This window comes from Bidens hawaiensis, unplaced genomic scaffold (assembly GCF_021521415.1).
Source record: "Bidens hawaiensis isolate Kalapana, Puna unplaced genomic scaffold, B.hawaiensis_p1.1 tig00011081_1, whole genome shotgun sequence".
Classification (NCBI taxonomy): Eukaryota; Viridiplantae; Streptophyta; class Magnoliopsida; order Asterales; family Asteraceae; genus Bidens; species Bidens hawaiensis.
This window is the reverse complement of record NW_027491856.1, coordinates 270,756-342,366: the sequence shown is the minus strand read 5'-3', so window position 1 is coordinate 342,366 and position 71,611 is coordinate 270,756. Positions and strand designations below refer to the sequence as shown.

At 34.9% G+C, this 71,611-nt stretch overlaps 5 protein-coding genes, 1 non-coding gene and 4 pseudogenes across 7 annotated transcripts; 4 read left to right on the top strand and 6 right to left on the bottom strand.

The window, feature by feature from the left end:
* The first annotated feature begins 4,016 nt into the window (after positions 1 to 4,016).
* Positions 4,017 to 6,536, top strand: LOC143537125 (histone deacetylase HDT1-like). The gene is made up of 7 exons (XM_077030958.1): positions 4,017 to 4,098; positions 4,193 to 4,263; positions 5,213 to 5,436; positions 5,616 to 5,686; positions 5,899 to 6,053; positions 6,188 to 6,302; positions 6,384 to 6,536. The coding sequence occupies exons 1-7, from the start codon at positions 4,086 to 4,088 to the stop codon at positions 6,470 to 6,472; spliced, it is 738 nt and encodes a 245-aa protein (XP_076887073.1). The 5' UTR covers positions 4,017 to 4,085; the 3' UTR covers positions 6,473 to 6,536.
* A 5,876-nt stretch (positions 6,537 to 12,412) lies between these two features.
* LOC143537123 (histone deacetylase HDT2-like) lies at positions 12,413 to 14,278 on the top strand (annotated as a pseudogene).
* A 1,981-nt stretch (positions 14,279 to 16,259) lies between these two features.
* LOC143537122 (splicing factor U2af small subunit B-like) lies at positions 16,260 to 18,596 on the bottom strand. The gene is made up of 5 exons (XM_077030957.1): positions 18,306 to 18,596; positions 18,139 to 18,225; positions 17,511 to 17,592; positions 17,303 to 17,429; positions 16,260 to 17,198 (listed from the first exon to the last, which is right to left on the bottom strand). Exons 1-5 carry the CDS (start codon positions 18,540 to 18,542, stop codon positions 16,820 to 16,822), a joined length of 912 nt encoding a protein of 303 aa, XP_076887072.1. The 5' UTR covers positions 18,543 to 18,596; the 3' UTR covers positions 16,260 to 16,819.
* Positions 18,597 to 18,739: 143 nt separating this feature from the next.
* On the top strand, positions 18,740 to 18,822 carry TRNAL-UAA (transfer RNA leucine (anticodon UAA)). Its single transcript has one exon. It is a non-coding gene; the product is annotated as a tRNA-Leu (tRNA).
* Positions 18,823 to 19,172: 350 nt separating this feature from the next.
* On the bottom strand, positions 19,173 to 19,544 carry LOC143537096 (uncharacterized; annotated as a pseudogene).
* A 2,179-nt stretch (positions 19,545 to 21,723) lies between these two features.
* On the bottom strand, positions 21,724 to 32,248 carry LOC143537128 (DNA repair protein RAD5A-like). The gene is made up of 20 exons (XM_077030962.1): positions 31,739 to 32,248; positions 31,495 to 31,628; positions 31,276 to 31,411; positions 30,593 to 30,646; positions 30,355 to 30,501; positions 30,098 to 30,249; positions 29,102 to 29,186; positions 28,696 to 28,926; positions 27,734 to 27,880; positions 26,891 to 27,046; positions 26,138 to 26,205; positions 25,777 to 25,899; positions 25,582 to 25,681; positions 25,376 to 25,488; positions 24,137 to 24,412; positions 23,087 to 23,287; positions 22,890 to 22,983; positions 22,732 to 22,803; positions 22,532 to 22,630; positions 21,724 to 21,850 (listed from the first exon to the last, which is right to left on the bottom strand). The coding sequence occupies exons 1-20, from the start codon at positions 32,246 to 32,248 to the stop codon at positions 21,728 to 21,730; spliced, it is 3,021 nt and encodes a 1,006-aa protein (XP_076887077.1). The 3' UTR covers positions 21,724 to 21,727.
* Positions 32,249 to 36,696: 4,448 nt separating this feature from the next.
* Positions 36,697 to 40,083, bottom strand: LOC143537095 (4-hydroxyphenylpyruvate dioxygenase pseudogene; annotated as a pseudogene).
* Positions 40,084 to 41,474: 1,391 nt separating this feature from the next.
* Positions 41,475 to 45,186, bottom strand: LOC143537121 (UDP-D-apiose/UDP-D-xylose synthase 2-like). Its single transcript, XM_077030956.1, has 9 exons — positions 44,888 to 45,186; positions 44,564 to 44,656; positions 44,343 to 44,450; positions 43,258 to 43,372; positions 43,035 to 43,168; positions 42,840 to 42,941; positions 42,652 to 42,744; positions 41,687 to 41,822; positions 41,475 to 41,613 (listed from the first exon to the last, which is right to left on the bottom strand). Exons 1-9 carry the CDS (start codon positions 45,149 to 45,151, stop codon positions 41,501 to 41,503), a joined length of 1,158 nt encoding a protein of 385 aa, XP_076887071.1. The 5' UTR covers positions 45,152 to 45,186; the 3' UTR covers positions 41,475 to 41,500.
* An 11,432-nt stretch (positions 45,187 to 56,618) lies between these two features.
* LOC143537120 (magnesium transporter MRS2-11, chloroplastic-like) lies at positions 56,619 to 60,162 on the top strand (annotated as a pseudogene). The gene is made up of 13 exons (XR_013135990.1): positions 56,619 to 56,978; positions 57,257 to 57,329; positions 57,524 to 57,594; positions 57,705 to 57,790; positions 57,882 to 57,975; positions 58,127 to 58,195; positions 58,670 to 58,750; positions 58,827 to 58,989; positions 59,062 to 59,107; positions 59,211 to 59,291; positions 59,433 to 59,515; positions 59,721 to 59,785; positions 59,909 to 60,162. The product of XR_013135990.1 is annotated as a magnesium transporter MRS2-11, chloroplastic-like (transcript).
* Positions 60,163 to 68,265: 8,103 nt separating this feature from the next.
* On the bottom strand, positions 68,266 to 71,140 carry LOC143537119 (uncharacterized). Its single transcript, XM_077030955.1, has 4 exons — positions 70,928 to 71,140; positions 69,290 to 70,177; positions 69,161 to 69,208; positions 68,266 to 68,729 (listed from the first exon to the last, which is right to left on the bottom strand). The coding sequence occupies exons 1-4, from the start codon at positions 71,138 to 71,140 to the stop codon at positions 68,268 to 68,270; spliced, it is 1,611 nt and encodes a 536-aa protein (XP_076887070.1). The 3' UTR covers positions 68,266 to 68,267.
* Positions 71,141 to 71,611: the final 471 nt, after the last annotated feature.

Below are 71,611 nucleotides of genomic sequence, written 5' to 3'. Positions count from 1 at the left end.
TCATTCCTAACGGGTCATTAAGCATCTCAATTTGGTATATTCCTGGTTACCAGAAACAGATTCGGTTTCTCGGTTTTCAGATTAGTAACCAATAGGGTAGTTTAGGTAGTTTAAAAATGGGTCTGCTACGAATTTGATATCAGGTCTGATTTTATACGAACGGTATTTTAGCGTTTCTGCAGTATTTGGTCTGAAACAATTAAGGATCATGGGTGTATCACAGGTTTGTTTTCATAACCGGCTGTTTGATTTGTGTAGAAGTTGAAGAAGCCAGGTTAAAGCCACTCTTTGGAAGCTTCTCAAAAGATAAGAGAATGACATGATTCATGTGTTTGACTTCATTCAGATTTTGGAATGCATTTGACGTGTAATGAAACCTATGTGAACTTTTAATATATGTTTTCCTCACGGCAAACTTAGCGAACTTTCAAATGGCAATCAAACTGCGTTTCCGCCGCAACACGCGGAGGTAAAATGGCCCGTGTTCATCGACCGAATAAACTATGTCTTAAAACATTATATATTTTTGCACATAAGCTATACGAGTGCTAATATTCTGTGCGTTTACTAATTTATTTTTTGGATTTAGTGTTAGTACCGGTACAAACTTAACTGATACCAATCGAATTCGTGTAGCTTTGATCGTAAGTTGTATGTGTAACGATATTCTTTTGGTTGTTTACAAAATTATTTTTGATAACTGATTCGTACTGAATTCATGTCTCAAATTCAAACACATGAGTTTGTTTTGCCATGTCTAAGTTACATATAATAAGTAAGTAACCTTGTTTGTTACTTTAGGGGGTGTTTGGTAGAGGAAATTGAGGGGTGAGAAATGGAATTGGAAAGAATTCTCTTGTTTGTTTATGAAAGAAAGAGGTGAGAAATGGAAATAAACCATTTCCATTTCTCTGATTTTGTTTCTCTAAAAAAAGCGGAGAATTGATTTCCTCCTTTTCATTTCTCCCATTTTCCTCCTTTTCATTTCTCCCATTTTCCTTGCACCGCAACCCAATTGCCTCCTGTTAATCGTTATCTCGACAGTCACTCACCAATCGGTTGCAACATTCACCTATTCCTTCAATAACCTTTTCGCTAAATCAATCAGATAAAACAACGGCCGACTATAACCTTTCTTCGATCTACGGTACATGTCGAAATCATGGCGGAAGTAATGTCAATGGAAGCTATAAGAGCTGAAGCTGCTCGTTTGAACATCGATTTATCTGCAGTCGATTGGAACTTCATCCGCCTCCCGCCCGGTGAAGACTGCGGCATCATTAGGTAGTTATAAATTAACCAACCGTTGATACATACAATGATTTATGTACGTATTGTGTTGAAATTGTAATAATTGATGATGACGGTCGTTAAAACCCTAATAGTTTGCCGCTAATTGATTTGTTGGTGTTTTTAAAGGTTATTAGCTGCAAATCCTAATTTAAGTGGTTACATGTATGCATATGGAGTATTTAATTGCTTAATGATGATTTATTTTGTGTGTTTTTGTTTTGAATTTGAGTATTCGTTGTAAGCATGTTTGATGCTTGTGTACACAAGTGATTATTAGTATGATGAGTTTTGAATATCAGTGTTTTGTTTTGGTTATTAATTTGTATCTTTATTGTGTGTTTGAATATTTTAGTGATGATGAGGATCTAAATGAGGGGGATCAATTGGAGTTTGATGCTGGATTTGGGAGTATTATTGTTGTGGATAATTTGCCAGTTTGCCTAGAGAAAAGTATGATAAGCTTGAAGGTGTGGTTCGTAAAATCTACAGCCAAATTGGAGTTATTAAGGAAAATGGGCTTTGGATGCCTGTTGATGAAGACACCGGTAAAACCCTAGGTTATTGCTTCATTGAGTACAATACTCCACAGGTATTGACAATAAAAAATCTAGTTATATTTTTATCAAGTTTTAAATAAATCTCTTTCATTGCTTTGTGGCTGTATCTTCTTGTAGGAAGCTGAACTTGCTAAGGAAAAGACGAATGGATACAGACTAGACAGAGCATATATTTTTGCTGTCAACATGATTGATGAAATCGACAAATTTATGAATGTCCCATACGAGTGGGCTCCTCCGGAGATTAAGCCTTATACACCAGGGGTTGGTTTTTGGGTGAAGCGTGAAACTTGATTTTTGTTTATGGCCTTTTTTGGCTATTATAAAATATTAGTAAGATAGCTTGCAACTTAATAATGATGATAATGTCGTTGTGTATTAATGCAGGAGAATCTGCAACGCTGGCTTACTGATGAAAAAGGTAGAGATCAGTTTGTTATCCGTGCTGGATCAGATACGGAGGTTCTGTGGAATGATGCAAGACAAGTGAAGGCTGATCCTGTTTACAAACGCCCGGTAAATAAAAATACTTTGTCTTGGTATCTTAATTAACTTATTTTACTCTGTGAAAGGATTCTGATTATGTTGAATTGTATTCGTCTGCAGTTCTGGACTGAAAGTTTTGTGCAGTGGTCTCCGTTAGGGACCTCCTTAGCCACGGTTCACCGCCAAGGTGCTGCTGTTTGGGGCGGTGCTACTACATTTAACCGTCTGATGCGATATGCTCATCCGCAGGTTAAACTCATTGATTTCTCTCCTGGTGAGAAATATCTGGTTACATATAGCAGCCATGAACCAAGCAACCCTCGCGATACTCATGTAAGAAAGTTTTCTGCTTTATATAGTTTTGTATGATTTTATATTTGGTGGAAGTTTCAACCAGTTTATTTGTAAATGGGTTGTATATGTAAGGCTATATATCATAGTTATCAAATGTACAATGCGCAAAAAAAGCGAGGGTCTAAGGAAAAAAAACGCACTTAAATAAAAAATTAAAAATATATTATATAGATGAAAAATAATATTATTCTTCAAATAAAGTATACAAAAACTATTATATAACATTTAAAATTTTAGTCTAATTTATTTGTAATTGTCTTGTAGTCTCACAAAGGTGCTGTGAATTTTCGTGACAAGTCATTTCCTTTCTATGACAAATTGTGTACCATATTCGGTAAGGATAGAGCTACTGGTAGTAAAGCAGTTGACCTTGGAGAAGAAGATGTTGTTCAAGAGACGCAAAAAAGCTCACCTGTTGATATTGAAGACTTTGATTTTGTTGATGAAGCCGTTCCACATGTTGATAGATCTGAAGGACAACAGGAAGTGTAACAAGCAAGCGCAAAAGAGGTAGAAGCACGGATGCAGATGAGATATATCGAGAGTCTTGCAAAGATATCAAGGAAGTTTTGCTTCGATTTGGGGAGATGGTGGGTGAACAACTTAGCAAAGAAGGTATGGTGGCTCGTGAAATCTATGAAAAGGTTAGTGATGAGTTGAAAGCTTTACCAGGTATCACTACGAAAAAACGGTTCAAAGCAGCTCATTTGATTGGTAAAGATGTGGATCTAGGACGTTCTTTTCTTGCGTTGACAATAGAAGAGAAAATTGAGATGGTCGAGTTGTATACCGATGGTTCAATGGGATAGTTGTGTATGGTTGAAGTATGTTTTGTATGTGAATTGGTTTTAACTATGGTTGATGTTTTTTGCTTAAAAACTATGTTTTGTATGTGAATTGGTTTGATCAATGCATATTTTGGTTGGAATTTATGCATCTTTTTATATGTTTTTTATTTTTTAATAAATATTTGTTATGAAAAAAATACTTGTGCTAATGATAAAGTTGATATAATTCTCTGTTTATTTTCTATGTACCAAACAAGAGAAATGATTCTCAGCTATATTTCTCTACTGAAATCTCTGTACTACCAAACAGAACAGTCAATTCTCATTCTCCAGACCAATTCCCTTTCTCTGTAATTCCATTTCTCTACAATTTCATTCTCTGTACCAAACACCCCCTTACAGTTTTGAAACCCGGAGAAAGCCCAACATTACCGGCCCAAACCCAATTAAAAAACTATCAGGACCCCAACAAAACCCTATGATAAACCCTAAAGTCTAAGCGGCAACTTATATAACCCCTCTTTCAAACCACTTGTTCCTCACTCCGCCTTCAACTCCATCAAATCAAACACACACACATCTCTTCCTTCAATCTCTCTTACTTGCAATGGAATTCTGGGGTAAGCTTCATCTTCTTATATATATCTATTTCACCTCTTTCTGTTATTATTCTGATCATTTAATCGTTTCATTTGAATTTTGTTGGTGTTTCAGGTGTTGAGGTTAAGCCTAATGAAATCCTTAAGGTTACCGTTGAAGACTTTAAGCTGCTTCACATCTCCCAGGTATTAATCCTCTTCTGATTCAACTTTTGCTAACTCGATGAAACTGAAACCTATTTCTTTTATATAAATATGAACGGGTATGAATTTGTAGCTACAAAATTAAAATCTATTTTGTGTATATGGATATGAGCAGTTTGAAGTAATGCTATTGAAAGTTGAAACTAAAACCTAACTATTTAGGTTTCACTTTCGATAGCATTGGTTTCAGCTGGCCATATTTATATGCAATGTTTAGGTTTCAGTTTTTATGTTATTATTTTATACATGCTCATATTTATATTAAAATTTCAGGTTTTAGTTTCATTGCAACTACTTGTTTTAAGTGTTCATATTTATATAAAGTATTGATTTTTTATTTTTACCACTTCATGCTTAATATTTATATAAATTATTATTGTTTTAAAACTTTTTTATATAAATTTGAACGGGTATGAATTTGTTGCTATGAAATTGAAACCTATTTTGTTTATATAAATATGGGCAGTTTGAAGTATTGCTATTGAAATTAAAACATAAAGTATATAGGTTCTGCTTTCGATGGCATTGCTTTTTGCTGTCCATATTTTTATGAAAAGTATAGATTTCAGTTTTATTGTTATCATTTTATACATGTTTATATTTATATATTAAAATTTCAGGTTTAAGTTTCATTGCTACCACTTGTCATAAGTTTTCATATTTATATAAAGTATTGATTTTTTTAATTTCACTTATTTATATGAGTTATTAATCTTTTTTTTTTAACTTTTAAAATTTCAATACTATTCATTTGATTTTTGCTAGTGTTCTTAGTTTATGTTCTATGTAGTTTGCATTGGGCTCATCGTATTTGAGCACAATGAATACTTTAATTTGATTTTAACCTAGTTAATGAATTAGGTTTCAGTGTCATAGTTGTTACTTCATATTCAGATGACTTTTGTAATAATTATGGGACTATTTTATGAAGGTTGCATTAGGAGAGGTGAAGAATGGGAAGAAAGTGGAGAATGTCCCTGTGAGAGTTAACATCAATGACAAAAAGTTTGTCGTTGGCACACTTTCATCGGAGCGTGTACCTCAAATCATATTCGATTTGGTATTCGAGCAAGATTTAGAGCTCTCTCATGGCTGGAAAGATGGAAGTGTCTACTTTTGTGGATACATTGCAGATAATCCAGTTGAATATCCTTTGTTACTTGCTTGTTTTGCATTATGTGTTTTTATTACCAATTGTTTATTGATTATTTTGCTTCCTTAACCATATTGTTTTTCTTTGATTTACTATGGGTGGTGATTCTTATTTTGGTAAGTCTTGTTTTAAAGAAAATATGTTCTGTTTTTTACTTATTTGCTTGTTCATGTTACTAAAGTTGTATAATCACTTGTGGTTTTGCAGGTTCATCTGATGAAGAAGAAGAAGCAATGAACTTTAATGCTAATGGTATAACTTTTGTTACAATTTGCTTGTTCATGTTACTAAAGTTGTATAATCACTTGTGGTTTTGCAGGTTCATCTGATGAAGAAGAAGAAGCAATGAACTTTAATGCTAATGGTATAACTTTTGTTACAATTTGTAGATCTTGTTTCATTTTGTAACAGTGGTTTATTGCTGGAATGGTGTTATGTTTCTTATTGTTATTGATTATGTTTAGGTGATCGTCAAGAAAAGCCAAAAGCAGCAGTGAAGAAAGCAATTGCAAAAGCAGAAGAGGACTCAGAAGATGACTCTGATGATTCCGAGGATGACTCAGAAGGTGATGATGATTCTGATGACTCCATGGAAGAAGATGAATCTGAAGAAGAAAAGGTATTAACTTTTTTATTGTTTTGAGTGTTGCTGACTATCTTTATTGGTTAATTTGCTATAATATGTTCTTAATGTGACTTTATTTAGTTTCTTTTCTTAGTTTTTGAAACTTATTTGATTTAATGTCTTGACAGGTTGTGAAGCCTGTGAAAAGACCTGCCGAGGCTTCACCGAAGTTGGTGGTTCCTGCTAAGAAAGGAAAACCAAACACTCCCCAAAATGGAAAATCTAACACCCCACAAAAATCAGGTTAAAATCTTTTAATTTGGTTTTGACTGCTTAAATGACTTATGTTGACTTTGAGGAAATCTAACATATGTTATTAACCAGGTGGAAAGAAAGGTGGACAAGCAGCAACACCGCAAGCTAATTCGAAGCCTAACTTTAAAAAGGGCAAGAAAGGTGGCAACCGATCGTAGATTTGAGGCGTGCTAGTGTTGGTGATTGGGTATACTAAGTCTGGTTTTGGCCAATTTTGATTTTAATTTATTTAAAATGTATTGTGTTTCTTGGTTTGACAATCTAAATGGATGTTTTGGGTGTTGGAAATGGTTTAAGTTATGTTTTATTTCACTGTTTTCGTCTCTTTGTTAATTTTTAAGACGGCTTATCAAACCATTATCTTTGTTTGAATCCTTTCTTAACACCAAAGAAACCTTGGTTTAATCATTCTGAACATGCAAAAGTGTTTGTAAATTGCTTTGATAAATTATAACATGCTTTTCAACAAGGTTTGATGATCCTAGCAAGATTAGTATCAAGAACATGGAATTTCATACCTCGAAGACGCTAACATTGAATGATTATGAAAGGAAGCATTCCGGGAACATGAATAAGAGTATTCAAACACGCTGGAACACAAGAACACTTATTTTTCACTCTAGGACCGTCACAAATCATTAGACAGCCCGATATTTTCAGTTTTGAACATTGTCTTTGACTTTGTCGGATTTACCATTTGGTCCTTCAACTTACAAAGTTGATATTTTTTGGCACGAAACTTTTCAAGATGCTATATTAAGTGTAGATGGTTGCCAACAGCGTTGTCTTAATCCGTTTTGTCAAACAATCAATTTCTACCGCAGTGAATTTAACGCTCTTTGAGCCTAAGTGCAAAGGACACACTATGTCGATGGGCCATTTTCAGACTAGTATGGCTATTGTGATAGGGAACATCTCATCTTTTGGGTGAAAGGACCAACTATGTCGCACATATGGATTTTGTCAACAACATTATTGTGCCTTTCGGGTCACTAATATCGACGTTGATGAACTTAACCACGTCCATCCTAAGGTATGCATGGGTCCAACAAATCCCATATATATCTACACCTTTGTATCATTTAAGAGGAGAAAACGAAGCATTAAGTGGAACGTAGATGCCCTGAGTTAATGTCGGGACACATTACACATCCCTTGTTTCAAAAGTATACTGCCCAGCCTCTATAATGAATAATATATATTATGTGGGGGTCGTGACTACATTCTTATAGGCTTATAGCAAATGTTATGAGCATAAGGGGATTCGAACAACCGACCGAGGCATGCAATTTTTTGGGGCCAAATTATATATATATATTTTTAAAGTTTTTTCTTTTAAATAATTGATAAGGATCAATGATTCTCAGCCCCCGATTTGCAGTAACCTTTTTACCTTCTTCCTTCTCCTCAACCTTATTCTACAAACCGTGCGTAGAATACAAAACCTCCTCCTCACTAGATTCTACAAAACCCCGTTGATATGAACGACAACACAATCTGATTGATTTGTGTTAATTCGGTTTAGATCTTTGTTGACGGAATTAGGGCTAATTGGTTACCTAATTTAGGGAAAGAGGGTTTCAACAATACGTGTTACCGCTTTAACAACATCCTTTAAGAACAAATGTACTTAATTTTATCAATTTCGAATTGCGTTTTCTTTATTTTAGTGATTTATCAACTGGGTTTTATTTGTTTTAATCATTTATGAAACTGGGATTATTTTTATTTTTTTCCCGTTTTTAGTTCAAACAATAACTGGGTTTCATCATGATTTGATTCAAATAACTTTCATTGGTTTAATATATTTATTTCCAGTTGGTAATATTTGTGAATATGTCAGTTACGTTAAAGAATGCGGCAATTTCTTCTATTTTGACAATAACTTTTCTCAAAAGTTTGATTCACATGTGTTTGGACCAGCTGAATGAATCACTAGCAAGGGGAATTGGGGCAGCCCTTTGTAAAAGTTTGATTTCAGTTAGGCCAAGTCTTGGTAATTTGTTTTATTATTATTATGCAAGTAAACGAGATGAACAAACACGAATGGAGCATGTTCATGTTTGTTCAACTTTAATAGAACATAGAATATAAACGAATGAGGTTTTTTTGTTCGTGTTTGTTCGTTAACAATATAAGCAAACCGTTTACGAATGAATACAACCGAGCTAACGAAGAGTAAATGTGAACAAAAATGCGTTGGACCTAAAAGGTTATTCAGACTGAATAATTGTAACGTGCCTAACTTATAACTGAATATAATAACTAACGTAAACGAGTGGACTTAAACAAACATAAACCAACTAACATAAATGAATGTAAACGAACGCGCACAAACGAATTTAAATTAGCAAACGTAAACGAACGTTCATGAACATAAATGAACGAACGCGACATGTGTTAATGTTTGTTCGTTTAACTAAATGAACAAAAAGTTTTAATTGCAGTTGGTTCTAAGGTTCTGAGGCCTTCTTCAAACTCTAATAAGTGACTGCAACTAGCAATTGGACCTCAAATTTGGAATAATCTGTTTAAATGATGACAGGTTGGTTATTTTGACCATTTTAACCTTTTCTAGGTGTGACATTAACACATTTCACTAAAAATCAAACCAAAGTTGGATGTTTTTTTTTCCAAGATTAGCCTATTTTTATATATGGGAAACAAAAATTGGGGTATCTAAATATTTGAAATTTGGTTTAGAATATGCTACTTGCCAACATTTTCTAGGTTGTCACCTTAAATTTATAATTCTTTAAATTATATTTTTTGTAAGTGAAGATAAACTACAATGGACAATTAGATGTCCTTGCAAACAGTATTGTTGCACTACATGTTCTCCTACAAATCAGGTAAATTTAAATGCTATATTAAGTAAATTAGATGATTATTTATAAAAAAACAATATTTATATAGACGGTTATACTTTTTGATAGCAGTTAATGTCTATATTGCAGTTCCTATAAAGTTGGGATTTGGTGTTGCAGTTGCTAAACCACTCTATATAATTGTAGTTCCTATATGTAGTTATCAGGTTCATTTTTATTTGTGTTGCTAAGTGATTCCGTCATGGACAAAGAGTTAAATCATCACACATCCTTCTATGATGAGGAGGTACTTTAATTCAGTTTTTTGTTTCTAAGTTTCTTATAATTTATCCTCTAACCATTGATGTTTTCCTACTTGTAGAGCAAAATTATTGAAACAGGAAGTAAGCTTTATGAGGTACATGAGGAGGTAAGCATGTTTGAGTTATTTGAGTTTCTAATGCTTTTTTTTTTCTTTTATGAAAGAACTTTTGGTTTGTTTTTTATGTGTTACAATAACTTCCTAACTGTTTTCATTTGTGTTTTTAGCTTCACAAACCTGAGAAGGGCGTCGGTGAACCCACTTACGATTTTGCAGGGGAGAGGTGGTGCAGAATTGTCCTGGGAACTTCCTGAAGCATTAAGCCAATGTTTCTTGGAGGGTAAAACAGGGGTAGGTATGCAATTTAACAAAGAACATAATCCTTATACAAAATAATCCGACATTTTATTTATTTCTGCAGCATTTGAACCGACATTTTATTTATTTGTGCAGCATTTGAACTGACATTTTATTTATTTCTGCAGCATTTGAACCGACATTTGATTTGGATTTATGTTGGAGTTGAAGAGGCCAGGTGACAACGGTAGCAGGTTAATTTCAGATTTATATGGCCAGGGGAAATTTAGGAATAGCATGTTTTGGGTTAATATTACTTTATATTGTGGTCAGTATTGAGCAACAAGTAAGTTGTTCAGACAACTTTGAATGGCAGTCAACAAGTAGCATATCTTCTCTCTTTTCAAGCAATTGCACATATGCTCGTGTGTTCTTATATACATATGTAATGCGTATGTATATGTACCTGTCTAAGTGAATATTTAAGTATGTGCTTTTATTAAGTGTGCCATATTTATGCATATGGATTTATGTTGGCGATTTAGTAATTTTATGTATCTTTACACACTCAATGTAGATTAGTTGATTATGCAATTGTGCACTCACAGTAGTTTTAAGAGTTTCTTTCAACAAAAGAAAATACAGCCTTAACGTTGATGTTATATTATTTTGACTTTAGAACGTCAACTGTGTGCATATGTTTTGTAAGTTGATCCCTTCATTTGTTAAGGTAAAATATAAACAAAGAAACACACACACACACACACACACAGGAACCTTAACTTTTATCGTAGTAAACTAGTGTTTTACCGGCGCGTTAACAAATTTGGTTGGTTTCCATCATGTTCGTTACGTTACCATAACTAAAACAAAAAAAATAAAAAAAAGGTATACACAACACGCATGACCCACGAAATTGGACTTAGCAAAAAAAAAAAAAAAAAAAAACTATTTAAACAAACAATAACAACCATTTCTCATTGTAAAGATTTGAACTTGGGTAGTAAACCACATTAGACATAAGAACATCTCCACACACCTAACATGATAGAAGTTAAGTTGTTTTCCAAGTGAAAATTATCTATTATATACCAAAACAAAAGTTTATCAAAATAGAAACTTTGTAGCACCAACATTCTCTTTTATAATATTTATATAATTTTTATCATTTACAACTCTAGTTTGTCTATTGTTGTATTACTACTTGTATGGTGTTTTGTGTACATTGGTTGTGTAAACTAGTTATTCTGCTAATATGGTGGTTATTGTTTTGACCTGTTTCAAGTTGACCTTCACCTCATTATCTCATCTGGACATGCCTTCCCCATTCATGTTATAAAAAATAATGTAGTCGTCATATTACCGTGTTGATATTCCCGTCCACCGGACGGGTAAAGCACTAGTTATATATATTATTATATATTAGGCCTAATTTCTTTTTTTATCCATAACCCATTTAAGCTATTGGACCCAATCTAAATTAAAAAAAATAAATAAACAAATACATACGACGCCGAATTGCCGATTGAATTCCATATTTCTAGTCATAATCCTCCTGTGGTGAATGAGATCGACGATCGACCAGAATTCCAGAAGCTATCATTGTTATATAACTTAACTTCGTTTAAAAAAATTATCTTATATATATCTTTACTCATTTGAGCCTATGAGCCTTTTTTATTTTAGCTAGACCAAGGTGTTTAAGTTCCCGGAGATGACCCTCGTGGAGCTACAGAACCTAGGGGTGAGAAGGAAACCGAATTAACAGAATCGAAACCGAATTTAACCGAAAAAACCGAACCGAAGCATTAACCGACGGTTAATTTTTTGTTTTTTTGAAAAACTGAAATTTTGGTTTCGGTTCGGTTTTTCATTTTTAAAAAACCGAACCGAACCGATATGTGTTTTTACTTAAATATTAATATAATTATATGTGTTTTTACTTAAATATTAATACAATTATATGTGTTTTTTTAGATGTTATGACCGGAAACAAAACACCAAAAGGATCTACCATTGATAGTGATGAAGATTATGAAGATGATGAAGATTGGGAGTAAACTTTAAAGATGAATAAGATGAAAAATGAAGATTGAAACTAAACTTTTAGTGTTTTTTGATTAAGAACTTTGTTGAATTTTAAACTCTAGTACTCTTGCAAGTTTGTATTAGTTTAGTTTCATGTAACAAATGCCTATTTTTGTATTTTGAATTAATATGCATTTTCATTATTTTGGATTTTTTTTACAATTTCTATACACGTAAAAAAACCGATTATAACCGAACTGAAACCGAACAACCAAAAACCAAACGGTTTGTATATTCAAAAAACCGACTTTTCGGTTTCGGTTTCACCTAAAAGCCGAACCAAACTGAACCGTACTTAGCCCTAACAGAACCAATATGTGTTAATGCATGTTGGCTCAAGGATCGTTCCTAGGGCTAGAGATGGCTTGGTAATAAATAATATAGGACGGCTTGGATTTTTGACCCATCGGGTCGTATCCATATTTATAACCCGTCGGGCTATAAGGCAAAACCCAATAAAAAAAACACTAAAACCCTATAAACCCTAATTGTTAGGCGGCAACTTCACCTGCCTGCCTATATAAACTCCTTTCAAACGCTTCTTCCTTCATTATTATTATTATTATTATTATTATTATTATTATTCCGCCTCTTCTTCTCAACTCCATCTCTTTCTTATTTAATTAATTAATTGCAATGGAATTCTGGGGTACATAATTTCTCTTCATTCTTTTCTTATAACTTATAATAAAGCTATACGATTTTTATTGTATATTAATCTTTTAATTTAATTATGAATTTGTTTGCATGTGTTTTAGGTGTTGAGGTTAAAGCTAATGAAAGCCTTGAGGTCACCGTTAAACGAGATAAGCTTCTTCATATCTCTCAGGTTCATTCAGATGAATTAATAACAAAATTTTATTTTAACCTATTTAATATTATTGGTTTATACTCATAACTCTTTTTCGGTATCGGGGTATATGTTACAATTTTGGGATTATATTTTTATGAAGGTTGCATTGGGAGAGATGAAGGATGGGAAACGGGTGGAGAATATCCCTGTGAGAGTTAATATGAATGGCCGAAACTGACGCTGTCGTCCGAGCTTGCACCTCAAGTCATCTTTGATTTGGTATTTGAGCAAAATTTGGTGCTTTCTCATGGCTGGAAAGATGGAAGTGTCTATGCTTGTGGATACATAGCAGATGATCCAAATTAATATCCTTTGTTTGTTGATTATTTTGCATTATGTTGTTGTTTGCATTTATCGTAGCGTTCTTGATTGGTTTAGATACTGATTGTTTGTTGATTATGTTGGATCCTTGACCGTATAGTTTGTTTTCTTTCAGTTTACTAGACGTAGTGATGATTTTGGTGAGTCTTGTTTTTATTAGATTATTATTCTGTATCAGTGTCATTTGACTAAAGCTGGATTGTAAATCATGTTGTTTCAGATGAAGATTCATCAGATGAAGAAGAAGAAGAAGAAGAAGAAGAAGAAGAAGCGTTGAACGTTAATGCTAATGGTAAAATATTCTTTACGTATAATTTTTTTTTTTCATATTGAAATTGTTGGATACTGTTAGAATGTTTATATGACCTGCAGTACCCTTTTTTATTTATGTTTAGCTGTTCCTGAACAAAAGCCCTTGAATAAGGTAATTGCAAAGGTAGAATCATCATCGGATGATGATTCACAAAATGCCTCTGACGATGATTCAGATGAACAAAAGCCGTTGAATAAAGTAATTGCAGAGGTAGAATCATCACGGATGATGATTCGCTAGATGACTCCGAAGATGCTTCTGATGATGATTCAGATGAACAAAAGCCGTTGAATAAAGTAATTGCAAAGGTAGAATCATCATCAGATGATGATTCACAAGATGCCTCTGACGATGATTCAGATGAACAAAAGCCGTTGAATAAAGCAATTGCAAAGGTAGAATCATCATCGGCGCTAGATGACTCCGAAGATGCCTCTGACGATGATTCAGATGAACAAAATCCGTTGAATAAAGTAATTGCAAAGGTATCGCTTGATGATTTGCTAGATGGCTCCGCAGATGCCTTTGATGATGATTCAGATGACAACTCAGTGGATGAAGATGAATCTGAAGAGGAAAAGGTTGTTACTTTTATGACCTTTGTGGTCTTCCTTGATGAATACAGTTTTTTAGATATGTTTTTGTGAGGCATATGTTTAATTTCTTAAACCATTATTGTGCAACATCTTGATATATAGGTTGTGAAGCCTGTGAAAAGGCCTGCAGAATCTGCATCGAAGTCTCCGTTTTCTGCCAAGAAAGGAAAACCAAACACCCCTCAAAATGCAAAATCCAACACCCCTAAAAAATCAGGTTAAGCATATTAACTATTTAATTATTGTTAATCTGACGTGTCTTTTTAAAGCCTCTTGATTGACAGAATCTTTATTATTTGCAGGTGGAAAGAAAGGTAGTTCAAAACCCAGCTTCAAAAAGGGCAAGAAAGGTGGCAATCGTTCGTAGATGATGATACATTTGTCATAGTGTGACTAAGCTTATTTTTGGCCAATTTTGATTTTCTATTTTGTCTATTTCTATTTTTAAAATGGTGTTACTGAAATTTTTGGTTTGACAAGATTACCTCTAGACATTGGGAAGTTTGTTGCATTATAAACTGATGTTTTGCGTATTAGAAATGGTTTAATTTAATGTCTTGTGATTGTGACTTTTTGCATTAGTTTTTTTTTTTGGGGTCATTTCCCAGCCCGATTTAATAGCAGATTCGACCTTTGGTTGTGTCCAGGTTCTTGTAGCATGAGACCTGGTTGTTTTGAGGTTTAACTGCAAAATTAAATTACAGAATTTTTAATCTACCACAAATAATAAGCATACATTATAAATGCATATATTCACACAAAAGTTTGTAACATATATTTATTTGCTAACTTTTATGATTCCACCATTTTTCTTGTCTCAGTTTTAGATCAAACATCTCAATTAACATTAAAACCATCTACCAGGGTAAACCAACTTTTATGTAAACATAATTAAGCGAATTAAATCTGCCTTACTTTGATGATTTCCAACATTAATAGCACACTAGTTTCTTAATCATATTAGTGATGGTATCCTTTTGTTATAGCATTGGGGTAACTTTGGAGTGGAAAGTTGAATCAACTTTGTTATGGTATATTTAGGACTGAGTTTTGGAAGCACACTTGAATGATGTTATGATTGTGTATGTCCATGGCTAGGTTAAACAAAAAGTAGTTTGTTCATCTTATTCTAGACTTTACAATCATATTAATAGTCAATAGTGACAAAAATGATGAGGATCATATCACATGTTAGTAAAAAACAACTCATCCATTGTAATAGCATTTTGTAAAGAACGACCTTATAGGCAACATGTGCGTTCCAACTTCAAAAAACGCAATGATAATATTTTGTGAAACAACTTGATAGCTAATATAACACTACAACATATTATCATTAGTTACCCTTAGTATCAACTTGTTGTAGTGTTACATAGCACAAAAATATATACTTTAGTTACCAATCCAAACCATGAACACACCAACACAAAGGCCTTAAATATGCAAGTAAATACCAATTTAAATGCAAAGCCAACATCCAAACCTCTTAAAAAAGTATAAAGAAAATCTAAAAGTCAATATATCACCAACTAGTGTAAAATAAAATCCATTCAATCTAACAATTTCTCAACCCTAATCTCATTACCGTCATACTTCTTTCAAATGCAACACCAAAGCTTGTAAGTCACATCTTCCCCTGCAGATTACTGTCACAAATAATCACCTGTAAAACAATTCACAACAAAAAAAATATAAGGTTATTATTATTCATGGTTAGAAGAAGCAATGCAGAGCACCCTCCACCTGCAAATCTGTAACCTAACTCTGCAAAATCAGTTTCACTAAGCATCAACAAAAACAAATCCACAAATCGTAACAAACTAGAATATGTAAAATTTATATCACCCAGCCTTGATGCATACTTATCAGAGAACCTAACTGCAAAAAACACAACTTTATGCACAAGTGAAGTAGGTATGCATGCTTTTCAAAACCAAAGCTTAAACATGATTAGTGGCAAATTGTAGTGGCCGATAAGGCGAGAACTTTTGTTAGTTGTGAACAAATACCGGTTAACAAACAAGAAAACAAACATCAAACTGAATTTTTGAAAGTGCATTGTATGACACACATCTGATCACACCATGACAGACTGAGCCTGAGTGACTAACTGGGCTGGTCAGGCAGGTTCAGTGGTGGGCCGAAACAGGTTTGGGTCAATACAGGTTTTGGGGAAAACAAGTTAGGGTAAAAACATGTTCGTTTTAGAAACTATCAATTTGGTCCAGATCAAAATAGGTTTGGAACAAAACGGGCCATTTTAAAACATAATTTTGCCTGCGAGGAATGAGTAGGTGGTATAGACAAACAACGGTATGGTGGTACTAACCCACTTGGACCTTTTTAAGTTAAATGAGTTTTGTAATAGTTGTCTGTCTTGACCCGTTAAGCAGTTTTAGTAGACCCAAATTGACCCATTGACTATTTTAAGATGACCCAAATGGAACCATCACCCATTCGTTGAAAAATGGGTCATGTTTGCCACCTATATGACAGACTAATGTATGTAAAATAAGTGAAAAACACAGTAACAAAATAAGTTCTAACAACCCAAATCATGGAACTGTAAACCTGCACACCACCTGCACAGTGGAAATGGCAGTGAGACAAATGATGGTTGTGGTTCAAGACAAAAAACAAGCCTACCTAGAGATGGCAATTTCAAACCATTTACAATAGTAGATGATTATTCAATTTATAAAGCTTGTTTAAACATAATTAACCCACTTGTTATTCATCAAAAAGGTTAAACTTTTGATTAAAAAAAAAGGTGTTTCAGGTCAGCCCAACCCATCCATTTTGCCAACTCTAATTATCAAAACAAAATACCATTTTAATCTCTATCCAGGAATCGAGAATGTTAGTTAGAAAGAGGAGACTAACCAGAAAAACCATACATAAAACCAAACTAATGCTCGTATTGATCCAGCCGCTCATTACGATCATAATCATCACTCCCATTGACCTCTTTGACTTTTTCCTGTTCTCTTTGCTTGTTCCATTGCTCAATTCTGGCACGCCTTTCCTCACTACCTTCCCTAACTGGAGATAGGTGTTTTCTGCCTTCTGAACTCCGGCTACGGTCTCTTCTATGAAGTGGGCTCGTGGTCCTGTGCCTTCTCGATCGGCCCTCATGGTCGCGATCCCTGTCATCATACCTTCGGCTATGACCGCGACTCCCATAGTCCCGTTCTTCATAGCTTCTATGTCTGTATGGACTTCTGCTCCTGCTCCGGCTTCGGCTATGCCTTCTTCTGTACCTACCAAACAGTTGCCGTCTTAATTCCCTGGAAAAACAAAAAGAAAAATCAGAAAAGAATAGTTAAAACCCTAAACATTAAACCCTAAAACGGAAGAGATTATTATATATGAATGGAAATAAGTCAACCACCTGCCAATCTTTTTAAGATGCATGAAGTTGCAATAACCGCCTCGATTGCAGGTGTTTTCCTCAAACTGTCTGCAAGTAGCTTCTCTAAAATCAGTGACTGGTGAGAAGTCAACGATGATTGGTCGACCTGCAGAATGTTTTCATATTAACAGAAGCTGAAAATAACAACAACAACAACAACATATGAAGAGTATGCATGAAACAATACCAGCATAATATCTTCCACTGAGATTCTTCAATGCTTTGGCAGCATACTCTTCCTCCCTAAACTGAACATACACATTCCCCACCTGATAATAATAAAATAAAAACAAAAACAAATACAAATACAAAACAACATATTAAACTCTTATAGCTTATTTTCTGGCTTATAGCTTCTATTTTTTTGGCCTAGCTTTTATTTTTTGGCTTATGCATATATTTCAAAGTAGCTTATAGCTTATTTTCTATTATTTGATAAACTCTTTTTAAGTGTTTGGATTAGCTTATATTCTACAAGTTGATAATAAATTGTTAAATCCACCATTCTTTAATTTGCTATAGTAATAAGTTGCTTCAATAATGATTAATCCACCACCATTTGAGGTCAAATGAGTAACTTACACCCTTACACCAACAAGCTTCTTCAAATAAGCTAAAAAGCCATCTTCAAATAAGCTTCTTCAAATTAGCTTACATAAGCTTATAAGCATAAGCTTAAAAAGCTAAACCAAACACCTAATTAAGCTTATTTTGTAAAAAAAAAAAAGCTAAAAAAGCTATAACCTTTGTTAAAAAAGCTAGGCCAAACACCCCATATAACAATATAAAGCATGGAGAATTAATGAGATAGTTACCATATGGTCAGCAAGATTATCACAAACATTCAAGCTCTCAATCTCCCCATACTTGTTCAGCTCCTCAAACAAATCCTCATAAAAATCCTTTAAAAAAATAATAATAAAAACTTCAAAACGTCATCGTTTCAATACTAACAAATGTCCAAACCCTAGGGTTAGGTTACCTCAAAATGATCTTGGATTTTGCGAGGATCGATGGGGTTTCCTTGAGCGTCAACGCCAGGAGTGATCATATCAGGTCGCTGGTACATGTTGGACAGTAATAGCGTGGGGCTGACGCTAGGTTTAGTGTGGAGTCTAGAACAACGATCGCCGTGTCTGCAAGCTCCGATTTTGAAGTAAAAGGGGCAATTGACCCTGTCTTTCTCCGTACCGAATATGGATGCTAGATGCTCCGCCATTGTGATGAGATCAAGCAATGGATCTTGTTCGTTTGCTATCGATTGATTGATCTGGGTTTTAGATGCTGTACGCAGATGGATGACAAGTTATGTAACACACCCGGAGTTCTTTCTGGATGCTTCTATTTGAAGATATAAATGTCGGTTTTATACATTTATAGATATTTGAATTAGAATAATGACCAAATAAACAAGGAGGTGGTTTGCCCGAGAGGTTAAGGGGGAAGACTTAAGATCTTCTGCACATAAGTGCGCGTGGGTTCGAACCCCACAGCCACCATTTTTTCTTCGTATTTATATGATTTTTGTTATCTTTTTTTTAATATTCTAACAAGCCAACATAGATTATTTTATATGGTTTTTTACTTTTGCATCAAATACTTTCACAATACTTATTCCCGATATCAGTGTTTTACGTCTTAAGTATTAACTTTTAATGTTAATATTATTTTTTAAAGTCTTAATCAATTCTTACTTGCTATGATTGTTTGTGTTTTGCAATTTGCAAAAGGTTAATTTGTTAATGGTAGCAGACTATACTAAATTGTTAGTGTTAAATTGCTATATATATAAATTTTACATGATATTAAAATTACCGTAATCCCACCGATATTTTTCCGCATTAACTGTTTAGACCATAAGTATAAATTGATTGTAGTTTTAAGCTGTGTATTCCGCCCATAGGTGATCTACCGTCTTTCCTAACAAGTCAACGAAGAAACCATCATTATATCCATTTCTCATCTTCTTATTAAGTTCAGCCACAAACCCATCTCTAAGACCATTACAATAGTCAAGGAATCGAGCCGTCACATCATACCCTTGGTCCCATCTGTCTCCTTGCCCCGGCTGAACCCAATGGCTAGGCATGTACCCGGCCTTTAACCTTACATAATCTGCTATTTCTTCAATCAATCCTCCGGGAGCTTGACCAGTACCATTCCATTGCCATACATGAGTCATCTCATGATAAAGTACCCTGAGTGTAATTTGCACTGACATGAATATCGTCGTTTGAGGTATGATTAGAATATGGAGACATGATGCTGTTGATCATAATCTTTAAGTTTAAATTTAGAGTTAATTCATTTATCCTTTTTATTGAGTATATTTTATGTTTATATTTATCTCTTATTAGTTAGCTTTTGAATGTATCGTGTCAAGGTGATGAATAATGATGTTTTGCTTTTCCAAATGATAAGGAAGGTATCACTCCTTGGATACACAATTTTTTCCATCCAGGAAAAAAATGTGAGCCCTTGGATTTAAACTATGAGTATTGGGAATTGAGCCTTTTTGGGTTCATGAATATTTAATTGAATTTCTCAAGTTTCTGTTATCTCTCTATTATCGAGTCTATTGTGAAAAACGACTGACAATATCAACTGGAAGGGCTACAACGGTTAGTGCGAGAAAGTACATGGGCGGTTTGGCAAACTCTAAACGGGTGGTTGGAGAAAGACTAATAAAATCCAAGGCTTAATTTGAATTAGTTGGAGTTTAAGTTGGTTATGATGATCATTCTAATGTTTAGATAATGTTCATTTCTAATATCTAGGCCAAAGTCGCTGCAAAACATCCATCCAACAACCTATTTCAATCGTGTTCATGGACTCACTCATCTTGCCACCTCAACCATTAAGAACTTATAATTTTTTGTTTAGATTTTTCTTGTGTGTGTAGAATCTACATGATGGTCGGTCGACGATAATAAAATCCATTAGGAGAGAGATGTTATTTCAGCAATTGAGTCACAGGTATATGGCATATTTTCCATAAAGTGGTGACGAAACGCATAACTTGCACAAATATTTCCATTTTCCAACTCGATCCAACGTTCGTAGAGCTATTTACTCGATCGCAGACATTTCTGGAACACCTCTAACAGATGGACAAATAGTTGATTTTGAAAGAACTTATTGTCAACTTCTTTCAGATATGAATCTATCGAATTCAGAAGGGAAGCCTTATATCAGTATCTCAATTTCAATTCAAACATGGGTTTGATTCACACTTCATGTTCTGAGAAATCTTTACCATCCAAAAAGAGGAAAATATGGAGTCTTTGTCTAAAGAAATGCATTGAGAAAGGGCAGATGTATAAAACTTTTCAACGAGATAGTGCTTATTCAACTCTCTCAAAATGGAATCTATTCCAAACATATATGTCGTGGTTCCTTACTTCGACAAGGTACATATATCTAAAGTTTTTACTTTTAGATAGTTTTTCAAATCTATTGCCGATTTTTGTATCCATTTTAGCGTCATTGTTTTCGAGTACTACGCGTGTGGTAATGAACTTATGGGCCCCATACAAGAAACTTTTTGAACAATAATGGTAACCCATCATGATTCATTATGATGATCAACACTTCACTATGCTCAAGCTCTCAGTTCTTGCGGTAGGATGTAGGGTTGACAATCTATGACATGACTCATGTTAATTAACATGATATGTCTCGACACTGAGTTAAAGGCGTTAGTGATTGAGGTAAACAAGTCGATAGATTAATGGCACGATTAAATAGACGGGTCAATCCGCTTATCCCATTTACTGCAGTTTGCAACCATAGCACATTTAATGCAATACTTTGAGCATTCGGTTTTTGCATCAATAAGACAAGTCAGTCTAGATGTCAAGACTTGTAGACAATTTGCTTATTGCATGATCTCATCATCGTTATAAAGAGATTGTTTAACTTATGTGTAAATCCTAAGGTGTTTATAATTTTTTTATTCTTTTTATACCGTTAAAAATATAATATATAAAGTATGAGATCACTGAGTGAAGATATGTTGTCTTGGTCCGGCCCCATGTCTTACTTCCAAGTTCTAAACACATTAGGCAAGAATATATAAATAAAGTAATATCTTAGTGTATCACAAAAGCAACTTTCACTTCAAAATTATCAACAATTACATATAGTTTATCAAAACCATGTCGCAAATAGAAATCGGTACAAAAATCACACATAACTAACCTTACAAACTAAAGCTAGATTACAACCGCTCTGTATATCGCTTTACACTTACTAGCCTTGCCCGTCTGCATGTGAACTCAATCAGTGAACCACGCCAGGCTCAACAAAATTTGACCATTGCTCGTATACAAGCCCACAAAGCGCAAAATGATAGGTAAATATGAACTCACATAGGTCACTAGATGCGAACCAGATCAGACCCAATTAAGTAAATAGCATCTTAAGTTCCTCAATACGTGCTGTTCGAACCTCCTGGTCTGTTAAGGCCCCAGAAATCATCCTTTGTTTACGTGCTTGAACCGCTTCCATTCTTTCCTCAACCGTACCCTACATATTAAATCAAGTTTTAAGTACAAGTGAACAAGATCTAATCCTAAACTAAACTTATGATGTAATATTTCGATGTGTGTTTAAATTATAAAACATCAAAATTTAGTTTCATGCCCGTTGCAACAAAGAAGACTAAAAAATGCTACATTAAATAGCCTGTTTACCCCTCTTTTAATCTATTTAGAGATAGGGATGTAAACGAGATGAGCCACTTGATATCAGCTCGCTAAAAGCTGAATCAGGCCGAACTTAAACGAGCTCAAGCCTATAATGAAAAGGACATTTTGTGAAAATTGCCTATTTGCCCCTTTAAGAAACAGAAAAAAAAAAGTATTGTGAAAATTACACATTTTTCCGTTTAGGCGCAAGGGCATACCAGCCATTTTTTTAACAAGTTATCAGTATCTTTTAAACCATTTAGTGAAAAAGCCGTAGCGTGTTACAGCTTTTCAAATAAAGTATTTTTTTTTTGTAATTAGCTTAGTTTAAGAAAACAACCTATAAATTGGTGCATACCTGAAGAACAAAATTACTCTGAATTTTAATAAAAAATAACTACATAATAACATATTATATAAAAATCATAATATAAAAACAACTGACAGCACAGACATGCTATTTCAGGCTTTCACGTATTAAAAAAATGTATATATACGGAAAAAAGAAAAAAAAGTATACCTTCACGATAAAACGTTTGATTGAAACACTTTTCGTTTGTCCAATCCGGTGGATACGCATGACAGCTTGTTCTTCAACAGCAGGATTCCACCAAGGATCCTAAAAAAATAATAAAAAAAACATGACAAATTTCCATCTTTTAATAATGTTGGTACAAGAATAATATGTACTCAACACACGCATAGCAGCATAATGAGTACCATGACAAATGCATTAGATGCTGCAGTAAGGTTGATTCCAACACCTCCGGCTTTCAATGACATTAGCAATACCTACAAACATTAATAATAATGTGATGTTATAGAACTTAGAAAAATTTATATTGAATTAATGTTTTTTATTTGTAATAGAAACACACCATAATGTCATTTTCTTCTGAAAACTGCTTTATGACCTTTTCACGTTGCTGCTGATTTAGAGTCCCATCAAGGCGAAGAAATGAAATGTTATTCCTGAACACGTGTTTTACAAGAATTAGTTAAGATCACAAACTTAATTATGGTAGTTAAATATTAAGAAATACAGTTTACAAAATTTCATAATATTGATGGTTACCTTGAGAGGGGGACCTGTAAAAGGTCTAAAAAGGCGGTCCATTGACTAAACACAATGCTTTTGGACCCGGATGACCGAAGAGTTTCCAAATCACGCAACAATGCGGAAACTTTTGATGATTCCACCCAATTTTTTTCTATATCAACTCTAAACCGCCTGTCGGTTGGTGCTGTAATCAGTTCCTGTTTGCTCACCATCTTTCTGCCAAATGAAAATAATTGTTTTAAAATAAAAGATGAAAACGAAAACAATAAGCCAATTAATAGCATCTGTTTATTTAATAAACTTATCTGATTCACAATTATTACACAGCATTTTATTATTTATTTTATTTTTATTATTCGAGTAAAAATTTATTCTACATCACATAATTCACTTCAATCGCAATGCTGAACATCTACCAATTTTAGGGGTGTGCATGAAACAAAAAAACCATCCAGAACCAAAGAACCGCAAAAACCGAATCAAAATAACTGAATTCAAACAAAAACATTGGTTTTATGTTTTCAAAAACTGAACTTTCAGTTCAGTTTCGGTTTTGCGCGTAGTTAAAACTGAAAAAACGGAACCAAATTTATGGATTTTTATTTTTGAATTACAAGTAATTTACAGGAATTTAATAAAGAGTGCAACACAAATATTTAGCCCAAATGCATAATAATCAATTAATTAATAACTAACAAAAGAAATTTAGGCCCAAATTAATTAATTTGGGACAATTTTTTGGCCCAAAAATTTCACGCCCAGATGACAAAACCTAAAGAACCGAAAGCAAAACCAAAAATATTAATATTGACGATTTTCAAGGTTTTTGGTTTTTTTGACCCCAAAACAACCCAAACCAACCCATGCACACCCCTAACCAATTCTTTTAATATAACAATTCAAGAAGTTGTAGCGTTATGAATAAATAGAGGACTTTTAAACTTTCGATCCGTTTGAATTAGCGGACAGCAAAATTGACCCGTTTGTGATTAAATAAAGTCCAACTTGGAAACAAATTATCACCTCCAAAAAAAGGGGAAAAACAAGCTTTATGTTAAAAGATACCTACAAACAGGACAAAGGCCCGAATTAGAGTTTCTCCAGCTTGATAAAAGACATTCACGACATAAACGATGAGCACACGGTGTCAAAACCGCATCTTCAAAAGCTTCAAGACAAATAGGGCATTCTACCTCTTCTCCCTTTTGTAACTCCTTCACAACTTCCTGTATGTAAGCTTTTGAAGGCATTTCTTTACCTTCTTCCGTGGCTTCTTTACCGCCTTTAAGAAACCGTTTTGCCAATTTACCCAAATCTGAAAACTCCTGAGTATCCCCTCGACTGTCAAAACCAATGTTCATCAGAAATTACAAATTATATAATAACAAAATAATGGCAGTTACTTATAACTGACTGTTTCATTGAGTAGACAAAGAAAATATATACTGCATTGAGATTAGTCACAGTAATAGCATTGTTTTCATATTTGTTTATTTATTGGAACATCCTGTTATAAGTAGTCGTGCTTATTTTTACATATTTTATGTGAAATGAAATAAAGTTAGTTAGACACAACACCCTTCACATGATAAACAAAGAATACACTACGCAACTGAGATGAATCCTGGCAATAATGCTATTTTCCACTTTTCCTATTTGTTTATTCCATGAACTAGAGTGTTATAAGTAACTGGATTTATTTTATTTACTACGAGATGGACAGAATGACAGATATTATAAGGTAATAAGGATATAAGTTAATTACACAAATGGCCCTTGTGGTCTGCCCATGTTGCATGTTTGGTCCCTACCTTTTCAAAATTACAGTGGTAGTCCGTATTGTTCAGAAGCATGTAACACCGATGGTTCTGATCACTAACTTCTGTTAGATTTTCCATTAAGTTTTTGTAAAATGACTAAATTACCCTTTTGTTAGAAAAATAAGATATTAACTATTCTAAACACTAAAAACAACGCAAAAAAAAACCATTCGTAAAGAAGTATGTGTGCATATAGGTACACACTCTTTTTAGAACCAGTTTTATGTTGAGAATTGCAAGAACCGCATAAAGCACTTGTACGTTGTGCATTAAAGACCCAATGAGATAGTGAGTAGGCGATTATGTAACTGTCTTCTTGATAACACTTAAAACAAGAGGTACAAGTACATTATGCGGTAGAAATTAATGGAAAAAAGAGGTACAAGTGCATAAAGCCCTTGTACGTTGTGAACACTCCCGTGTGTGTGTGTGTGTGTGTGTGTGTGAAATTAACTGAAGAAGGTATGTAATGGTTGCTCCGTACCTCATAACAAGAAAAGGGTGATCACAACATTGACGAAGACGCAGGAGCAATTCTAAAATGGATGCATAGTTGTGAAGAACCCGCCCTTGCTCAACAAACTGATCAAATTTCACCTACAAGGTTACATCCAAACAGCTTATGATTTAGGACATGATGCATGATCAATAGTCAAGAAAACAAAGCTTACCAATTAACAAAAAAAATACCTTGGATCTTTTAAAAAGAGCATCGTAAAAATCCTTTTCAGCCTCCGTTTGTTCACAATATATTACCTTCATCTCAGCAGGCGGAAGAACTAATATAGGCCTGACAACAAAATAACACAAAATAATACCACATAAAGAATAAAAATTACAGATTAAAAATGAAAAATAAAAAAAATCATGCTAACAATTCCTAACCTGCCTTCTTTGTCAGTGCTGAACTTAGTTCTTCTCAGCATTATTGGCCTTAAAATGTTTTGGACCAAACTTAAGCCTCTCTCATCACCATCCTCAAAAGGTTTCTGGATTAACTTGTTCCACCTGTTTAAAAACATATATATTTTTTCAAATTTTGTGAAAATATGATTAAAAATTTATACCGTAGCGTTCATAATCCAAACTTTGGAATAAAACGATTTAAAAGGTTTTGTGCATTTAAAATGTAGTTTGGGTGACCATTTGAAGCTAGTAGCATAAAGATATCTGATATATATAAAAATATAATATATATACCGTACAACTAGACGTGTGTTCAGAATGATAGGAAAACAAAACATACCATGACCAGCTTCCCCATGGTTCAATCCTTAAGAACCGAAGAAGACTAAAAAGATCCTCCAACTTATTCTGTAACGAAAAGATAGCATGTCAGAAAATCTTATGAAAATTATCAGTTATAAAATTTACCATGCAAACAGCTATATTGATTATATTTTATCTTTAACACGACAAGGGTCTCGCTGGAAGCAACAACTCTATCCCCATGGATTACGGAATACGGTTGTTATTTTATCTCTAACGGGTCAAATATGTATGCGGACGGCACCAAAATACACATCTGGTTTCATTTATACCAACACCAGTCAAAACATGTCAAATGACAAAAACGCCCTTGAGTTTTTCTTAAAGATAAAAAGCATTGTAGGTCAACCCAACCCGGTTTTAATTGTACTAAAATGATTCGGTTTGATCGGTGATACGTGCCCGGTCATCTATTCCTGCCTAAACCAAATTAATTTAACTTTGTGGGAGGAAACGTAGTGGACACTGGACAGTTTAGCCAGTGACCATTGGTAGCAATAGTATTAGTAATCCCGTTCTTCAATTTTATTGGATTGTCTATCTACGTTATCAGTTTTATTACTGTAAATTGGAAATTTAGTCCACGAGTTGGATTACAATATCAATTCCATTGTTTACTGCTTTTGATTTTCCGGTTTCTATCAACCGGTTACCCAACCAACTCGATCGACCTTTTTTGCCAAATTTAAGCAAAAGTATCGAAAAACTATATTATTAAAATGTTGCATACTTGAATAGGGGTGCCGGTAAGACACCACCGCCGATCAGCAACAAGGGTAGCAGCCGCCAATGAAATCTGGCTTTTAGAAGATTTGATGGTATGTGCCTCATCAAGCACCACCCTAAACCACCGTACAGAATAAAGGCCGCCACGTTCTTCAGCATTCTACAACAAATCAATCAATCAATCATGCCCAGTAAAATCCCACCGACAGCAAAGCTATAAGTAGGGTCTGGGGAGGGTGGGATGTAGGCACACCGTACCTCCATCCAAAGGAATGAAGAGGTGGCTTCCAGAGAGACCCTCGGCTCTAAGTACATGTGTATGAAGCAAAATAAAGGAAATCAAAGTTTAACAGTTATATACAAACTACTACTAATTATAATAATATTAATAATAAGATCACAGTTTAACAGCTATATAAAAGCTAATAATAATTATAATAATAATAATAATATATGTAAGGGAAATACCATTATGGTATGCGACCTAAATAAGTTAAGTCTAAGCCCTAAGGTATTCAATTCTCTCTAAAAATCCTTAACTTTAATTCTACTTCTCCACGAATTCCTATCCTCAACCATGTCCTCGGAGAGGTTTAGGTCTATCAAATCAGTAGTAGTTTAATCAGTAGTTCTACAACAAATATATAATGAAAATATGAAGAAAAAAAACGTACGAAGAAAAATCCTCTAAAAATCCTCTAAATATATAATGAAAATACGAATTCTCTCTAAAAATCCTTAACTTTAATCAGTAGTTCTACAACAAATATATAATGAAAATATGAAGAAAAAAAAAGTAGTTTTACATTTATAAAAGAAAATATATAAAATGAAACAACTAGGTTACCTCAGATGAATATTCTGAAGCCACAACTCCATATGTTGTCAACACAGCATCACATTGAGCTAATATTTTGGCATCTTTTGGACGACTTTGCCCATAGTGAACATAAATAGACAAAGACCCCGGCTCAGCATGGCTTTCAATCTCTGCCTATTAGCAATACAAACAAGAAGCTAAATTTAGATCTTTCTTGATAGAAAAGTTTCTTAATTCATATAAATTTAAATACGGGTGTGCAAGAAACCAAAATAACCAATCCATAACCGAAATAACCCACCTGACCGAACTGAACTAACAAACTCGGCCCAAAACCGATGATTTGGTTATATGTTTTTTGAAGAACCGCATTTCCGATTCGGTTTCGGTTTTGCATGTACTCATCCCCAAAAAATTCTAACCAAACCAGTAAAAACGAATCGACTTATTTAACTAAACCAAACCTGTAAAAAACAATTTTGCATAGAATAAATCGTATTATTTGGATGTTTGCTATTAAATTTATGACTTATAAACTTCATTTTTGAATGTTAACTAACTTATAAAAACTGAATACATGGTGTAGCCTAAAAATTTTAGGCCTCGATGTGTAACAATCAAATAACAAAAATTTTTGGCCCAAATTACATAACCAAAAATTCCCAAACCGAATCCACCATGACCACCAAAGAAACCGAAACGGTTTCAAAAACTTAAAAAATCAACTGTTCGTTATTTGGTTCGGTTTGAGCCCAAAACCAACCCATGCACACCCTTAAACACAGATTTGAGTTGAATTAGGCCCAACACTTTTGTCCACTTTTTTATTTAAAAATAATGTCTTGATCATCATTAGGAACTTTTATTACCAAAAAACAAACAAACTTGGGCCAAATTTAACTTGTTCAAGCCATTTCCTTTTTAAATAGTTTTTTAAGCGAGTCAAAAGTTGACTTGTCAACTTTTAGTGTGAACATACAAGGTTTTACCTTCCATTGGCCTATAAGAGTCATAGGGCATATGATCAAATTCCCTCCACCAATAAGCAACTGGTTTTGCTTTTTAAGCTTATCAAACCCGGAAAATTTAGTTAATTTTTTTGGAGATTGATCTGACACTTCTATATTTTCACTATCTAATGATCCACCTCTTTCGGTATGAGCAAGAAGAAGTGATATTGTCATTATTGTTTTTCCAAGCCCCATTGCATCTGCCAAAATCTTCATATGTATTATGACCACAAATTAGTCCCACACCTCAAAATATAAAAACATAACAAACAAGGGCCAAATGCATGTATGTCCTTATTAAAAGTTCAAACTTTCAAATATGCCCCTCTTTCATTATATGAAAATAAACTTTTCATAAACAATAAAATTAAAGCTAGAAACATACTCCTCCTCTTGCCATTTGAAGGGTGCTAGGAAACTCTACTGTAGCTTCCCCTGAAAATGCATTTACATAAACTATAAACTTCCTCCTGCATAAAGGAACAAAATAAAAAGCAAAATACATAAGTTTAGTTGATGTGACAAATTAACCATCAGCCAGTGCACTTTGGCGTGGAATTAGAGTTAGAAATTTGGACCCGTTATTTATGATTGAGGTTGATTTGGTACTATGTTAAATCTCAAACATGCCAAAGAAAAATAGATTGCTGCAAACAAATAGGGGTGTAAATGTTGCAAGCCGCCAGTGAGCTACTCGAGATATGCTCGCTAAAAACTCGAATTGAGTCGAGCTTAAACGAGGCTTGAGCCTAAAATAAAGTTGTTTAATAAATTAGCCCAAGCCCGAGCTTCATATCAAGCTCAAGCCGAGTTGCAAGCTTAAACGAGCCTGCTATTTATATAACTTTCATTTAATATATTAGAAACATGTTTATATAATAATCACTATTATATACAAATTTTTGTTAAACTAATATATATCATATTATGTATAAAAACTAATATATATATACATGCATACATACATACATACATATATATATATAAAATTATAAATGTACTAAGCCCAAGCCAAGCTTGAGATTGAAAAACTACTCACGAGCCGAGCTCGACCTTTAGATAAAGCTTGAAACAAGCCAAGCTCGAGCCCTCGTAAGTTAAACATGCCAAGCTCAAGCCTAGACAAGCCCGAACTCAGCTCAACTTGTTTACACCCCTCCAAAAGAAAAATAGGTCAAATGGTTCAAAAGGTTTGTAGTCGTACAAAGTGTATTATTCATGTATATAACATCCCACGTCCCTTAATTCAAGATTTAGATTACTAGTGTAATAACATTGTAGCCAGATTTAAGACATTAACTATTTATAATACATCAAAAAAGGTTTCTGCAAGCCAACCCAACCCGTTTGACCTGCCCAATTTGCATGTAAAAAGATATACTTGTCTGCAAGGTGATAAGCATCCCAACATGGATGAAGAGTTGTAGCTGCATCATCAACAGAAGGTCCCTTCTCCAAATTAACCATCCAATGAAGTGCTTGCTTTTGATAGGGGCGAAGATCACACAATAAAGCACTCGGGGATTCCATTTCCTAAAACAAATAATGTATTTATAAACGTTTTCAGATCATATACAATGCATAAAGTCACTATGATAATATGATTATTCATCATACAATAAAGTTAAAAAAAAATACCTCTAACTCGGAGCCACTTGCAACACCAACAATATTGTCAAGATCATTATCTGAGATTATCTCCTCGTTTTCAACTGTACTTCCGTTGGAAGATGAGTCCTTAATTTTGCTAGAATTAATTAATCGAGCAGAAACACCAGAACTGTCCTGTTTATGTAAAACAATAAATAAGCAATATACTGTATCCACAATATCTATATGCCACAAAATAAAAAATAAGTAAAAAAAAAGAGCATACCTTTACATCTAAAGGTCTTTTCTGTGTGTACAAGTCACTAGGCGTAAATTCTGCCTAATTATAAAAAAACGATCAAGAATGAAACTTGTCACTATCCTTGTTAAAAATAAAAGGTGTATTGGTTTTTAATTAATCCCAACTATCATCTTTTGTGTCGTCCCATCTTTTAATATATTTGTTTCCAACGGTCCGCGACTAACAGAATCCTAACGCCGTTACTTGCAAGTCGCCGGATAAACACTTTTGGCCGGAAAAGTCACATTTTTTACCCGAAAACTCAATCTGAACACCACTGTCACCACCAACTGACTCACCACCACTTGAGCACCACCAACCAATTCCGATGATAGTTCTAGGGTTCCGGCGACCTCAATAATGGGGGGGGGGGTATTATAAAAAGGTTCCTAAAGGTCCAATCTAAGGTTAGAAAGATGTTTGCAATGAAAATGTTGAGCTTTCTAGAAAAAATGAGTTTTCTGGCTACCTACAACTAACGGCATTAGATATCTGTAAGTCACGGACCGTTGGAAACAAATATGATAAAAGATGGGATCGTTATCAACCAATTCGTCAGTTGGGACTGGCAACGACCAAAAGATGATAGTTGAGATTGATAAAACCAATACACCAAAATAAAAGGCATAAATGAAATTCTTACTTTTGAGAAATTCTGAAAAGAATACCTTTTTAAATGGAACGAGTCCTAGTAACCGAAACAAAGTTGGAATGGGATGTATGGAGGTTTCATCGTTGGAAGTGTTGGGTACTTTGACAGAGGTTTGAAGACTTTTGTGTAAAATTGAACTATTAATGTACACACTGTTAAACAAACGTAAACAAATTATTAATCTAAATGAGCATATTTAACCTAAATATGCCAATAAAATACAGCATTTGCATACCTAACAGACAAATTAATAGTATCCATAAGTCCCAAATTAGCAGGAGCAGATTTACAAAAACCTTCAATCTGAATCTTCTTCTCTCTCACAAGAGGCAAAAGACATCTCGACCACTCATTTGGGATCCTACCAATCTACACAATATCAGCATCAGCTTCACACTTCAATTAATCAAGAAATTCAGGTTTAAATGTATTATTTAATATTTTAATCTTTAATCAATTGATTATTAATTAACAAATACCTCTCCTGAAGCTAATGTAGAAAACCTAACAATTTCCGAACACGCAGCGGGCTGCCTGCCACGCCCACCGCCACCAAACTTCCCCGGCGCCGGCCCGGTCAAAGCTCTCTCAGGCGGAAACGTGAAATTCACTCCATCACCAGCTTTAATCTTATTATTCCCTTTACATGTAGATAGCCCTGCCACGTCAGCAGAGCCCACAAACCACCACTTACTACTCCCAACGACGTCGTTTCCGGACTTAACTTTAGCCTCCACTGGCCTACTTGTACTCGGTTCTTCATCTACAATACGATTAATGGCAATTGCAGTAGCATTAGGGCTTGAAGCGTTGGAGATTTTGGGGGTTTGGGATCGCTTGAAGGTCGGTGTGTCGAATATGATGTTGATTGCGGCGGTGGCGTCGTTGTTGGCCATGTGAAGAGCTCTGACTACGTCCATGTTGGAGTAATCTGGGCCGACGATGGATTGGACGGTTGTGATGAGTTCATCGGTGATTTTGCTCCCCATTTCCTAAACCCTAGCCCTAATTGAAATAGAGTGGATAAATAGGCGCCAATTGATTATTATGAATTCACGTGATTGTTGTGAGTATTTGATATGGGTTTGCAGGAAGAACAGGGGTTTAGGGTTTGAAAATAAACCCAGGTGGATGGATGGATGGATGGATGGATGGAAAGGGCTCTTTATCTACGGTTCCCGCCATTTATTAATTGTCTTATTTATTTCTTCTGTTTTTTTTTTCTTCGCAAAATATAACTGAATTGGGCCTAATTAACTGTTAACTAAACTTACATTACAACCTAATAATATGTCATGAGAGCAAAATTATGTTACAATGAGTGTTTTTTTTTCTTTTTTTTTTTTAGAAATAGTATGCACATTAACACACCTTCAAGTTGAATTTTCGTTTTTGTAAAAGTGTCAAAATGTTGTTTTGGTTAAGTACTATTTTGCATTTGAAAGCCTAATTCAAAAGTAAAAATTATAATCCATAAATTCAAATTCAGTAACAAAAGTCAGTTTGGTTATAAAGGACAGTTTGATTTAGAGGTGCACAAAAAACCCAAACCCGGAATCGGACCCGAAAAAAAAAATCCGGAACCAGTTTTTTTTAAACCCGGGTTTTTCATACCCGAACCCGACCCTACCCGTAGGGTACCGACAGGGTATGACTTTCAATTCTGAAACCCGTACCCGATAATACCCGAAACCCGGTTCTAGTTATACCCGAAACCCGGTTCTAGTTATACCCGAAACCTGGGTTTTTTGCATACCCGAACCGGGTTTTTTGCATACCCGAACTTGATTTTTTTGCATACCTGATATTAGTGTTTGTGCACATGTGTCTGTGTGGCACTTGGCAATGGTTGTGTGGCTACCCACAGATCTACAGTCGTTCTTCAACGGATCTTTTTAAAGCACATATTTGATATAAATATTTTGTTTAGAGCAACGCCTTTTGATATATCAAACAACAATTTAAAACACATAAAATATATGTTTTTTTATATCATTGTTTAGTTATTTACATATGTTTGAATAAACTTTGAAGTTTGTATGCAAAAAATGGAGTTATAATAAAAAAAACAAGGTACGCCTGTTAACAGAAGAATACTGTAGAAAATTGGTTTCTTTAATACCCAGAAATAGGGTATTCAAATGTCACACCCTCAAAATCCACTAACGGAGTTTTACCATCAGAGGGTGTGAACTGGCAGGATCGGAATCATCAGTTATAATCAAACCATAAAATAAAGTTTCAAAACCATGAAAACGTTTACAAGTAATTAAATGCGGAAGCGTAAAAACCTTTAATCAAAAGTTGCGTCACGCAGGACGACTTAAAACCAAAGATAACCGTTAAAAATAAGTTTGCAGGACAAAAGTGTTTTCATTTAATGCATGCTCCTAAACCGCGCGCCCGCCTCGGCTACCTGAGAATAACATACTAAAAGTGTCAACACAAGGTTGGTGAGTTCACAAGTTATATAAAATAAATCGTTTAGCGTTTGCGTTCGGCGTTTTACGTTAAGTGTTTTGCGTAACCACGTTACGGCGTTTAAGCGTTTTGCGTAACCACGTTACGGCGTTTTGCGTTACCAGATAGTGTTATATCAAATTACATATCGATAGGTAGCTAGTCTATACAACAAGTATTACTAAGTGTTCGACACCGAAGCTGACTCGTTTAGTAAGTGCCTTGTCACCAGGTCCTCCAGACCATGGTACGTGTTAGCCAAAATTACACCCGCTCGACCTCCAGTCGAGTTTAGCGTTGGGTGGGGTTTGTCAAACCCAGTAGTACTACTCAACAGTGACTCGCTATTCTAAATATTAACCGGTTCGATGTGTAGGACTTCAAATGTTTCGTTTGCCACTTAGCCTTTACAAGTGATATATAATTTATAACAAAATCTTAAATGCGTTGTGGAGTATGTTATCTCCCCCAAGTGAAAAACGTTTGAAAACAGTTTAAAGAGGGGAAAGTGAAACTCACTGTTTGCGAAGAATTTCTCAAAATAAATCACCAAGATGCGCGTCACCGAAAAACTCTCTCTAACGTTCTAAAACAACAAAGAGATTTTTCTAAGTGTCGGAATATTATCGAGTCTCTAGACCCGGCACATAATACCTATGCACATAACATGTTTCGTGTTTCGTTTGTGAATCGTGTGTGACTTTCACAAGTGTTTTTGTGACACATCACATAAAGCAATCATATACGTGTCATGTATTCATAACGTACATTACTAGCAATTATTCCCCGTAAGGGCATTTTGGTCAACAAATAACAATTAACTAGCCATTATTCCCCATAAGGGCAATTTGGTCAAATCATGGCAATCAATTAGCAACTATTCCCCGCAAGGGTATTTTGGTCAAAACATAACAATTATATAACAAATATCATATTTCATGCATTTTTACACAACTCAGCAGCGTTTCACCGAGACAGAAATCCTACTAGAAAGATTGTACTATTTCACCGATCATAGCATCTCAATTAATTTACCAAAAATCATCACAGAAGCACATATGTCTTAGGTTTCCAGAACATATTTTATTACATTTTTTATTCCTCATAGTTTTCTCACAATCATCAAATCATTACAGCAAACTCATAACAGTCATATTCATGCACAACAGAATGTTATTTGCAATTCCCGTTAAACGAAAAATCCAATAAATGCAAGACCACTTGGGTTTGGTTCCTAACTCAATGAGTCAACTTCCAGAAGTGGAACCAACCCAATTGGTCTCGTAGTTCATGAGATATAACATTTACAACATAACCTAACAGCAGGTCTAACAGCTCAGCTTTGCACAACGTTTTTGTAAAATCATAAAAGTAAACTTCTACTTGTCCAAAAATTACAAACTTATACTTTATAGAAACTAGACTCAACCTAGTTTACTGCAGTACCCACAATCCCAACCAATTTTCACGTTTACACTTCGTTACAGTCACTTAAACATCGTATACACATTCTGTCCAGAATCTGTTTACATCCAAACTCAACATAATAACAATCTATGAACTATCATGCATCCATATAACCATCTAGACCCATAAACACCATCCATGCACATCAATTTCACATTACATACAAGATTAGGGTTTGTGTTTGAACTCAAATCAAGACACAACAATCACCATACAACAAGATTCAATCTAGTTATCAAATCATCATCCAAATAACAACAATCATGTTAGCTATGTATACACTCAAAATCGGCAGCCTAGGGTTTGTTATTAACCCAACAAACATCAAAATCAATCAACAAGAATGTAAAGGATGATTAATTATACCTTCCTAGCACCTAGTTCTTGGATTAAACGCTTGATTTCTTGATGTATGTTTGTGTGGAAGTGGACGGCAGCAAGGAGCAAAGGGGAGCGGGGGCCAATCGGGTTGGGATTAATAATAATAATAATTTAGGGTTTTATTTTTAAGGTTATATTTATAGACACACAAGTTACACTCTAGTCCCTCTACTTTCAAGTGTTGTTTTTCTAACTTAACTAACTTAGTTCTTGTTTCTTGTTTAGCATTACACACAATATAATCAAGTAACACATATGTTAACACATAATTATCACATAATTATTATGTTGACGTTTTTCGTTTATTCCTCAATCGTTTGCTTCAACTTGCTTGCCTTTCGGTGCAAATCCCGAAAGACTACACATGTAGTAAGTGTTAAGCGTCATTTAAACCCTAGTTTAAATGTAATGAAGTGTGCGTTATAGATTCAATGATCTTAAGTTTGAATTGACGGAGTTGAGTTAACGGAGTTAACCTGAAATTGACGATTGTCACATCAAATACCCGGAAAATGGGTTTTTTCAATACCCGAAAATAGGGTATTCAAATACCCGGGTATTGAAAACCCTGTTAACAGAAGAATACTGCAGAAAATTGGTTTCTTTAATACCCAGAAATAGGGTATTCAAATACCCGGAAAATGGGTTTTTTCAATACCCGAAAATAGGGTATTCAAATACCCGGGTATTGAAAACTCTGTTTAATACCTGACCCGGACCCAGTACATAGGGTATGGTTTTTCATGCCAATAAACGGACTCGAACCCGACCCGGTTATTACTAATACCCGATTTTCCAATACCCGATCATACCCGTACCCGATTCCATACCCGAACCCGGTTTTTTTTAATACCTGATTTGTGCACCTCTAGTTTGATTGTCTTTTTCACTTTTCGGTGCATGCAAAACCAAAATCAGAACGTAAATTCTGCTTTTTAATAAACATAAAGCCAAACAATTAGTGTTTGGCTCAGTTACTTCAATTATATCGATTACATGCCATTAATTTCGGTTTGTGAAGCTAAAGTAAACTATTAAAATCACAATTACTGAATAAAGTTAATACGCGAGAATGGGCAAATCACAAGCATGATAAAGTAATAAAGTCAAAGAAAGTTTTTAAGAGATGCTAATGAGTAACGTGTCTTTCAAATGTGTTTTCATACAACTCCACAGATTTGAAGAGCTCTGCAATGTTTCCTTTACCAAAACCACCACATCCTGGTTTTTGTTGCCCTTTAATGATATCGTGCGCTAACATGCACCCCATCCTCTGAATGATCTCTATAAATATGGTTGGCCTGCTCAAAAACGCATAACACAAAGCAGCCAACATGTCATCATCTTTATGCACTTATATATGTATGTATATATATATATATGCATGTTGTCATCAAAAAGCTTGATGAACCTGCATTCATATGTATCTATTCAAGAGCTGAATTGAAAACACGAATTGTTGGCAAACACCCAAACGATTATTGTATTAAGAAACTCACTCAAAACTTAATCACAATATTGAAAACCCTACACGGTTTATATAGACCAAACCTAGACGCGTTTGAGTCTAATTAGGATTCCTAAACAAGGTAAATTAAATAAAATAAACCTAACAACCTAAACCAACATGTATTAGGAAGTATTAGGATCCATATGTAACTTGTGTCTTGTTCGCCAAGTTACTTACCTTACACTCCAAGGCTTTGATTAGAAATTGCCAACATTCACCCCCCAATTTCAGAATCGTACTTGGTGGGTCCTGATACTTCCTAATACATGTTGGTTTAGGTTGTTAGGTTTATTTTAATTAATTTACCTATTGTTTAGGAATCCTAGTTAGATTCAAACGCGTCTAAGTTTAGTCTATATAAACCGTGTAGGGTTTTCATTATTGTGATTAAGTTTTGAGTGAGTTTCTTAATACAATAATCGTTTGAGTGTTTGCCAACAACAGCTGTATGCAAATATATGTGGATGGATCTAGTATATTAGTATATATATTGGATCTAGTGTGTGTGTGTATAGTGTAAGTACGTGTTTTTAGTTTTGTACGTAACGTTCATTAATCATTATTGTTTTTCGATCAACTCCTTTTGAATGCCAGTTCCCAATATTTGTAACTTAGAAAAAAATTTGTAACACGTAATTGCGTTTGAAAAGCAACGTGAAAAGAAAAGAGACATGAGTTTCGAACTCGAGTAAGCTAAGCTAACACTTCATTTATTTATTATTATTATTTTTTTTTCCAAATGGTTATTTGATGGTGTGTAACTTTTATGTGGTTATGATGATTACCTTAAAACTGCATTGTATCTTTAAGTTTTACCGGTATTATTATTTAACTAACCGACGCAAAGCGAAAATTCAAACGTCGAGTTAAAAGACATCTGAACACCAGCGAAAACCGGCCAACTGAAAAAAAGCAATCCATGCATGCATGCATGAATGATGAATATACCTGCCACCCAAAGGCTTAGTGAAAACTTGGAAGCAAAGTCCCTTCATGATCTCTATCCACCAAAACCCCCAACTCCTCACACGCCTCCATCTGCTCACCACTCAACACATCTCCCACCCTCTTCTTCAAATTCCGATAATACGTCGGTGGTGGCTGCGGCATAAACTCAAACCCCCCACCCCGCCGTTTCATCTCTCGCAAAGTCCAAAATATATCTTCACTCTCCAATGCCAAATGCTGTACCCCAGGCCCTTCATTATAATCCAAAAACGTCTGTATTTGACTCCTCTTCGTCCCGTTGACCGGCTCGTTGACCTCGAATATAACCATCTCGTTATCACAAGCCATGATCACCGAGTTCAGCCCACTGTTGTTGGTTCCGACTTCTTTGGCAGCGAATTGTGCGAGTTCGTGGAATCCGGTGAATGATTTAAGGTAGTTGACTGCGGGAGTGAGTTCTGGGACGTTGAGTGCCACGTGGTCGAGGCGGCGGATGCCTATGTGTTGGTGGTATGAGGAGTTGGTTTGGGTTGGTTGGAATCCGGGTAAAAATGTGGAGGGAGTTGTTACTTGGTGTTTTGTGTAACTGATGTAACGTAGTATGACGTCGTTGTAGAGCTGGATCTCGGCTAGAACGATGGTGGTGTCGGGTGAAGCTACGGTGACCGGAGGTGATGAAGGCTTGGCGCCATGAGAAATGCTCATGGAGTAGGCATTTGCCGCGTCTTCGACCTGGTTAAGTGAAATATTTATTTTAGTCATGCAAAAATAAGTTTTATCTATGTCATTTATCAGGTAATTAGATATCTTTATTAAGAGATCTGATTTTAATTTACTAAGTACACAGAAAAAGTTATTTACTAGAGGTGTAAACGAGTCAAGTGATACGTGAGTCACTCGAGATTGATTTGCTAAAAATTTGAATTGAGTCGGGTTTAAACGAGGTCGAGCCTATTGGTTTGTTTAATAAATTAGCCAGAAGTCAAGCTTCATTATCAAGCTGTGATGATTTGCAAATTAAACAGAGTCTATTATTATATATTTTATTATTTAAGAATTGAGTATATATTTATATATAGTGGAATGTGAATACGAAGTTGTTATACATCCAAGTTGTATGCAAAACTCGTCAAAATTACGTCGTTTAAATAATAATAATTTTTATTAAATAAAGAATTTAAAATATGCATATTGTCCTAAATAGGCATGAAAAACTTTGCTTTTCAAAACATATCAACGAAGAAAATAGGTCAATCCGTTATTCATCATTTGGGCCGACATTGAAACCGTGAAAATTTGGCATGTTTTGAACCTTTTTCCTGACATGTGTCCCAAACATACCACATACTCACATAGGAGCCCAAAGAAAAACGATCGGACTAGGCTAGAGCCAGCTATGCTAGCTTAGGCTAGGATTGAGCCAAGACAGTGATACTTAGGCATCTCTAGAGCCTAAACACACACAACCATATTCAACATAAAAAACGCTATCGGAGCCCTTTCAACCGAAACGTTGATATTTAGCACCTCTAGCCGGAGCCTAAGCAGTATCGGTCCAAATGGTTCCAATGGATTACGTGTCTTAAATCTTAATACATTTTACACCCATGTTATTTTGAATTCTTGTAATGAGTTGAAAGCAAAACATACCTCAATGGCAATTGCACGGACAGCAAGCCCGTGTGAATCGGTGAAGGTGCGACAAGCAGTGTGGGAGAAGGTGGGTATGGAGGCGGATGTAATGGTGGTGGAGTTGGTAGCGGGGTAAGGGGCGGTGAATACAAATAAGAGTTGCCCGGAACCAAGGACGTAAGATGCATGGACTGTATTTCCAGTAGACAAATCTGATTTGGCAATTATAGGCATTCCAAGAGCCCATGAAAATCGATGGGCCGTGTTCGTGGCATCAGAACACCAAAACTCCACGTGGTGGAACCTCTTAACGGTGAACTTGTCAGACATGTGAACCGGCGAGGTGGTGTGTTTTCCGGCAGTTGCATTGCCGTTAACGAGCTCCTGTTCTTTCCCCATGAGCCTAACTGTTGGTCTTTGCGCCATGAGTGGCAACCGAGTATTGTGATCTTATATACTTACATGTTGTATATAGTAAATGTTGACTTATAACTCACCATAACAAATCATTTTATTGGTTGACTTTAAAACAAATGACTTTGATAGTAAGGTTCTTTTTGGTGATTTTTTTCTAATTAATTTACATAAATAATACAGTTATGATGTTGTAAAACAAAAGATAAAGCATGTGTAAGCAAGTAAGTGGTTGGTTATGATTATGCAATCGTATGGAGATCCACATACAACATTAGAATCTTTAATCTTATCTACTATTATGAATGTGCGCCAAAGCGTGGAAGATCCAAGCGGGTGATTTTAATGAGTTATGTTGAAAATTTTGTTTTTTCAATGATTTAAGATACAAATAACAAGCTCTTATTTATTATAGTTTATACGAACTAAAACGTGTTTAAAATTGAGATATGATGAACGGCATATCGATGCTTAAAGTGGTGTTTTGGTTATAAGATATTGTTTTCTTAGCCATAAGAAACAAGTGGGGATCATAGTCACACACACACACTGTCTATGAGCGTTGCTAGTAGTGAAAAACGAAAGTGTTGGGCTCCCTCCAAACAAGGGGTACACCTTTCAGTCGCCAAGAATTACGGATTGACTTTCAAATTCTGACGCCAAGACACCATTTTGAGCAAAGATGCCACCATGCCATGTTCATCAGTTGAGGCGAACAACTGGCTCTTATAATGCCATCTCAAAACATACATGTTACATTCTTGTCTCTCTCTCATAGTTGTCTCAGGTGTGCAAGGAATGTGACAGAGAACCAAATACGTTCTTTCATCTTTGTTAAGGACTTTACAATTTTCATAACTTGTCTAGTTTTAGGTTGATACCCAATATAAGATGAATTACGTATGAGATAGATGAGCATTGTTTAGATGGATGTTAGCGAACCCGCGTTACTCTAAACCAATAGAAACGACCATAAAATTTTCTCACTAGTAAGATAACGATCACTTCTATAACTTCTTTTGAGATGAGACGGTAAATCACCAATAACTCTATAGTTACAATGAATGACTTATAACAGGGTTAGGCTCTCGCTTGACACCGACCATCTTGAGATGTGGATTCAATGGTATATAATGTTAAAAAATATTTTGAAAGTACATATTTAGAATACAGGTTGATACATTCGGGCCAAGAGATACTTAGCCGAACAAGTTCCTCAAATGAATAATAAATAACAGCACAAATAATCTCTGTAAACAAAAAAATACAACACAAAATACTCAGACCTTTGCAGGAAAAGAGCAAAACAGTACAAAGCAGGTTTCCTTAGTCATTACTAGTACAAATTTCTTAGCAACTGTTGACATGAATGTGTATGAAAGAAAGATAATATTCTGTATATATGAACTCAACCAGAAACCTTACTTTTTTAGCTTGTTGATGGTTTTGCAATTGCTTGCTTGATGGCTTCAGCATATGTCCTGTGCTGATATGTAAGCGTGGATTCCAGCAAGTTCCATAGCGACGTCTTAGGATTCCAACCTGACATTTATACAAAAAAATTTGCCCTGTTAGAATGATGTGATCGCGAATAAAGTAGTGAATTTGATTATACCTAATTGTTTGTTTATGATGGTCATGTCTGGAATTCTTTTATCACTGTCATCATAGCCTTCTCCATAAAACTCTTCGGAGCTCACATCAATGGTGGGACTCTCTATTGCCTCTTCTCCACTTACTTTTGAATACACCTGTACAAACCAGCAGGATAAATGTTAATCCATATTTATATTTAACACATGTTTGATTTCATTAACAGTTTTCCAATTTCCAATTCTACCACCTGGCAAAATGGGTTCCAATCAAACTGGATTCGATCAGTTTTAAAAAGTATAAATTTGGTTGAGGTCAATATGGGTGGTGGGTGGTGTTAGACAAGTAAACAAGTTTCAGAATGGTGACCCAAATTGACTCGATGTAAAATTTTTGCAATTATAAGTTGACCCGTTGTATAAATGGGGTGCAAACGAGCTTGGCTCATGAGCTCGGCTCGTTTAAATTAAATACAGCTCAAGTTCGACTTGTTTTGAGCTCTAATTCTAAAGCTCGAGCTTGGCTCATGAGTATTTTTTTCAGGATCGAGCTCGCTTCATTTATTATTTATTAATTATTTTCTATAAATTATGTAATATATATTATCAGTTATTTTTATCATAATTATATATAACACAATTATTAGAGAATATATATTAACCATATTTATTAAAAATTACATAAATAATAGGCTCATTTAGACTCACAAACCAGCCCGAACTCGATAAGTGACGCTCGGGCTCGGGCTCGGGCTCGCTTATTAAACAACCTTATTTTTTGATTCAAGCTTGGACTCATTTAAGCTCGACTCGATTTTAACTTTTAGCAAACCGTCCTCGAGTAGCTCACGAGTGGCTTGGATCATTTACCATCCAATTGACCCGTAAGCAATTTTTTTTACCCAAATCAATCCATTTCTTGAAAAATAGGTCATAACTACCCACGAATAATTATAAAAAGTCAAACTGAAAAATAATTTGAACACACCTGAGTCATCATTTCAGCTAGCTGTCTGACCGTAACTTCATTGTTAGGGTTGCCCACATTGAAGATATGACCGCTAGCTCTCGCCGGATTTTCCTAATAAGCAGATCAGAAAACATGATTACCCAGCTTTTCAAAAATACAAGATTTTCCGTATGACTATATGTTAAAAGAGAAAAGTTGTAACATACAATCATCAGAAGAACAGCTTCAATAGCATCCTTAATGTAAATGAAGGTCCTTTGTGATTCTCCACCATCCACAAGCTTCAAAGGCTCCCTCCTCAAAAGATTCTAAGTACAAAAGAATAAAATAAATCATTGTTGGTATATAATATGATAATGTTCAACGGAATTGGAAGTAAAATTGAAGTGAGTCAAACTAACATTGCTAAAGCAGGCTAAAACTCTTGGAACACCCTCACCGGGACCATCAATTCCAGGGATGAAATCCATCCTAGGCCCGATCCAGTTGAAAGGTCTTACTATGGTGAACTCAAGACCGTTCTCTGCACCCTCGGCTGTTGAGGGAAAAGAAAATAAAGTGAGTGAGCATGCAAGTGTTGGTGTTGTAGATAGAACATAATGTGGCTTAAGTTTGTTTGTTTACCATATATTAGCCTCTCTATCAATTGTTTAGCACATGCGTATGACCATCTTTGCTTCTCAACTGAGCCAAATATGCATGGGGATGTGTCTTCTTTGAGAATGTAGTAAGCAGGATCCTGTAACACATTATCATCCAACAAAATGAGGCGACTAATGCTTTGAAAAAAAATAATGGGAGTGTTCGCAAACGTGACTGAATGTGAATACAAAACCTATGCTACCTAACAGAATACTCTAATTCAACCTTTGGCAAATTAAACATAATGATTAACCTCCATTCAAATCCAATGTCAAGGAAACAAGCACTAATCGTGCTTCGTGATCCAATTAGCATGTTACCAGTTGACATTACATCCGAGTATAATAGATTAGTGATCATGTTTGAAACAAAAGCCAGTATGACCAACTTAAAACAGCTTAAACAATGGCAATTACAGTTTTTCTTATTAGTTCTAAACTTGTCCACCATGTTTTAAATGCACGCATCAGGAACGCATAATGAGCGCATCACATGATGTGATGATGAGATCGCACCGCTACAGTTGATGCATGCATCACATGATGCGCATGTGATGCAGCTGATGCGATGCCTTATGCAGTTAACTAATACTCGAACAAACTAGGCTGTCGATTGCAATGGGTCTGAGTTTTTAAAATCTCCTTAAAACAAATTTGACCTTCGATTGAGCAATGGGTTTGAGTATTTGAACAAATTACACAACTTGATTGAACAAATCTAACCATAGCCGATGAGAATATCTTATATTTTTAGTGGTTGAAACTTAACAAGTTAAAATATTATCAATAAATAGCTTTAAGTATTTTTTTTAATAACGAATGCCTGTCATACATGATCACACGTAGGCTTTTGGGAATTGGGATAAAAAACGCATTTGATCTCCACACACTTTTTTAAAAACCAAGTTACACACTATTGGAAATCGGACTTTAGAAAATGAAGTTGTAAGAGTTTGGTAGAAAATAAGGAAGATGAATAGCTATAACCAACATATATCCCTAACAAAAAAATGTGATTGCACATTTCACTGTATCAAAAGAACAAGCAACAAAAGATCTGAACCTTACCTGTCGTAAGGGACTATCCTTGGGAAGAAAGCTACCGATTGTCTTCCCATATACTTCACAAGTAGAGAAGTGAATGAGCCTCTTATTATTCTCAGAGCAATACTTAACCTACAAATGAAAGTGACAAAATCATCACACAACTTTGCCTCAATAACACAAGAATTGTCATATGACCAAACCGTCAACTCAAATCAACGTAAACAAGATGCAGTACAACATACCACAGGAAGTGCATCAATGAAATTGCTGTAAATCGTGTCAAGAGGACGCGTATTGTAATCCGCTGGAGTACAAATCGCCGCCAAATTTATTGTCTAAACACATACAACAAATCAGCACAAAACAATTAATAATAATAATAATCCTCCAAACCGATCCGCATTCACGGAATCAAGATCAAGCAATAACACTGAAGTCTAATCACGAATACTTAATACACATATAATATACATACATATATAATATATAAACCTAGGTTTTCACTTCCTAACAGACAGTTAAATTAGGGCAAACGAACACGAAGCTTCTAGAAGAGCAACAATTACCAGATCAGAGCACTTAATGAGTCCTTCAAGGCGAGAATCGTTCTTAATATTAAGCCGGTGGAACTGAATGCGTCCGGTCCACGGAAGCGAGTCCGGTTCAAGTAGATGCTTAATCTTATCATTATACACATCAACGGCCAACACCGTGTGCGGCGTCTCGGACATCAACTTCTCGCACAAATGCGAGCCGATAAATCCTCCGGCGCCGATCATGCATATCGTCATCGGCTTAATCGCATTTCCGTCCAGATCTACTCTCGCCATCGCTGTTCAATCTCCGGCGATTGGATTGGATCCGGTGGAAGGTATTTAAAGAGGTTCACAGTTCACTGGGATGATGGATGGATGGATGGATCCACTTGCAATTCAGTGTGTAAAGTGGATGCTTTCGATTCACTGTGGTCACGCGTACGGTTTTTGTGTGGACATGTGATCTGACGGCGTGGAGTGGGCGGGAGAGTGGTGTACGGTGGATGTTAGGGCACTGGATCGCCCAAGCGGGTATTGTCGGTTACTCTGCACTGTTCGTTTTTTGTTTTTTTAACAGCTAATAATATTGTGTGTGTGACAATTAGATTTTGGATGGTGACATGATTAAGTTGTTTATTGTATGCATTTTACATAAGTAAATTGAATTGTTAGTATACGCGTTATTTTTATATTTTATATTATGGGTTGTTTACAATTCTATAAAATTATAAATTTAGTCGTGTTGATCACATTATTGATAACGTACATGCTTAATATAAAATATGACAAACAAAAGAGATGTTTAACAACCTCTACAGTAGTAGTAAGTGCTTAATTATTAAAAGATCTAAATGATTAAGAAACTCTGAACAAGTGTTTAGTTAGTGCTAAGTACGTTGATATAATGGCGGTGGATGACGCGGTGGTGGGTCTAGAAGGAGGTGGCGCGTGAGTGACAGATTGAGGGTTGAACACATGTGAATAGACAACGAGGTAAACTTTTTATTTAACATCATTTTAATGCTTAATGGGTAAGAGGTTTGCTGACCGATTCAGGCGTGTTATTTTTGTGAACCAAACATACTTAATGATGATTAATTCAGAGATAGTCTCTTAGTAGAATCATTAAAAGACTACAAAACAGCTTTCTAACTTCTTTGACTTGAGTTGGGTTATTATTCAATATGATTTTTTTATGCTAAGATGTCTTGTTGTTACTTGCGAATTATGTATGCTCTTAGTATAAAACACGACAATTTTTTTTTTTAATATTTTCATGCATAAAGTATCATAAGGATTGAACCCAAACTGTATTCACTTTTAGAGTTAAGAAAACTGTATCGGTCAGGGAAATACTTCTCACGCCTAAGAGCATCCACAATGTGAGATGGGTGCTGATGTGACGTCCGTGTTTCAATTTGTAGCCAAGGATTTGTGCTCCATAACGTTAGACTCTATCCACCCTTTGTCTAAGGACTTTGCCACCTCGCACGGACATGAGGAAGTGTAGCCCTTTATGGGTGCCCTAAATCACACTAACAATTAAATAAGTTATTATTATTATTAATGCAAATTAGTAAGTGATTAATAGTATGTATCCGAATATAATTTTGCCACTCGATTATACGAAGTAAATTTGAAGAAATAGGTTAACGTGAATTGCAATGCCCAATTATTAAGTGCACATGCTTGCTTTATATATTGGAAAATTATCATATTGTGCTAAAATTAATAGTAAGTAATTACAACTAATTAATATTTAAGCATTACACAGTAGTTATTTTTAGTTTTGTATGGTATTTGTACAATTTCAAACACATAATTACAGTCTTCTATATAAGAGTTCATATTGTACCTGTTCATGTACAGTTGTACACTAAATAAGAACAAGTGTACTGCCTTAATTTAATTATTTAACGATGTACTAATATAACTGTCTTAGTATATATAATCATCAATTAGGAGTTTTTATTTTATTACATAAGAGATCCGTATTAGAGTTAAAAGTTTTTAAAGGAGATCTAGAACGAATAATATATCTACCTATTCTAATAGAGTAAAATAAATGTGGACACTTATCATGTTTTAGTTAATTCTTACAATTTTTTTCCCTCCAAAACTAATATACCCTAATATATGTAACTAGTTTTAGAGCCTGTGTCATACAAGGGATAATTCAAATTATAAAATTATAAGTAAAACAAATAATTACATAGCGTATATGAAAAAAATACACAACATTTATGCTTGTATCTATACAATGTGTACATAAATTATTTTATTTATATCACAAAATGATTTTTTTAAATGAACTAAATAAAAAATACACGTACAAAAACGTACCTGAGAATGCTTATTTCTATTGAAAAATTCATTCTCGGTGTCATATATGTATGAAAGAATTTTGATTATGAACTAATTTCGGAAATAAAACTTCTCATATGATAGTAGTTATAACCATTCAGCCTAAATACAAAATGAGCGTTACCTTTATTGATATATTTATCAATTTACCACCTATCAAAGGAAAGTAGAACATTAAATTGTGACAATGGATGTTCTTCAAGAACTATGTTTTTTTGAGCTACACCATGAAAAATATTTTGATAAGTTTCAGAGGGCTTCTCGACTTTGTCATGATGACAACATAAAAAACATGTTAACCCACTCAATTTTGTAAATATTTTGTTTCATTTGAGCATAGTTTAGCATGTCATGCTTCCCTATACAATGTTCTGATCACCATTGAAAGAAAAATTAATGTTGACATAAATATTTCAAATTTGATAAAAGTTAAGCATTGATAGGCATGGGGGAGACATGTTGAAAGCGTTCGCAGTGTTTTCTTAAAATTTAAGAGCTGAGGGGAAAATAGCCAGTTTGCCAAATCCCGAACCTTTTGATTATTTCAAAAAATGCCCTTAAAAATAAATTTGAAACCTGAATCATGTTTAAAATTTTAACTTTCATACTTTTGACATTTTAAAGTTAACACTTTGAACCCATAACAAATTTGACGATAAATCTATTTTGCATTCTCAAACTTTTAAAAATACTCAAAATTTTCATTTTTGACCCTAACAAATTTTGACCAAAATGTAGTTAACTTGTATCAAACAATCTATTTACCAACTTTTGACCCATGAAATCAAATTTAAGTTCCACAAAAAAACCCGAAACAATTTTCATTTGAGAAACATGATTTGTTGTTGATTTTTGGAATTCACCAAGTATTTTGATTATATAGTAAAATAATATGTTAATAATTATATTTATAAATATATATATATATATTATATAAATATAGTGTAAAAGGAAAGTGAATAATTATTGATTTAATACATATATTATGGTATATTAGTTTTGGAGGGAAAAAATTATGAGAATTAACCAAAACATGACAAGTATCCACATTTATTTTACTTTATTAGAATAGGTAGATAAATCAATAATTATTCACTTTCCTTTTACACTATATTTATATAATATCTATATATTTTTATAAATATAAATATTAACATATTATTTTACTATATATTTCAAAATACTTGATGAATTCAAAAAATCAACAACAAATCATGTTTTTCAAATGAAAATTGTTTCGGGTTTTTTGTGGAACTTAAATTAGATTTTATGGGGAGTGAACTGCCGGTTTTCGTCCTGTGGTTTGTTCAAATATGCGGTTTTAGTCAAATAGTTTCAAATTTGCGATTTTCGTTCATGCGGTTTCATTTCACTTGCAATTAAACCCGAATTACTAATCCCGTTAAATCTGGTCGTTAAACCCATCGACGTGTCCTTCACATGAGGGCAGTTTTGTCCTTTTTTTTTTCCCAAAATACACCCAGCCCCTCACGTGAGGGGGCTTGCAAATTAGGACTGGAGTTTATTTGGGGAGAAAAGTGACATAACTGCCCCTCACGTGAAGGACACGCCGATGGGTTTAACGACCATATTTAACGGGATTAGTGAATTCGGGTTTAATTGCAAATGAAATGAAACCACATGGACGAAAATCGCAAATTTGAAACCATTGGACTAGAACCGCATATTTGGAAAAACCACAGGGACGAAAACCACAGTTTACTCTTTTATGTGTCACACCCCGACCAAAGGCGGCGGAACATGCCGAGGTGTAACGATTGTCCATAAGCACATGACACTAATTAAAGTGACAGTATTTAATAAACTCATTTCATTTCACAACATCGAAAATGTCACATAACAATTATCCATAAAATAACCATAAACAAAATATCACAAAATATGGCAAATTTGATATTGTTCATTTTTACTAATATCCTAAGGTCTTTGATGTCGTTTTCTTCACAATCATAAATCAACCAAGACGCAAACCTGCAACATTTCATAAAATAAAGTTTGTCAACACAAAGGTTGGTGAGCAATTCATAAGTTTAATCATATTAGTATATAATAAAGATAGCCACAAAACTTGCATACGAAACGATAAATAAAAGTGGTAATTTGGATAAATAGATATCGCTAAACACATTAGCGACACCTAGCTATAAGGGGATGCCAAATAGTCTAGGATTTTATAGTTATCGTTAATTGCATTACGTTAACGACACCTTGCTATAAGGGGATGCCAAATAGTCTAGGATTTTATAGTTCCACCAACCAAAAGCGATAAACACGTAGGTATATAAGCATAGAACACCAAATCGAGCAATTATTTAGGTAAAGTATACAACTACGTTTGTGGTTTAAGATTCAAATATAAAGCATTTTGTTGAATATGTATGAAATGTCACCCCCAAAATAAAAGATGGAAAATGGGGTATGAAGTACTCACCTTCAAGTAGTAAACTTGAAAGATGATAATTTGGAGATTTGTCGGAACGACGAGTTTAACGCACAATGCCTAAAAAAGAAAAGAAGTCTTGAATTTAGAAAGGTTGTCTTGAAGGTCTTTAAACAAAATAAATGTTGAGAAATATAAATAATTAAAGTTCAAGGTTTAAAATGTAACTATTTAAGAATTTATAATAATAACCCTTTAAAAATGTAAGTTTGCTCGAAACCGGGTTAAAGTATATAACCTTAATATTTATTCAACCTATGTTAAGTAATAAGGTGGGTAAAATGCAATAATGCAAATCCCTTTGGAATAAAGATACTAAAACGGTTTTTTTTTTATCGAGTGTTCGGGTTGTCGGTTCGGGTCTTGATAATTGGTCAAACCCAAAGTCAACTTTCCAAAATATTGAATGTTATGAGATAACTCAATAAAATTTAATAAGACTTAACCAAGTATGTAGTTCCATTGTTTTAGAACTAACAACGCACGTTAAGCGAGTGTTCGGTTTTGTCGGTCCAAACTTTGTTATGAGATCAAGTTGGATCCAACATTTCCAAGTACTTAAGAAAATATTTAAAAATCAATTTGTAACTATTTTTAAAGAAATATACAAGTCTTGATGGCTAAAAAAAAACACTTGTGTGTCTTAAGCGAGTAAGAATCGGTTTGGTTCGGTTTCCATCTCACAACAAGTTCATAGATGGTTTCCACATGTCCAAACACTAAAGAACTTGTATAATAATGTACAAATAAAAATACTTTAAGTTTTACAACCAAAAGTTAACAATAAAGCCTTTAAACAAAAGTTCGGTTTTCGGTTCGGATCGTGTTTCGGGTTAAGACCGAGGTAAGATTCTACAAACCCATAACCATAGAATTTGTAAAAATGATTTTAGAAACTTAGATCTAACAATAAGTATGTTTAAACAATTATTTAACAAAACTAGTAACAAAGTTCGGTTTACGGTTTAGAGCTATTTACGGTTAAACCGAAGCATAGACTCTTAAAAACCCATAACCATGGAACTTGTAAACATGACCAACAAACTAAAATAAGCAAGATTAATATGTACGAACAAGTTATATAGATGTATATATATCAAGGACACGAAGTCCTCCATGAAGCCTTGCCTTATGAGGTCCGAAACCTCACCGACCGGAATCGGAGAAGTAACTACCAAAGGTAAACAAGGGGTGTATATTATATATATGTTGCACAACCATAAACAAGTATTAATAAGGCTACATAATCTAATTAAGATGAAAGACTAAAAACCTTCAAAACACATAAAAAGATAACATTGAATATTTGATATGTGAGAGAGTTTTTTTTTTTTGAGTTGTAGCAAGGGAAAATGAAGAGGAAATGTGGTGTATATATAGGGTAATGTTGGTGGTCAAATATGGGTGTGAGACACAGGAGTTTTCATGCAAAATTGATCAAGACAAAAACACAAAATAACAAAAAATAAATAAATAAAAATAAAAATAGGATGTTTTCAAGACCCAACAAGTGTGAAACAATATTGTAACATAAATCCATCATTTTGATTATAACATAAGCTTCGGTTTAAAAATCGGGTCGGTTTACATAATAAACAAATACAAAAACGAATACAAACAAGACCCGAAATTGACGAAGTCACATTATGAGTCAAAAGTTAGTAAATAGATTGTTTGTACAAGTTAACTACATTTATGTCAAAATTTGTTATAGGTCAAAAATGAAAATTTTGAGTGCTTTTAAAAGTTTGAGAATGCAAAATAGATTTATCGTCAAATTTGTTATTAGTTCAAAGTGTTGACTTTAAAATGTCAAAAGTATGAAAGTTAAAATTTTAAACATGATTCGGGTTTCAAATTTATTTTTAAATATTTTTTGAAATAATCAAAAGGTTCGGGATTTGACAAATTGACTATTTTTCCCTCAACTATTAAAATTTAAGAAAAGATTGCAAACACTTTCGACATGCCAACCCCATGCCTATCAATGCTTCTAACTTTTATCAAATTTGAAATATTTATGTCAACATTAATTTTTCCTTAAATGGTGATCAGACGTTTTATGGAAAACATATCATGCAAAACTATGCTCAAATGAAACAAAATATTCACAAAATTGAATGAGTTAACATGCTATTTTTTATGTTTTCATTATGACAACCTCTGAAACTTATCAAAATCTTTTTCATGATGTAGCTCAGAAAAACATAGTTCTTGAATAATATCCATTGCTACAATTTAATGTCCTACTTTCCTTTGATGAGTGGTAAATTGATAAATATATCAATAAAGGTAACGACTCTTTTGTATTTAGGTTGATTGGTTAGAACTACTATTGTATGAGAAGTTTTATTTCCGAAATTGGTTCATAATCAAAATTCTTTCAATTATACATATATGACACCGAGAATGAATTTTTCAATAGAAAGAAGTATTCTCGGGTACGTTTTTGCACGGACATGTTTTTATTAAGTTCATTTAAAAAAATCATTTTGTGATATGAATAAAATCAATTTATGTAAACATTATATAGATAATAGCATAGATGTACTATATTTTTTTCATATACGCTATATAATTATTTGTTTTACTTAAAATTTTATAATTTGAATGAGTGTATGACACGGACTCTAAAACTAGTTGCATTATAATTGAAATGAAACTTTGTATTAACAAGTAAATTTCTATAAGCTTGTAGTGATACTTTATATTTTTACACCAGAAAATAAAGCTAGTTATATTTTATTGTAGATAAAACTTTTTGTGTTCTCACTAAAGAAGATACAATGCAATCCAAACAAACGTATCGTTTGGCAACATATAAAGGACAAAGGACAATCACATAAAAGGTTTGACCACGTTAAGATCGTAAGAAACACCCGTGCAAGCACATGAGTATCTACCGACAAAATATGCTACCAAAATAGTATATAACACCATCTTTAAAGAAATGTGGCCTAGAAATGGCAGAATCCTAGAACATGGCCCTAGAAAGGATGGTTAAGGATTGAAGAAATGATTTTCTGTATCACAGTAACGAACATGGATGCTTTTCACAGCCTTCAAAGGTAAACGGAAACAATGTATGTAGTGTCAAAGATACCTTAATTAGTGTCAAGCCATGAGTATTGGATTATAAAAAAATATGATTATTGGATCAAAACTAAAACGCGAGAACAAAAAATATGTTTTTTAGTTAGTGGTATGGTTGGTTCGCTAAATGTCAATTTAGTGGTCGAGCCGATTTGGTTTTTCAGGGAAGAGAACATGCGTAACCGCTATGCAAATGTCGGTTCAGAAAAAAAGCTTAACCGAACAATCAGTTTGTTGTTTGGTTTGATTATTTTGGCTAAGTTATAAAGGTTAATCCAGTTTCTAGTTTACCCATAAGACTGTTCACTATAGCTTTAAAGCTCCTCCACATCATCGCCATGTAGAAAACGGAGGTTCGAAGCCCTTCTTTATAACGCCCCGTTATGGTTTAAAGCCCCTTTGCCCATTATATATATATATATATATATATATATATATATATATATATATATATATATATATGCGCATTATTTTGCCTCGACACTGGTTCCTTTTTCCGTTCTGCCTGTTGTCTTTTCTTTAAGGGGCATATATTTGCAACATGATCTTTAAGATGACACTTAAAGCACGACTTATCTTCCAACGGACCAACTCTGGTTGAGTGACTGACGGATTCTGAGTTAACTTTGTCTAAAATGATGAGGCCGGAATCAAATCAGATAATTTAACATATGGAGTCACAAATGGATTCAAACCTGTTTTTCTTTTTATAAAATCAACATTAGACTTCTTGGATAAGGTTCCTGCTTCTTCATCCATCATATTTCCTCTTACGAACTTACCAGGTGTATATTGAGTCAAAACTAATTTTGATCATGTGGCAAAATGTTTAGGTCAAGTTGGGATGACTTGGTCCGATAAAACCGTGAATGAAACTTGATAAAGTGGTTTCTAAACTTTTAAGTGTGGGTCTCATTAGTTCATACGAACCTAAATTGTGTCGTCTTCGTGAGACCATGTCACACCCTAATCTAGGGCATAGGCGTATGACCACAAGTTGGTACCTATTTTGCAAATATATCAGAGTTTAAGGTTGTAAAGCGGGAGACTTGATTAAATTTTTATTATATTCAGAAGAGGGGAATTAAACACCAGTGGTTGGTAAAAAAGAGTTTGGAATTATAAAACCATAATTTACGCTGTTTTAATATCAAAAACTCCATCTAAGCCATCAGATCGTCTAATGGCTAGAATACCCGTATAACAGTTTATAAATACGTTAGCAACACATGCTTGTGAACACGTTGACACAAAACATTTTGATCCTCACTTATCCCCTCGAGACATCGTAGGCATCGGCCCAACGTGGCTTAGGAAATAATCAAGTACTGAAAGTCTGAATTACCATTATAAACATACAGCTCAACTCGAAACCACTCAGCGAACACCGCATCGTCGAGAACTTAGCAACTACCAATATACACAAGATAATCCCCTCTCGGACATTACTTAGGTCCGGCCCAACGTGGCAGAGGCATTAGCAAGTGTGGTGTGGTGTGCCCACCGTCTAGTCGTCTACCCACATATATAAGGATCCAGACAAACGTATACGATGTCCTAAGGGCCAGCGATTACCTTTGTTTATAAAGTTTTAGGGATACATAATCCCATGTAAACATTTCTAAGACTCGTTTAAAGAGTTATAAAAGTTTGAACATATTCACCTTTGTTCTTGATCAGTGTGTCTCACTGATTTATGCTTTCTTGATATCTCGGACCTATAGTACGAGAATAACATTTTATAAATACTAGATCAGCGATCTAGCTTTAGACATTTATTCTGTTTGCATAACCTTTACCTTGATATTCATTTGTTTATAAAACATAAGGATATTTAGTCCTTTCTTTGTTCATTATTTATATACTACGTTTTTTTTTCTTCATGAAGAAACATATATATCAAGTTTCTTCTTTCATAAGAAACATTTATAAAATCTTTATATAAAACAAATAATGATAATTTATCTATAACATCGTCTTATGAAATCTATATTTCACTTATTATGCGATCAAGGTATGGCTATATTCCCAACTAGGGTCTAAGCCATATATAATAAAATAATTTGACAGAATCCTTACCTTGTACGGCTTGTTTATAAGAAATGCCTAGGCTTGACGCGGGAAAGACTTCTACTTGTCAACGGTTAATCGAGAGAATAAACCGGTAGGGGTTCTATTACTAGCACACACTTCGAGACAACAAACAACCTTGAAACGTCGGGATCGTGGCACATATTTCGAGATTATGTGAGTGATTGGTGTGTGTTGGAGCAATGGGGTTTCACCCCATGGCTGCCTGTTTATAGGCTTGAAATGGGTTCCTTTGTGTAGCGCGGAGGACCACCTTCTTGATCTATCTTCCATCGTTCAAAAATACTAATGCGGCGATGCGAAGTGCAAAGTGCGCCATCAAAGCACCACATTGCGCCCATCGCTCGAGCCCGTGCGCGTAGGGTGCTTCGCACCCTCCGTTAGGACCACTGGGAGTGTTTAGCCACATAACAATATTACTATGAAAACTTTCTTTCTTATAAATAGCTTCCATTTTCTTCCTTCTTCTATGTGGGATGAAGTTTTCTTCTTTATATTCTTAGCATAAGATGTTTTCTTTCTTTATCTTATTTTTCCCAAAACTTGTCTTGAAAACATTTTTTGTCCTTCATCTTTATTAATTTGTCAAATTTGGACCAAAATTTTTAGGATGTTACAGGCCACCCCCCCCCCTTTACCGCCCCTCGGCGGTGTTCCCTTCCAATACCGCCTTAAATTCGCTCCCTTTACCGGCCATAGCGTCAAGCCTAATAGCTACAGAAGAACCCCAACAAACTTAATGTGTCGGTCTAAAATGGGCCGAAGCTTACTCATCCAAATCCATAATGAAGGTATTATCTACGCCAATATTTAAACATGCAAGGCGTACTTAACACTATGGTGCTGTTTGTTTTTTCACAGGTAAAATGTTTGCAGTCTGCGGACCACATCTGTAAGCATCTGTAGAAGAAGAGGTGGGCCAAACCTCTGCAGTCTGCAAGAAAAATACTGTTTTTTAACGTCTGTAGATTACTAAAATAAACTGGATAGTGGTTTACAAACTGTGGTAGTGGGTGGTGGCGGTGGTGGTGGGTGGTGGACATTAGTGATGGTGGACGATGGTGGTAGACGGTGGTGGTGGCGGACGATGGTGGATGGTGGTGGCAAATGGTAGGTGGAGGTGGCAAACAGTGGGTGGTGGTGGTGGACGGTGGCTGCCTGGCTGGGTGGTGGTGGTGGCGAACGGTGGGTGGTGGTGGTGGGCAGTGAGTGTTGGTAGGGTGTGGTGTTTTAACTCTCTGCAGATCTTAGAAGATCTCAGAAGTGGATGAGCCAAATCTGCACCAAGAAGAGCTTGTGCAAACGTTTTTTAATGAAACATTTTCAAAAAAACAAACAATCTGCATATGACAATGTCCGCGCATGGTCTGTGCGACGCAGACAAAAAAGCCCGCAAAAACCTTTTTCAGAATAACAAACAGCAACTATAACTCACCTACTCATGTAGTCATGGTACGCTTGTTAAGTTGTAATATAGTTAAAAAAAATAAACGAATAAATTTTATTAATTTATAATTATTTGAATAATAATAATATTTTATTGTAAGTGACGGAGTAAACTTTTTAAAAAGTTAGCTGCAAGGTCTCACAAGAGCTACGGTGGATAAAATCCACGTGGACACCAGATAACCACCAGAAGCCCCTACTCAACAACCCCAACCACCACTCTTCACAATCACACACATACAAATTCCATAGAATCCGATTCCAACATGATCATCCTCTACTACTAACTCCATTTAACTATCCGAAATGGCGTTAAAAACGGTTACTCCAATTTCTTCTTCTTCCTCACACTTTCCTCATTTATCGGTCGTTCACTCTCCGGCGTACATTCAATTCACTAAATACACACTCATCCGGCCGACAAACCAGACGGTTTCGCTACGTAAGAGCTGCGAGTTTCTGTTTCCGGTTACACTGCAAGTGTTATCGACTGTTAGGTCTAGGCGTTATGCGAAATCAACGGAGAGTACGGACGAAACATCCGATGACGTGGATTCCGGTGACGATTCCGATGAGTTTGAGAAAGCTGTGAGCGGTGGATCGAGGAGGAGCGTTTCGTCATTGTCTGATGCGCTTAACCTTGGCAGCCGTGATCCGGTTTATGAGGTTCGGTAATTTCCGTTAGTATTGTTAGTTTGACTGTTAGTCACAGTTAGCAGTTAATTGTTTGTTAAGTTAGTTAGTTAGTTAGTTAGTCTAATCTATGTATATAAGCTAGGGCTTATAAATAGTTTGAAGTTAGTTATATCGTTCAAGCCTTTTCTCCTGATTATTGTAACACTGAAAGCTTATTAATTCTGAATTCATTTAGATGAGGTATGTTGAAGTGGAAGTAATACGTTTGCCGTAATCTGATTATATATGTGTTGTTGTTTTGCTTGAAGGTTGTTTAAGTAAGCTCAAAAGGAATGGTTTCAACTAGAAAAGTTAACAGACGGCATCTGCTAAAGTCGAGTGGTGAGTATGCAAACAGTATAATCATTTGTTTCTTTGCAGATTGATTTTGCTAATTGTTGAAAATTTGCATGCATTTGCTTGCAGATCTGTTTAGTCTAGCATTTAGTCATGATTAATGAAGTTCTAATATTAGTAAAAACCTTGATACTCTTCACGATTGTTAGATTTGCTTTAATTTAGGGTTTTGATAACAGGTCTTCGTCCTCGTGACATAAGGAGTGTTGATCCTTCGTTATGGTTAACAAACACAATGCCATCTTTGTTGGTATATTTCCCTAGATAATCTACTGTTATGTAGTCATGTGTAAAAGTAAGCACCGTGATTTCTGTTCATTATTAATTGTTAATACACGTGTTTTGTGATTTCTGTCATAGGTTCGTGAAAACGCCATACTATTGAATTTCGGATCCTTGCGAGCAATTGCAATGCAAGAGAGTGTCTTTATATTTAACTACAACCGGTAAGTATTGTTCATATCAAAGGTCAGTAGTGTTTACTCTTAATTTTAGTTAAAATGTTCTTGGGAGAGCTTTTATTGTTGTGTAATGCAGTACAGGAGGAAAAGCTTTTATTGACGATTTATTACCTCGTTTGAATCCTAAAAGTATGATTGGTGGAGCTTTAGTAATGCCATTTGAGCTTGAGGTTGGTTCTATTCTGTTCTATATAAGCTTTTAGGATTACCTATGTAAGTATTAGCCACTTTGCTTGTATTCATCTGTATGTGAACTTGATTCAAGTTTCTAGGGTTTGGATTCACCAATGTTTAAATAGGAACTTTTACTTTGACTTTCAGGTTGTGGAAGCGGCCCTTAATTCTAGAATACAACACTTTGAGCACAGGCTAATGGTATTAGACCCACATGTGAGTATGTAAATACATTGACTACATTTTTAACTTTACTTTTGGTAACATCATATCTTATTGTAACTTTTGAGTATTATACCATCATATATTTGTGAAAATATATCCAACACCGACTATGAAGCCGACTAAGGTATAGACTCGAAGGGTGGTACGGTTTGGTCTCAAGGGGTGGTTTTGGTGGAGATCATAAAAGATATAAAGGTCAAGGGCTGAATTGAAAAATCTGGTTAATTAGATAACTTTCGTTTAAGTTTTGAATTAGTTCAGTTTGTATTTGAGCAGGAGTCGTATGCCTATGTCTTGCTGGGCAAGTTTATTTTTTAGTATAAATAGGGTTTAGTTTCTTTTCATTAGTATTGTAATCTCTTTATTCAATTAATAAAAAGAGTCGAACTAGTCAAGTTCAAAACGTGCGTATCGGTGTGTTCGTGATATCCAGGTTAACAATATTCATATCTTTTGGTAATTCAGGTTCAAGATCTCCTTAAGGTTTTACCAAACCGGTTAACAGCTGGCATATTGGAACAACTTCGTACTTGCAAGCAAACTTTGGTATCATTAATTTCTTAAACTTACATGCCTATTGTGTGAAGTGAAATAAAACAAACCGTTAACTGTTTAATGAAAGGTGGAACTGGGATCCAAAGCAGGGGCGCTCAGACAAATGCTGCTTGATATGTTAGAAGATTCTCAAGAAATACGCCGCCTCTGTATTGTGGGCAGAAACTGCATTTTGAACAGAAATATTGATGTAGAGTGCTCGGTTCCACTAGATAAACAGGTTGCTGAGGGTAAGTCTGTTGCATAATATGGGATATTGTTGTGAAATTGATCTAAGGTTGTTTCATTTTCATCATATGCAGAAGAGGAGGAAGAAATTGAAATGCTGCTTGAAAATTATCTTCATAGGTAGTTAAATACTAAATAGTGTCTGTTACTTTGATCTTTATTGCAATTTGTGTGTGCATGATTATGCTTATTAATCATTGAGTGACCTTTAATGTAATTGCAGATGTGAATCATGTCATAATCAAGCAGGAAGACTTCTTGATTCTGCAAGAGAAATGGAAGACTCAATTGCTGTTAATTTGAGGTTTGCATGTGTGTTTTTATAGAAGTGTTTGATTATTAAGTTTATACTTATAAAACCCTTGACAGCAGGAAAAAAGCAAGTAATCTATGAAGATGGAAATGAGTTAAAATAATATATATTTTTTTCTTTCTTTTGTTTCAGTTCTAGAAGGCTCCAGGTCAGCAGATTTGAATTGCTTCTCCAGGTTGGAACTTTTTGTCTTGCAGTTGGTGCTTTGGTTTCAGGTTATTACTTTTTTTCTTTAATCAAATTAATTGCATCATAATCACAATAGCAAGTGCTCAATCTTACCAGTTAATATATGTTACAAATGTCTACCTTTGGCCATTATCAAATAATGAATTGAAAATTTTGAACTCATGTGATATAGTGATACCAAAATGTGGGAACTTGAATTGAGATAACCGAATCCTATTTCATTTTCTTAAGGCTTGTTTTGTTTGCAGTTATATTTATTTGGCATGAATTTAAGATCCTACCTTGAAGAACATGCGGTAATTTCTTCTTTTTTGCATTTAGTGAAACAATCAACACTTTATAACACTCACTGATATATGATCATCATAGAAGATCCCATCCTTTTGGGTATATAATGATATTCTCTTTATGGCATGCAGTTTGCGTCTTGGCTTACGACAGGAGGAATAATATTTGGTGCTGTGGTGGCATTTTTTCTCACTTACTCGTATCTCAGGGCAAAGAAAATCCTTTAGGCGGCCAATTTATATCATCACCATTATCATCCAGGGGAAACTACATCATTATAATCATAATCATGATAATAATCATAATCATCATCCAATCAATTATCATTTCAGCAAGGTATGTTATATCTTACAAACTAGGGATTAAATCAACACAATTCATCATTGGAGTTATTTGAGTAGTAACTACGTGAGGTAGTAAGAGTATGCATGAATTTAGAATGATAGCAGACTCGGTACAGTGATACTCATTGTATACATGATTCATATAATCATATATCTTTGTTATGTGTACACCACAGCCACAATTGATAAGAGGCAATACAGAGTAAAGATGAAGCATTTAAAGGGAACCTCTTTTGGGATCACATGTTTCTTGGCCCTTTCACCAAGATCAGTTGTCACCTAATCTCTAAGTTGGCCGGTTTGAGTTTTATATGGTTCAGATTTGACCGCTTAGTGACCTGGCTGATGGGTCTAACTCTAAAACCGATGGTTAAATAGAACTGGCCGTTTAACCACTTTTGTATTATTTTATTTTTTTCCCCTTTTTAAAAGATAGTGTGTGTGTGTGTATGTAAGGCCCCGTTTCCGGTAACTCTACTTTGGTATTGGATTTACTCACAGACACAGTTCTAAAATCAGTTTTAATTAAAAACTTTCGCGGAATACTAAAACATCAACCATCAAATTACAAAACAAAATCTTGTCTTAACAAAAGTTGAATTGTTTTAACATAACATCATATTTCATAACATTTCTTTCCCGAGATGTCAGTCTTCCATTCCCTACCATGTGCTATCCTCAAGCCAGCTCCTTTAACCTATTTACCTGCGTGCATACTAAAAGTCAGCTACGCTGAGTGAGTTCTAGTTAAAAGCAGGTAACATACATTACGTTCATATTCTTACACATGTTTATATATATATCCGAAGACACATATTACGTTCGTTCTTACTTTCATACATTCATATCTTTACTTACCTTCATTATTTTTATACATACATAACCGTTCTACGTTTTAAAGCGCCTTTCGCCCTATGGCCTTCGCATATACTATTAGGGTCTGCAACCCTTTACTCTTCGCATATATTATAAGGGTATGCAACCCCGTACTCTTCGCATATATTATTAGGGTATGCAACCCCGTACTTGTAACACCCACAAAGCTTAGGTCCAAATTTGACAAGTTTATAAAGATAAAGGACCAAAAACAATTATGAGAAAGGTAATGGGAAAAAGGTATGATAAAGAAAAGAAAACATATTATGTTAAGGGAATAAGTAAGGAAACTACATCCCACAAGGAATGTGGGAAAGAAATAAAAACACTTTATAAGGAAGGAGTTTTTCATGGTAATGTTCTTATGGGGCTAACCACTCTCACTAGTCCTAGCGGAGGGTGCGAAGCACCCGACGCGCACGGACACGGACTCGGGCGATGGGCGTAATGTGGTGTTTTGATGGCGCACGCTCGCATCGCCGCGAGCCGCATAAGGGCCGCTTTAGTATTTTTGAACTATGGAAGATCGATCAAGAAGTGACAAGATACTAAAGTTCATCGACTAAAAATAAAAATTCTGATTTCCAGACCCATCGCACTATGCGACGGGTATACAGACTAGATCATCGCGCTACGCGATGCAGTTTCCCATGAGTTTAGAAAAAGGGGCGTCGCGCTACGCGATGGTCCAGAAGGAAGGGGGTATCGCGCTACACGATGACCCGGTTAAGTAACCGGATCAACCACGTGGCAACTTCTGGTGGATTGCGACGTCGCGCTACGCGATGGCCAGGGAGAAAACGTTGCCTATAAAAGGGGGCTACGGGTTTGAAGCATTCTCATCCCAAAAACACCTTTCTTTACACACACATAACCTAGGGAGGCGTTCCCGACCATTGTGAGGTTCCGTGGTCCCGATTTCTCGTAAAACGTGCATGAATTGAAGTTCTGACCCTCCGTCGAGTGGTTAAGCGAGTTTGAAACAAGGTTCTGACGGTTTAACTAGAAGTGCTACTTGTACAAGGCTTAGGCAAATCAAAATACCCGCGTAAGGTAGGAATTCTGCTTAAGTTATTATTTTATTATTATTTTATATAGCTCAGACCCTAGTCTAGGGTTTAGTCTATACCTTGATCAAGTAAGTAAGTGAAATATAAGCTTTCATAAGATAAGATTTTGATGAAATGTTGCTCTTTATTTTTATAAAGATATTACTTATGAAAGAAGAACTTGATATATACGTTTCTTCATCATGAAGAAACGTAGCATATAAATGTTTTGTAAAATGAAATGAATATCAAGGTAAAGGTTATGCAAATAGACTTAAGGTCTATAGCTAGATTGTAGATCTAGTTATTTATAGAATGTTATTCTCGTACTATAGGTCCGAGATAAAGATCAGACATCTGCTGGTGAGAAATCTTGAAATCAACAAAAGGTGAATACGTCCAAACCTTTTTATAATGTGAAATGTTTTATGACGTGAATACGTCTATGTACCGTATATTTTGAAAAGATATTTACTTTTTAAAACCTATGGACTGTTATCCATATGTAAAAGAGTTATGGAAATATTTTGCATGAGGGTTGGTTCAAATCCTCTAAAACGTTTTGATACAAGGTAGTACTAAACACTCAGGCTAAAATACACATGTGTCTGGATCCTTACATATATGTACTGTAGTGGGCACACTACGGGCATACTAACCATGAGGCAAGTGACTGTCTCTAGGGTGAGTGAAGTCCGATTATGTGGTTTGTGCGTATGTTTAGTTCCGATGAGATGGGATTGAGACCCACTGAGTCGTTGAACACTATTGGTGTTGTGTCATTACGAATTGTGAAAATGTTTTATTGAGTCAGCGTATTCACCAGCATATAGCTGACGTATTTTCAAACTGTTTTCAGGTAATCAGGAGTAAGGAATAGTGATGAACATGCCAGTGGAGATAGAAGATCATTAGGCATAGTATACAGCTGATGGCTCAGCTAATTTTGTAATGAAGCATATATATTAAACTTGTTTTTAAACAAGTAATTTTGTAAAACATACAAGGGTGTTTAATTCCCTTTGTTATGAAAGTAAATATTTTTATATTAACATTTTCCGCTGCAAACTTTGATAAATTGACAAAAGTGGTACCAACTGTGAGTCACACGCCTAGGCCCGAAGGTGGGGTGTGACAGTACTCTTCACATATATTATTAGAGTATGCACCCTTTACCCATTCAACCATACCTGTCTCATCAATCATTCATATAATCATCATATAATAATAACATTCAATACATGGTCATACATGTATCATAAACTTACCATTCAAGTAAGTGTATTATCTATCACATAGAAGTATGCACACAACCCCGAAAACATAACGCATAAAAGGGGCTAGAACTCACCTGAAGTCGGTTTCTCTTGCCGTTAATGGTAATGTCCTTCCTTAACTGTGCACGGCTAACTGTACAACACATTACGCATGTTAATTGTCCATTACTACTATTTCTTACATCTAAGTTAATGAAACCCTCAGCTAACGGGGGTCCGGGGCAGCGCCCCTGGTAGCGGGGTCTAGGGGCGGCAGCCCCTAGCAGGGTCCAAGGGGCAGAGCCCTCAATGGCCATTTCGCATGGAATTTCGCATGAGAATTTCGCTTCGCATGGCCATTTCGCTTCACATGGACCATTTCGCTTTGCATGGACCATTTTGCTTCTGCATGGCCATTTCGCTTCGCATGGCATGCGATGCAAAACCCTTTTCGTGCGAAATAGACCCTGATTTACCTTATTTTGTTAATTTAGAGCCATTTTACCCGAGACTCTTCCTTAGAATCCGTCTTAGACCTTTTTATGGGTTTCGGGTTGTACCAACTTTGTATACCTGTGTTTCTCACAGTCCAACCGTCACCTTTTTAGCTTAAAACGCACCCAAGAGGTTATAACTTACCAAGTTTATGTTTTTCTTCCATTTTACAGCCCGATCTACCATTCTATCAGTTTGCATGTCGAAACCGACCTAAAACTTAACCTTTTTAACCAAAACCCACATTTGGTTCTTGGGTTCGGTTCATATCTGAAACAACTCGAGGACCTGGACGTGATTCTTGATGTTTGATGGCGTTCACACACGAGGTTCTTTCTTCTTTTAACTCGGGATTGGTTTCGGGTGTTAGAGGGAAAGTGTGTGTTTTAGTGTGTGTTATGGTGGAAAGAAATGGTGAAAGGAATGAGAGATGACTTTATATAGGAGGCTATAGGCCCCACCATCCACTTCCATACCAACCCAATCCTTATCCAAATAAAAACACGCACACAATTAAACTAACGACACACCGATAATAATAAAACTTTCCGTTATTTATTCACAGAAATGCGGATGTTACAATATATATATATATATAATACAAATTCAAGAAACCTCTTAAATTTTACGAGATACAACAAACCAAGCAAAAGGTACAACATATAATGCATTAATGAATGAGATTCTAAGGGAAATTTTGTTTTTAGGCATCATTATTGACGGTTAATTTTAATTCATTAAAAAATAGATACAAGTTAAAAATGCTTAGACGTAAAAATGAATAGAAGCTAAACTGACTAGAAGCTGCAACTAAATTGATTACAAACTACTTATTAGCAGTTAATCAAAATGATGTCTTTTACAAACTACAGCCGTGCAACGGTGGCGGGCAACAACCCGTTTTCTGATCTCAGAGGCGAAGGTATGTAAATCGGGTTAAATCGATGACGATTGACGGTTCTTATCTGGATCTAAGATGAGGTATGCAAATCAGCTCAGATCTGAATGATTACAACTCTCTGACGAATCTAACGGCAATAGTGATTGGGGTTTTGTTGAGATTTGAGGCAACAGTGGTATGATGATTGTTGTAACAGCCGGTAAAAGTGATGAACTTAGGGTTTCGGTGAGGGACAAGTTTTTTTCGGGTGGAACATCCTGAAAATTTCATACCAATTTTGATAATTTAAAAAGTTGAGGGACCAGCTTGTCATTTAGCTAAAATAAAAATACAAAAGGCTCACAACGTGACATGTGGCAGATGACTGATCGGTATGGAATGACACATGTCAACACCAAATGACACGTATCCTCACAAAGCTACATGCGGATGATGACTAATCAACATGGAATGCCACGTGTCAACACATAATAACACGAGTCATCACAAGAACAACACATGTCGAATTCTAGTAACTCCTCTTGCTTATTCATTAAGTTCCCTAACACTATAAATAGAAGACTTAGAGTTCATTTTCATTCATCCCAAACTTGAATCTCCACACCCTCATTAAAATTCAAGCCTTACGACGACCTGACAAGTTACACCGACAACGTACGTTTAGTCAAAGTGCTACTCTTTCGTTCTTAAGCCGTTATACCCATTTTAAGGTAGGAGTTATGGTTAAGTCATTTCAATACATAACTTAGAGTCTTAGACCCTAGTCGAATGTATAGCCTACACATTAGAAAGTTTTGTAAATAAATTAAAGCTTTTCATAAATAAAAGTTTACAAAAACAATTTCTTAATGATTAAGAAACGTAAAGTTTTACATACAAAGGTAATTGTCAATTGACGTAGAATTTAAGTGATTTCTTCTAAAGGGAGAAACATAAAAGTTTTATAAAACAATTTCTTCTAGAGGAAGAAACGTAGAATTTAGATGATTTCTTCTACAGGAAGAAACATCAATATCAAAATGCGTGATTTTATAGACTAAAGGTCTAAAATAATATTTTAACAACAAAATATTCAATCAGGTTTAAAGTAATCTGACCCGACTAAATGTGTGAAGCTAGTTCATTTGATCAAGATAAATTATTAAACTATTATTCCCGAAACTATAGGTTCAAGGTAATCATTCATCATATATATAGTAAAGTTGTTGATTGAGCTACTTATCAATAGGGCTGGCATATCGTGTATACCCGTACACGATAAGACACAAACACGATAAGACACGAACACGAAATGTGTTTACCTGTACACGACACGAAAACTTATCGTGTACCTGTTTCCCAAACACGAACACGAATCTGTTAATGCCTGGTATACACGATAAGACACGATAAGAGCTGAAATCGATCCTACGATAGCCAAATTATTCGTATTAACCTAGTTATGAATGTCGTGAGAATATGACGGCTGAGAAAAAGTGAGAATGTTTTAGGAATTTAGGGTCTAGAATAACTTATAAATATATATATTTAATTATAAAAATCTAATCAGGTACTTAACATGTAATTAACAGGTAAACAGGTATTTGACCTGTTTAGACACGAAAATTAACAGGTAGATTCGTGTCTACCTGTTTAGTACACGAAACCTGTTAAGGCCTTACCTGGTACCTGTTAAAGTCGTGTAGGTACGTATCATGTATTCGTGTATCGGGTATAAATTGCCAGCCCTACTCATCAAAAGGTGAATACGCCCCCAACTTTTTTTGAACTATTTAATCGAGTCATTTCAACGAGTAAAAAATTTGCATGGGATTATAGATCCCTAAAACTTAAGTAGTCCCTAGCTCTCGTACTAGATATACGTGTGTCTGGATCCATACAGATGTGGTCAGTAAGTAGGCATACCCCGCCACGCTCATTAAGCCGGCTTATAGCGTCGTTAGGACTTGACTATGTGATGAATTTGGTACGCGAATCTATAGGCCCACTGAATTGTTACGGGTGAAGCTAAAGGTTTATACAAATGGTTTAGTGTTAGTGTGTTCACCAGCAATTGTCGTTGACGTATTTTATAAAATTGTTTTACAGTTTATCAATAAAAAGGTGTAGTAAAAGATGGAGGATATAGCTATTAGACGCATCCGGTGGCTTAGTTTGTTTTAATTATGTAAAAGATGTAAATTAATGTTTTATCACTTTTAGTGGATTGTAAGACAATATCAGGTGTTTAATTCCCGAGTTTTTTAAATGAATATTTTAATCTAAAAATACTTCCGCTACGCAACACATACATTGATCTATTTACAAAACATGTACCAACTATGATCACACGCCTGTGACATCCAACGAGCCAGATCAGGCTTTTTCTTTTTTCTTTTTATGGGGTAATTTCCATATAAGCAAGCCAGGTTAAGCATATAACATCCACATCAACATCTCAACAAACGATATTAGTCGTCCGCTAGCAAGGAAGTGACAAAAACAAAAAAGATCAAAGTTGGGAGTGGTGGACGACAAAATGAAAGTTTAAAGTGTTATCAACCAACAAATGAAACTTGAGATTATTAAAAACTAATACCCCAAATTTTAATAATGTATATATTTATAATTTCTAATGTATAAATACATATACTATTTATTTTATTTTCACAATTCAGTTTTCAGTTTATTCACATCAATCTGAACTGGAACCAAATCCGAATCTAGTTTATAATATATATTAAACATATTTATATAAAAACCTAATTATAAACACACCTACATCAATCTAGTCAAAATAGTAAGAATCAATAGAGATATATAAATAAAACCTTTGATTAGCTTTTCGGGAAATTTCCAAACGACTAGTTTATCGTCATCTATATGATAGATTGGTCTCAACTCAGGAGGAAGAACTGTCTTGATCGAATCTGTAACCTTCATTAGCAGATTCTTTTTTTGTGGTTTCCATGATCAAACTAGTGACTGCTAATACCCCGTATGCTGAGAAGCAAAAGGAGGAATCCGCCCGAGGGGCCATTAACGGGCCAGGGCCATAAAGGCCTATGTGAGATCCTAACAACCTCATGGCATGCTCAATTATCTCTTAACCTGCCTATGTTAGGCTATCTAAAATGAAAAGAGGAAATTGTCTTCAACTCCATGAAAAATTGAAAGAAAGAACTTTATACCCTTTATATAACACTATCAACTTGGTATAATTTGCCTACATGAAGAACACATGGTCTCTATGGGAGCATGGGACTCATAATAACCGCATTACAATCAATATGCACTACTGTCCCAAAAAACAAAATCCCAAATTGTACAATGAATCCTTCTAACTGCACCCATTCATCATGTTTGCATCATATCAAAAGTTTGTTTCGTGTTTTCATCATCACCACAAAATTCATTCAACATTGCACTTCAACAGATAACCTGCAACACTAAAATTTAATACTATTAAAATAATGTCTGTTAAGAAGATACACTAATTTTGACATTTTGTAATGATAACTGTAAAAGTGACCGCCTTCGCCTTTCTTAACTGAATCGTTATGTAATTATACCTGCGAAACTTGCCATGTTTATCTTAAAGCAGTTTTTGAAGCTCCTCCAATTGCTATATTCCCCACTCCAACTTCCACTGCTTCTCTCTCATCTTTCTCTCTCTTACTTTCCAAAATCTTGTTATCAGTTACAACCGAATCAACTCTGCTATTCACCAAGCTCTTAGAATCAGTTCTATTATTACTATTATTATCCACAATCTTGTTATCAGCAGCAGGAGTCACAACAGAGCCATGACCTTGAGATATTCTTCCAGTGACCCAAGGGTGATTAAGTAATTTAGCAGCAGTAGGCCTCTTTTCAGGGACAAAATCAAGAATAGGAACAAGAAAATCAGCCATTTCCTTCGCATCTTGTTCATTAAACTCATATTTTTCCATAAGCACTTTGTGCAGAGGCCAAAAACGCAACCGGCGTATGTGTCTTAAATCACCATGTCGGTTGAAGAATTCCCGAGAGTAACGGCCACCTAAAGCTATCTGCATAATAGTCAAAATCTTTTAAGATTATAACGCAATGAGAAAATTGCACAAATGGTCCATGCGGTTTGACCATATTGTAAGTTTGGTCCCCATATTTTAAAAATGCAAACTTAGACCAAACATTTCAGAGAGGGTCGTATGTTTAGCCCCAACCATTAATCTCAATAAGTTTTTAATAGAAAAGTGGCGTCATGTGTTATTCATGTGATATTCATTGTGGCTTTTCAAATTCAGAACCAACGCACCTTGTGCTCGGAAGTAATGATGTTACTCGAAGGTCAGTGTACAATCGAAGGTAATGAAGTCGACATTTGGAGTTCTAGAGTTTAAAAGAGTATTTTATTAGGGTTCTAATTTGAAAAGCCGCGCCCTCACACGCTCACATGAATGGCACATGATATCACTTTGATAAGACAGAAAAATAATACCTTTCGAGGCATCATTCCAAGAAGTTCCATCATTAACGCCAAGTGATCCTACAAAGTACAAAAAAATTTAATAAAAACACTTCACACTTCACATAAAAATATTATGTTTTAGAAACTTAATGTTAATACCTCATCTCTATCATAATTATCACCACTATGTGGATCAAAAAGAACATCACCAGTAGCAAGCTCAAAACATATGCATGCAAACGACCACAAATCAGCAGAAGTTGAATACTTTGACCCTAATAACACCTCGGGACATCTATACTGTCGAGTCTGTATATCACTTGTAAACTGCTTATATGTCCAACACGCGTTACCAAAATCAACCAATTTGCATTTAACATCAACTTCTTCTACAAGCTTTTGTCTTGTTGACCGGCTTCCTCTCCTATTAAGTTGACTTCCATTACTGGATTCACCTTTTATAATTGATGATGTGGCATCCTCCTCATTTTCCACTGATTCTTCTTGTCCAGTACAATTTAAAGCTGCCTTTTTAGCTTTCTTCCTAATTTTCTTTTTCTGGTTTTCGGTAAGATCACCATTTGAGTTATTAACATCTTTAGAATCTCCAGACTCGGTTAAAACTGTTTCTTTAACGGATGGAAGAACGAGAGGCGCGTTTGTTTTTCTTGGATCTTTTTCAGGGTCAATTGTAGATATAAGTAAAATATTTTCAGGTTTAAGATCAGTGTGAATGATAGAAAGTTGTCGATGCAAGTAATCCAAACCGCCTAAAATATGGTAGCAAATTTCCTTAACTTTGTGTAGAGGAATCCCACGATAGTCCGAATACTTTATTAATGTCAAAAGATTATCACCCAAATACTCAAAAATCAGACACACATGCTGCCCGTTCGGTCCCGAGTGTTTGAAATGATCTAAAAGCTTCACCACAGCCTTTTTGTCATCTGGGTCTCCTTCAGCTATCTGCTTCAATATTGTGATTTCATCCATTGCTGCCTCTGTGTAATGTTGTGCACTCTTTTGCACTTTTAATGCTACATATCTCTACAAAACAGACCACGATTTTCCCTAATAATGCTAATCATATACTAAAATTGTAAAACAAACTATAAAGGCTTGAAAACTATCATTTCTAGGGCTGAAAGCGAACCAAAAGCTTGGCAGGAAGTTCGTTTATGTTGATTCCTTTTAATAAATGAACGAATATGAACAAGAAATTTCGTTCGATTAACTAAATGAACGAAAACGAACAGAGGCTATGCTTGTTCAATTGTGTTAGTGAACGCTCAATAGTTTGTTCGTTTAAGTTCATTAATGTGTGTTCATTAAAGTGTTTTTTTAATGACTTTTCTAATCTTACCATACTGATCCAAGAAAAACAATTTAACCATAAAACAAAACTGCATATGAGAATTATGTGATTAATTAAAATGAATCTTAAAAAAACACCAGCAGAAACTTAGTAGCCGGACCGAACCGTTGACACCGACCATTACAGGTTAGCCAAATCGAATAAAACATTTTTTGCGTTCATTTGTATTCATCAAACAAGTTCATTTCCTTAACGAAGACAGACAAAAAACTTCGTTCGGTTAGGCATTCGTGAACCGTTGGCTTGTCGAATAAAAGCTTAAGTGTAATCAGTGATCACAGTTAAAATGACTCAAAATTTGGGGGAAAGTATGATATTAGGTTAAACTAAACAATCAATTTCATTTCATCTGCAATCCACAATAACATAAACTAGTAACAAACTGAGTATGTGCAATTAGGCAAAATAGTTTCCGTACGTACAGATTGATGAGTATCCCAGGCAAGCCAGACAGTTGAGAAATGGCCCCAGCCGAGTTTTCTCTGAACAACATATCTGGCATGCTTAAACGTATCACCAACGCGAACGGCATGATAACCTCCTCGCCGGTAATCCTCCGTCCCTTCGTCCTCCGACGAGTAATCGGTTGCTTGGTCAGGGCCGCTGTTGTTATTATTGTATTCTTCCTCCGCCATCATCAAATTATTATTATTTGATAACTAAGAAGCAGAGGAGGGAGTTTGTGATTTGAATTGAAATCAAGAGATCTGGAATCCAAAGAGTGGATCAATAATAAAGGAAAGAAAGATCGTGTCTTGAAGATGATTCTATTCTAGGGTTTGGGTTTCTATATTATTCTCTCTCTTTCTTTCTTTCAGGGGATGTTATGTAATTGTAAGGTTTACATGTTTTCTGATTCAGCCGAGGGTGCTCCAATTAATATATATTATAAAACGTTTACAAAAAATACTCGATTCTTTTCGGATCACATAAATAAAAATAAGTATAAAATAGCTGTAGATATTAGATCGAATTGGATTTATGCAAGTCGTAGCACCAAAATATTGTGTTGTGTGGAAGACAACATCAAAATTCAACACAGTTAAAACCCATGTGTAGTGAGTCGATCAATGCTGTCATTTTCATACAAAATATTTTTCTTATAA

Excerpts from the sequence above, each read along its gene's own strand:
- LOC143537125 (XM_077030958.1), top strand. Across the intron at positions 4,264-5,212 it reads AGCTGCTTCACATCTCCCAG|GTTGCATTAGGAGAGGTGAA; the intron begins GTATTAATCCTC and ends TATTTTATGAAG. Across the intron at positions 6,303-6,383 it reads TAACACCCCACAAAAATCAG|GTGGAAAGAAAGGTGGACAA; the intron begins GTTAAAATCTTT and ends GTTATTAACCAG.
- LOC143537119 (XM_077030955.1), bottom strand. The coding sequence starts at position 71,140 with ATGGCGGAGGAAGAATACAATAATAACAACAGCGGCCCTGACCAAGCA. Across the intron at positions 69,209-69,289 it reads ATAATTATGATAGAGATGAG|GATCACTTGGCGTTAATGAT; the intron begins GTATTAACATTA and ends TGTACTTTGTAG. Across the intron at positions 68,730-69,160 it reads TTGGAATGATGCCTCGAAAG|ATAGCTTTAGGTGGCCGTTA; the intron begins GTATTATTTTTC and ends ACTATTATGCAG.
- LOC143537128 (XM_077030962.1), bottom strand. The coding sequence starts at position 32,248 with ATGGGGAGCAAAATCACCGATGAACTCATCACAACCGTCCAATCCATC. Across the intron at positions 31,412-31,494 it reads ACTATTAATTTGTCTGTTAG|TGTGTACATTAATAGTTCAA; the intron begins GTATGCAAATGC and ends TTTGTTTAACAG. Across the intron at positions 27,881-28,695 it reads CTCTTATAGGCCAATGGAAG|GCAGAGATTGAAAGCCATGC; the intron begins GTAAAACCTTGT and ends TATTGCTAATAG.
- LOC143537121 (XM_077030956.1), bottom strand. The coding sequence starts at position 45,151 with ATGGCGAGAGTAGATCTGGACGGAAATGCGATTAAGCCGATGACGATA. Across the intron at positions 41,823-42,651 it reads TAGCTGAAATGATGACTCAG|GTGTATTCAAAAGTAAGTGG; the intron begins GTGTGTTCAAAT and ends TGGTTTGTACAG. Across the intron at positions 41,614-41,686 it reads CATCATAAACAAACAATTAG|GTTGGAATCCTAAGACGTCG; the intron begins GTATAATCAAAT and ends TATAAATGTCAG.
- LOC143537122 (XM_077030957.1), bottom strand. The coding sequence starts at position 18,542 with ATGGCGGAGCATCTAGCATCCATATTCGGTACGGAGAAAGACAGGGTC. Across the intron at positions 17,430-17,510 it reads CAGTGGAAGATATTATGCTG|GTCGACCAATCATCGTTGAC; the intron begins GTATTGTTTCAT and ends AACATTCTGCAG. Across the intron at positions 17,199-17,302 it reads CATCTTAAAAAGATTGGCAG|GGAATTAAGACGGCAACTGT; the intron begins GTGGTTGACTTA and ends TTGTTTTTCCAG.